This window comes from Chenopodium quinoa, unplaced genomic scaffold (assembly GCF_001683475.1).
Source record: "Chenopodium quinoa cultivar QQ74 unplaced genomic scaffold, ASM168347v1, whole genome shotgun sequence".
NCBI lineage: Eukaryota > Viridiplantae > Streptophyta > Magnoliopsida > Caryophyllales > Amaranthaceae > Chenopodium > Chenopodium quinoa.
The window spans coordinates 1,362,067-1,434,155 of record NW_018742400.1 but is presented as its reverse complement, the minus strand read 5'-3'; the positions used below and the strand labels follow the sequence as shown (position 1 = coordinate 1,434,155).

Below are 72,089 nucleotides of genomic sequence, written 5' to 3'. Positions count from 1 at the left end.
CGTTCTATCCCTTTACTCATTTATCTGTGGAATTAACATTTTTTGTAGGTATCGGCGTATACAGAGGGATTTAGGATCGCAAAACGTCTTAAATCATTCTCCATCCCTATCGACTACTTTGACTATCGTTTTTGAAACTGACATTTCTACAAACTCAGTCAAAGTGAGGGCTTCTGTAGACACCTAAAAATGTCTCCCCACAACCAAACCCGATGATGAAGAACCTTTCACCGCCATTATTGGTCAATTTGAGTATTTAATCTTGGAGTGCTTAAATCCATATTTCCATTTCATAAACCAACCCAACTTCTATCTCATTTCCCCAAATCATAACTTATTTTCCTCTTTTCGTGCCTTTAAACCCAAAACAATTCATTTCGTGTCCTTTAAAATCATTCATTTCGTGTCCTTTTTATAAGAACGTTTAATCCAGTTTATTTTGGTCCATAATCTTCGTCCAATGATTAAACAATTTGATTGGGCTTAAAAGAGCTTTCCAACGATATATTATAATCCCAAATTCGAGTTATAACGAATAAGTCATGGCCAAAATATTAAACTGAGCCCAAACCGAACCTAAGCCCACCTTACCTACGACCCAATGATCATGTGGAGGGTCCAAATGATTTAATCCAATTCCTAAACCAATTAGGATTAATTAGAAGCTTCTATAAGTTTCTAAAAGATCTTAATTATCCTTTTTAAAAAGCTAAGATTAAAGAGTTTGAAATTGAATAAAACTCCTTTTTTGAAAGTCTTAATTCTATCCGAATTGAAAGACATTCAAAGATAGACAGATATTGTTTCGGGGTTTTATGATGTCCTACGGGTGAGTTACAATTCCGGGACTGGTATCCTTGCGCCTGTACCTGCAAAACAACGGAGACTCCTTGTGGTGGGAGCTCCGCCTCCAACGGTCAAGTTAGTACTTGTTTGAGGAGTAATAAATGCGAAAAGTAAAGGTGGGAGATTTGGTTCCTCTAGGGGAGGAGTGATCAATGTGTTTAGACTTCTCTAGGTGAGAGTCATCAATTGCTGAATCCCCTTTAATGAGGATTAATTAAGTATTTATAGTCTTGAGAAGCGTGCCAATTTTAGGTTTAGGTTAACCAGGGCAAATTGGGCTTCTCTCGGACTTTGGGCCTTGGTGGCCATTTTGCCTATTTGGCATATGGGAGGCCACGTGGCGTGGCCTGATTAGTCCATGTTGGACCTCTTAGGGTGACAAATGGCGGACGCTGATTGGCCCACGTGGTGGACACGTGGCAGGTCCGGATTGGTCCATTTGTCATGGGTAATTTTTACCCTGAACATTTGCCCCTCGGAAGGAGTAATTTCTCTTTCCAGGAGGGATTGCTCCTTTCGAAAGTTAGACCCTCGAAGCTTTGCTAGGTCGGCATCTTGTCTAGTTCTAATGGGACATGGACTTGATTAACTTATAAAATTTTGATACCTTGGGCGGTATGACGTTTTCAAAGTTAATCAATCATAATAATGATTGCCGCCGAACTAGACAGATGCCGATTCTTTGCCCCACTATGCAGATAGCCCCTGATCAGGTGGACTGTCAACTATTGCATAAAGGGTAAGCGTTTAGCATTATTCGGCCATTGGCCTCTTTTGATTCAATATACTAAGTTTGGTACTTAGTTTATCTCGTTGGGGGATGGCTGGTCGTCTGCTTTGGTGGCTGCATAGAAGCAGGCGTCAGACAGGACGTCCAACCAAAGTAGCTACGCCTGTTGGGTTACAGACGACAGCTTTAAGTATAGCCAACCTAGTAAGAATAGTGGTCGAGTACCTCTGTTTACCAAAAAACAGGCGGACTCCTCATACCTTTTAGGTTCCGTACTAAGGAGGGCGACTGGTTAACCTTGCGGTTAGTCAATCACTGCCTATTTTGTTTGAGTGGTAGGGAAACCAGGCGGCGGGGGCTGGATAGTCCCCTTGATTCGCCAAGTTTTTCTTGGCTATTAACTCAAAGGTTGTTAACCTACAGTAGTAGTGGTTGAGAGCCCCTGTTTGCTAAAAACAGGCGGGCGACTCATGCCTTTTAGGCTCCATACTAAGTTTGAGAGAGTGACTATGAGTTAACATGGGAGTTACTCAGTCTCCGTCACTCTCTAGCTTGAGTATTAGAGGTACCAGGCGGCGGAGGCCGGCTGATCCCCTTGATTCGCCAATGTTTGTTGGCTATTAGCCCAAGGAGTGGTTACCTAGTAGGAATAGGGGTTTGAGTGCCCCTGTTTGCCAAAAAACAGGCGGTCTACTCAAACCTTTTTAGGTTCCATACCAAGTTTAAGGGAGTGCCTATGAGTTGACTTTGGTGTTACTCAGTCGTCGTCACTCCTGCTTGAGTAGTAAAGGTACCAGGCGGCGGAGGCCGGCTGAACCTTTTGATTCGCCAATGTTTGTTGGCTATAAACTCAAGAGGTACCCCCTGAATTTATCCCAAGTAATACAGGGGTTCATCCGACTCAGATGTCAACTGCTACCACTGGTTTGGTTAGTGATAGAGTTATCTTTGTCTTAAAAACGGCTACGTGGTTGCCCTTAGGGACAGTCGTATAGGTGCCGTGTAATTAGAATATAGAGCAATGTTCCACCCAAAAGGGAGCTGCTCTCTGCGACGAATTTTATCCGGAGGGATGCCGTCGGACGCCTGCTATGATGTTGGGACATGTCGTATTAGTTTAAAAATTGGATCAGTTGGCTTGGCGCCTGGGCTGATCATCGGGCCTGTGGCCTTGGTTAGTTCTTGGCGAACGTAGGTGCTAAGTAAGAAGAGGGCAGCCGCTTGTTTAGGCACATGGTCGGCCTGGCCCTAATCTTTTTTAGCTAAGTATAAGGGGGGTGGCTGTGTGCTTTGGAACCAGTCGACCCTCTTCTATGGAGAGTAGCCGACTATATGTCCAGACGGCATGCCCCTCTAGTGATAGAGTAAAATAATCAAAGCAGAGAGTAGCCGACTATAGAGGTACCGCTGCTATACTCAATGGAGAGTAGCCGACTGTAAAGGTACAACGGCATGCCCCTCTGATGATATAGTGATATAATCAATGGAGAGTAGCCGACTGTAAAGGTACAGGCGGCATGCCCCTCTGAATTAGTATCAAGTATTGAAATAATTTCAAGTGTTAGAGTAGATAGATCACTTAGCTCCCTTCCATGGAGGATTGATGACTCTACTTTCTTCGAATGGGGACAGGTGGTCGTGCTAAACTTGTTAATGTGGTTTGCGACCTTGCTGCTCGGCCTACACATTTTCCGCCGGTCTTTAGCCCCTTAGTGAAATTAATGAGGGTCGACTGCTTTCATAGCTACGAGACTTCGTCGTATAGGGGGCCGACTACTATTCATGCCGCCTCTCTTGCTTGATAGGCTTAGGCAATATTTTTTGAGAGGATCTTATGTTTTTGTCTTATTCTCATGCATGAGAATGACAATTAGCCATACTGTTAGGCAACATTTAATTTTTTTTATTATTTTTTTTATCATAATAATGATTGAGGTCGCCTAAACCAAGGCTACGAAACCATGATAATCATACCACCAGACATTCGGCATGCCGCTTGCTTTCATTTGGCAAGACATCCAATCTTCTCAGCTTCAAAATCACGATGCATGATCATGATGATGTTGGGCTTAGCATAATGATGCTAGTTGTACTCGTACCCATGATAATTTTCTTGATGATAATTTCTTTTGTGTAACAGCCGGCTGTTTAGAGCTGGCAGGTCGGGTGCTTAGTGGCTGGGTTGGGGTCGGCTGCCGCCTGCTGGCTTTGAGGAACGATGCCTAGGAGCCGGTTGTTCAAGCATAGGTGTCATAAAGCTGGCTGTATTGAGGCAGTTGGGAGCCTTGTATTTTGACGCCTGCTTTCATTAGTTTAGCGAGGACACTAGGTGTAGTTAAACAGCCAAAGGCTTGACTAGCTAGGTGCATCTCTGTGCTCAACCACTAATGTCGGCTGTAGCCTAAGGCCGGCTTGGCTTGTGCGGGCGCCTCAATGGTGGACTGGCAACGAGGGCCGCCTATTCTGAAAATTTACAAACGACTTCTCAAATTCAGGCGTCCATACCCATCTTGCGTATCCATCCATGCATAACATTCTCTCGTTCTCGCATATGCTGCTTTATTAGAGCTAGCTTGAAGTTCGACATTGAGATATCGTCTTGCACATTCTCAAACAAGGAACTTTTTAGTGTTAAATGGTTTCGGACACCATTAATAACCAAGGTGCGCAGCCGGCAACCGAGAGTTTGAGTTCAACATTTTACTTGCATTTTACTTGAGTTTGAGTTTGAGCTCATGCCTTTTCAACCAATTGCCGACTGTTTTAGGTGAGTCGGTGTACTTAACACATGCGCCTGGCTGGGGCTGGGCTGAACGCCATCGGCTCTCAGCAATTTAGTTGGTAAGCTAGGCAAGTGATACAATTGGTGATAAGGCCGGTTTATTTTTCCATGATGTGTCGGCTGTCCTCATAGCGTTCTTGCCAATTATATATTAGCCGTTGTTCATTAAAGAGTGCCGGCATCTGGCTGCTCCCACAAGGTGAGTTTACTCGCCCATCGCCATATCTAGATGGTCTTCATACACTAAGTGTGAATGGTACACACTCAATCATACGCTTGTCGCTTGTATTAATCACCATAATGGTTATTGATGGTATGATGCTGCCGGGTTTAATAACCTTAGGCAATTTTTTTTTTTTTTTTTTTTTTTTTTTTTTTTTTTTTGTCGAGGGAAAATCATAATAATGATAAGGACCAATGTAGTGTTATTTATCAATGCCAAACATTGAAGTGACGGCCACTAAAGTTCAAGCGTCTACGAGGTGGTACTTGACTTCATTGAGTCATCCGACCACTAAATGCCGACTGTTCTTGTGACCATAGAACTCTTGTTGCCATAAGAATTCCTAAAATTTATCATGCTTGGTTATAGGGCGGCTGTTACCATGATGTGCCGGTTGGAGTTTGAGCTGCCGCCTGCTAGCCTATTTGTGAGGACCAATGAAGGTGCCATCGAAGTGTCGGCTACCCAAGCTGAAGCGTCCACGAGAAGTTGCTAGATTGTATTGCGCATCCGTTCACTAAAATAAGAGCAATAAAGGTTCTGACTTAACAAGAAACTGCCGGTTGTTCTCATGATGATTTGCTTGATGATCTCGGCCATCCATGCTTAATATGGCTTGTCTAACAAAATACGAAGGTTGCTCTGTTTTTCTCATATCCAACCAATAAGGGCTGCCCACTTTCGTTAACCACTGACTTTTAAGTGAGCATGTGCCACTTGCTTTGTAACATTGCTAGCTCCATTGCCGGTTAGTGGCTTTCTTGCTTTCCTTTCTTAGCCAAGTTCGAAGGTTAACAACCTTACCGCCTGTTTACATGTGAACAAAGGTGTCGTTTAATCATGGCTTTGTTCATTGCATCACAATACAATAAGCCATAATGTAAATGCCGACTGAAGCTAGGTGACTAGCGCATGATGCCGGTTGCATGCTATTTACGTGCTTGGCATTATTTAGACAAAAATAATCATAAGACTCGGCCCCTATTTAAAAAGTATGAAGACCCACTTTTGCTCATGCCCTTTCAACCAAGTGCCGGTTGTTTAAGGTGAGTCTAGCTGGGACTGGGCTTGAGTCTTGAAGAGCACTTGTGGCCGCCTGTTTTCATTAACAAGGGTGGCCGACTATTTGATTTTATTGAGCGTCTGAGCACTGAATGCCGGCTGAAATAAGAGCAATGAGGATTCCCTAACTTAGCAAGTTGAGTTATATACTCTTGGGCTCATAAATTTGGCTTGGATGATCACTTCATGCGGCTCTTCAAACACATGGATACACACTTGGTTGGACGAATGGATAGCTTAGCATCTACTTGGCATGTACTCGTACCCAGCATCAACGTCAAATCTCAGCATGATATTTGAACTTAGCACGATAATTGTGTTTCATGTGCCGCATGTTTTACTATGGCTAGCTTCTTTGGTTGCAAGTGCCCCCTGCTAGCTTGAGCTACGACACCTAGATGCCGCCTGCTCTCGAATGCTTCGACCATCTGAACTCAGCCAAGCCGGATGTGTTTTAGAGCCGCCTCCTTGCTGTGTTGCTAAGACTAGGCCGGCTGTCTATAGACATACAAGGGACTTGTTGTTGCGTGCATACACATGGTGGCTGTTTCTTTACAAACAATAGCAATGTGTCGTTTAATTCTTGATGTTTACCCATGATACTATGAAATTTCAAAAGGCACTCATTTTGAGCTTACATGGTGCTTTTGTAAGGATGCCGAGCTGCTCTTCTCAATGGAGCTAACTTTCAAAATTTCATTATTATCAAATCATTATCATACGGCCACATGCGCCTAACTTACTGATTTTGTATGGCAAAGCTCCACCTAAGAGACTTAGGTGGCAACCTACTACAAAGTTAATCTTAGCATTTGATATTATCAAGTGGCATAAGTAGTATCATAACTACCAGCCCACATCGCTATATACATAGCCGGCTCCCATGATGCTTGTCACGAACAGCTTCCTCGGTCGGTTGTTCTACATGTCTAGGAAGCCTGCTGTTTTTCCTTCGATAAAGGCCCGACTGTGAGTGCAGTAGTGGCATGCCAACGTCGAGCCTTTGAGCTTTTAGGCGGCAACCATAAGAGCAGCCCTCATTCTCGCATAAACAGCCGGCTCTATATGATGTTTTATCAAGGTCGTGGGTTCGATCCCCACAGACGGCGCCAAAATGTTTCGGGGTTTTCTGATGTCCTACGGGAGAGTTACAATTCCGGGACTGGTATCCTTGCGCCTGTACCTGCAAAACAACGGAGACTCCTTGTGGTGGGAGCTCCGCCTCCAACGGTCAAGTTAGTACTTGTTTGAGGAGTAATAAATGCGAAAAGTAAAGGTGGGAGATCTGGTTCCTCTAGGGGAGGAGTGATCAATGTGTTTAGACTTCTCTTGATGGCTTAACAGCCGGTGGTACAGTGCTTCCCCTACATACATACAGCCGCCTACTTTGTACATACACACGAACTCATTCGACTCGTCATTTAGAGTCGCTTGTTCTTGGAGTGCCGTTTGATATTCTGCTGTTTGCCCATGATACTTCGAGATTCAAGAATCACTTAGCTTGAGGTTACATGTGGAGCATGCCGACTTCTTTCATGGTTACGAGGACTTGAGCTTAGCTATGCTTTTAATAATCAATGGTTGCGAATGCCGCTTCGTTTTTTGCGAATGGTTTTAATGGCCAGTATCCTTCTTGTAGGCTAGCTGATAGTATGAGATGAGCAATAATTCTCTCGGCTGTCGTTGAATGATTATAGAGCCGATTGTATTGAACCAACCGAGTGTTGATTTTGGATGCTTGTATGCGTTCTGAAGTAGGAGCCATTAAGCTCTTGTTTGCAAGGGTCAACAGCGAAGAGCCGAATGCTTAGCGCCTGTATAGATGGCCGCTTGTATACTGGGAGCTGCATACTCTCAAATCGAGCTCACTGCATCTGGATGCCGCCTGCTCCTTCATCAAAGCATTCGGCCATCCAAATGCGAAACGCAAACAGCGAGAAGTGTGTTGCTTCGAATACATACAAGGGGCAGCCATCAACAATACCAGTCGATTTTAGCCTTTTAGTCAAATGCATGGTGATGGCTTGTAGCCGAATGTATCTCCAAATGCATAGAGATGGCCGTCTGAGCTATCAACATAGTACCAGTTGACTTGCTTATTATGCATTGCCTAACAAAATTCGAAGATTGCTCAGTTTTCATGGAGTTGAAACCTTTCGCCTCGAACTCGGCATTTGGCCGTGTATTTCAGAGTTAGCTTAGCACATAATTGCCGCTTGTATTAATGTTTTTCTGATCGTGCTGGGCATTTTTTAGACCAAAATGATCAGAATACTCGGCCCTCATTACAAAAGCATGAAGACCCACATTAGCTTATGTTCTTTCAACCGAGTGCCTGCTGTTTTGATGGTGGCTTGCTGCGTTAAGTGCCGCACATGGCTGGCTGTTTTTGTGACTGGGATGGGGCCGGATGCCGTCTTGAAGAGCACTTGTGGCCGCCTATTACACCTTGCGTTCAGCCATGCATATCAACACACACATGTTTTGCTTACGCTGCCTTTGTCTCGCATGATAATGCTATTTGTGCCTCGATATTGCAATAGACTCATGCTATTTTTCACACAAGAACAAACTTTACTTGATCGGCATTGGGTAACATAATGATAAGCCGGCTGTTTTAGGGTGAGCTTTGTTTATTTGCATATGATGATTAAACACATACGACTCCCACACATCACTAGCCCCCTTTTTCCTACGCTTAGTACACAAGGCCGAATGCTTGGGGCTTGTATAGTGCTGGCTTCTCATTGAGTCATGCTGCTGCTTGTTTGCATGGAGCTTCATACTCTCAAATTGAGCTCACCTGTGATTTCATATGAGGGATGGCGGTTCTTCCCAAAACATTGACATTGTATGCACGGAATCTCTTTTAGCTCGACATTCCAAGCCATTCTGCCAATAGCCTCTTTTATTTTTATTTATTTTTTTACCATCATAATAATGATATGATAATAATAAATAGCTTACAAGCTTGACCGTCTGACTCTTTGCATTCGGTCGTATGACGCCTGCAGTAGTTGGCCGCCTGGCCGGATGCTCGGAGGCTGGTATATTGCCGGTTGTACCCAGTAGTTTCATGTGAGGCGCATGTAAATTCAACTGGGAGTTGTTTGATCTGGCCGACTGTTCCTTTGGTGGAGCAATCGCCTTTTTATTGACAAGCTCTTGGATCTTTCCCTTGAAAGTACTCATGAGAGTCATGAGTTCTGTCCTAGTAATAGGAGCAGATCCTTCGGCCGCCTGCTGATTCTCAGGCGGTGGGCCGGCTGGCCGACTGGGACCAGCCTCTCGTTCCCTCCTTTCGGTAGGACGGGTGCGCCGGGCCCTTAGGGTCCCGTCTGAAGCTGTGTGAGCTTCAACTTTAAATTCTTCCTCAGTATCATGGTCCGAATGAACTTGAGGGTCGTCTAGGGGACGCCTCTCTTCAGGAGTCGGTACAGACGTGGATGCCATCTCAGAAGTACTCTCCCCACAGACAGCGCCAAAATGTTTCGGGGTTTTCTGATGTCCTACGGGAGAGTTACAATTCCGGGACTAGTATCCTTGTGCATGTACCTGCAAAACAACGGAGACTCCTTGTGGTGGGAGCTCCGCCTCCAACGGTCAAGTTAGTACTTGTTTGAGGAGTAATAAATGCGGAAAGTAAAGGTGGGAGATCTGGTTCCTCTAGGGGAGGAGTGATCAATGTGTTTAGACTTCTCTAGGTGAGAGTCATCAATTGCTGAATCCCCTTTAATGAGGATTAATTAAGTATTTATAGTCTTGAGAAGCGTGCCAATTTTAGGTTTAGGTTAACCAGGGCAAATTGGGCTTCTCTCGGACTTTGGGCCTTGGTGGCCATTTTGCCTATTTGGCATATGGGCGGCCACGTGGCGTGGCCTGATTAGTCCATGTTGGACCTCTTAGGGTGACAAATGGCGGACGCTGATTGACCCACGTGGTGGACACGTGGCAGGTCCGGATTGGTCCATTTGTCATGGGTAATTTTTACCCTAAACAGATATTATTTTCGTGCCTCATAGTTTTTATCAATATGGTTGGATAGGCCTTGAAATTATCTTTCCAACGATATATTATAATATCAATTCCGAGCTATAACGGAAAAGATATGAATAAAATGTCAAACTATATCCAAAACTGATACCGTCTCACTATTTTGGCTATATATTTTGTTCCAAAAAATTATTTAATCTGATTTTAATTGGGTTAGAAATTATACTTCAAGATCTTTCCAACGATATATTATTCATCTCATTCCGATTTCTGGATCAAAAGATATGATAAAAACAAAAACCGCAAAAACTGCAGTCTATCGAGTTTTATTCTGATTTAATTCGGATCTTATCTTAATTTTTCGACCCTTCTTTTTTCTCTGTAAATAGAGGTCATATCTCCCCTTTTTCAATCATCAAAAAGCTTGATCATCAAATAATTCTCTTCTCCCTCTTTAGCCTAAACACTAACCTCCCCATTCTTTCATTATTTCTTCCCTTAAGCACTCCAAGGAGTTCATACAATACCCGAAGTTCTATACTTTAACCAAGGCGTGATAGGTAGAATTAACTGAGGGTTTGGACCAAATCAACTCTAATTTTAATTTAATTTCCATTTACTTTATATTTTTATTGAAGTTACTAACAAATTATTCATGATGTAGCAATTTAAAGGAACGCGCGGAATGTGAGTAATTAATTAATTTAATTACTCTTATTTTATTTTTATATTGCTAGCATCATGATTAGGCTATTTTATATTTGATTTGACTAAAGCTATTATTGTTGAATTGCTTCCAATATTAATGTTTATTATATTATTGTTATGATCACCATATTGCATGTTTAAAGGGAATATGTAATTGAAAATCACGCCTAATAAGATAATTTGGACGACCGGTTTAGGTTCCATTTTAATCTTGTTAATAAATTCAAGTGATCACAAATATTTAGAATTATGTGTTGCATTAATATTCAACCAATTTAGCATAATTATAGTTTGGAGCAAATTCAATTTTTTGTTCGAATGCCTTTGAGATCGCAGGAATCACTTTTCACTATAAAAATCGATTAGAGGCCCATATGGGCGAATGTGACTCCATGACTCACTTCGTACCATCATCCCCGATCCTCCTTTCGTGGTTTCTAACCATATGGAGTTAGTAATGTCATGGATTATGAATGGGGTGTAACCTTCACGGGTCAATCGTTGTTGCCTTCGTTGTCCCTTATTCGTGGTTGCCTTTTATGATCCGTGAACGGTTTACAAGTTCCTTAAAACTTGTTGGCGGCTCCCTACTTTGCTTTGTCCCTATTCGTAATGTCAATTCTCACTTCCTATGATTGCCAAGCATATTCACACATGCTTTTGACGTAGGCGCACTTCGAGCGACGCCTACAGTTGTTGTTTCACAGGATCATCAATCTTGAGGGTTAGAATCTTTAACGCCTTAGTCACAGTAATCAGTTGGTTCCTGAGCTCATTAACTTCCTCATGAGTTGCCATTATTATCTTAGCTTTCCTTTTACAAGCAATCAGTTTATCGAAAAGTTGGACTTGAATAAAAAGGTTGTCTTTGATCAAACGCCCTTCCTTTCTTGACCACGCGCTGTAAATTAAACCATTTTTTGTTTTATTACTTGACTCAAATTGACCTTGACTTTACGGTTTGAAAGAGAAAAAATCAAAAGTAAGGTATATATTTTTGGGAGTTAAGTATAGGGTTCAAACAAGTTGATTTAATTGGAGGTTTAATATCCGACTTACCTCCCTAAAAAAATGACGGAAAATACGCGCATACAAGACTCCCTTAGACATGGTCAAAGTGTACATTAGTGAGTGTAAGTGACATGCTTTGACTCTTGTATAAGACCATGGGACTTCGTGCTTAGACTCGATTAATGACTTGACAAGATATTATTACCAGTGAAAATTAACTGAATCGACTAGAAAACTGTGCAATTAGACATAAGGTGACGACTCGAGCAACAAACCGAACTAGCACCAAAACGACAAGACTGACGCCTCTCTTTGCAGTGTAGCGCCAGACGACAGGACTATCGCTAGGCGCTACACTCCACAGAGTGGCGCTGCAGTTTAAATCTTGGCGCCATTGCTGGAACGTCGATCTGAAACTGCTTTCGGTATTATTACTCTACAGGGTATGCCTAAAGTCTTACTAAGTCAACTCTGATTAAATTATTAAACTTTAATTACTCAAATTAATTAATTAATTAATTTTAGGAAAAGTTCTTTAAGTCATAAATCAGTTTATTTAATCTTAGCACAAGTCAAACAAACGGTTAGGAAAAACACATAGAGAATGCACAACCAATAATGCACAATTGGTCAAGTAGGCACAACATGATGCAATGAGTTTGCAACCTAACTATGGCTCTAGTTCTCTAAAGTTCGGGATATGAGTTAGTCAATAGAGGGTCCATGGTTAATTGTCCGGATGCACCGCACGGAAGCCTAAGCGTGAGGGGTTGGCGCGAGTGGATGGGACACCGCGAGTTTAGAAAAAATCGCTTCCATGGTTTAGTGAATTCAACATTCTCGGATGTACCCTTTGTTGCTCAGAGCGTTCAATCAGGTAGATGGAGCATGAATTCCGAGAGGGTTATGCCATATGTAGAACACATATGGGTTTCAGAAAAGTGAGAAAAACTCAATCCGGAAGTAGGATCGAGCAAAAGTACTAAAACTGGTCGAAATTAGAACGCATATTTCTGGCTCGGTATTGGAAGAACTTGGCGCCAGCAAACAGAGTCCACCGCCACCTTTTGGCTTTAGCGCCTGGCGACAGAAGCTGTCGCCTGGCGCTAACATCAAATTGTTGGCGCTAGTCTTTGTTCGCTGATGGTAGTTCCTACATGCCTCAGCAGCTTTCTGTGCTTGATAAAAATTTCCAGTTTCGTGCAGCATTATTTCGATCCTAGTTGTGAAAGATATTACTCAAATTTCCTACGTGTAAAAATCCTATGTTTTAACTCATTACGGATGGTCTTTCCAATGAGATCTTTTTTATGCATATGGCAATTATGTTAATCAAAATTACGCACATGAAATACTTAGAACTTTTTGAGTCTCATCCACTCATTCTAAATCATTGCCAAAATAAATTTCAAGACTTAAAATAAAAATCCTCCCCAGTGGAGTCACCAAAAAACTGTCGGGAATATTTCAAGCATTATCCCTAGCTTGAACCCAATTGTGATCATACACTAAAGTACGGTGGCGTCCAAAGGGAAAGAAGTTAAAGAAAAAGAGTTGCCAACAAGTTTTAGGAACTTGTAAACCGTTCACAGGGTGAAGGTTACACCCCTTAACGATCCAGGAGATCGTCAACTCCAATAGGTCTGGAACCATGACTGGTAGTTCGGTGATGAAGGTACAAATCCAACCAAAAAGAGATTGAACCTGCCCTAATAATAGGTCTCTACTTTATTCTGACCGTATTCATGTGCGCTTTCTGACTAACATCCAATCATTAGGTTAACCCTAAACCTGTTTATCTATGTTGGTTAAATATTAATGCACAAACAAAATTATTATTGGCAATCACTTGAATTATAATCATATTAACCCTAACAAGATTATTAAATATCTTATTAAACGTGATTACAAGTACCAATTCCCTTTAAACATGCATAAAAGTTGTGATCAAGCAATAATAATAAATCAAGCAACATAATATTAACAAATAATAATAATCATGATAAAAATAAAAATAAACATAATAATAATAATCATGTTAAAGCATAATATTAATAGCAAAATCCTAGGCATGATACTAACAAGATTAATAACAAACCCTAGCATGTCACTAAACAATAAAAATCAAAGCTTTAACCCTAACATGATACTAACATGCTATTAGGAAATAAAATAGGAAGCATCATAGAAATCACAATTGATATAAGCAAATCATCCTAAATATCATACTAAAGAAAGCATCCTAACATGATACTAGGAATAAAAATAACAATCTAAGCATGATTTCTATATCATAAAATCAATAAATCAATTAAAGCACTTACACTACGTGAAAAAATGAAATTGGCACTGGTTCAAACCCGGCCTAGGGCACCGGTTTGAACCGGTGCCAATGTGGGGGGTGCCAATTACACCCCTTTTGGCACTGGTTCAAAACCGGTGCCATAAACAGGTTTTGGCACCGGTTAATACTAAAAAAAATAAAATTTATCCTCCTTTTGGCACCGGTTAACCGGTGCCAAAAATGTCCAAAAAAAATTATTTTTTTTTTGGTTTTTTTTCACTCAACTGAAAAAAAAAATAACAATCACAACAAAAATCGAATTGGTTTCAATATATATAATCCAAAATTTACAATACATAATCAAATCCAAAATTACAATATAGATCAATTACAACTAACATATAAATAAATAAAAAAAATTACATTATAAATCATAAAAAAAATTATAATATACTAGTAAATCAAAAAGGAAATTACAATATGAACCAATTAAGAATAAATAAAAAAAATCCCAGAAATTCAAGTCAAAATAAAAATTGAAATTATCAAAAACGAAAAAAAAACCAATTAAAAATCAAAATCAATATCGGAAAAAAATCAAAATCAATATCGGAAAAAAATCAAAATCGAAATTACCAAAAACGAAAAAAAACCAAAATTGAAATCGAAAAAAAGAAACCAAAAATTCGAAAAAAAAAAACAAAATCAAAATCGGAAAAAAAACCCAATTAAAATTGGAACCTAAAAAACCAAAATCAAAAACAAAATCCCAGAAATCGAAAACAAAAACCAAAATAAAAAATCGAAAACAAAAACCAAAACCAAAAAACCAAAATCAAAAACAAAATCCCAGAAATCGGAAAAAAAAAAATAAAAAAAAATAAAAAAACCAAAATCAAAATTGAAATCCAGAAAACCAAAATAGAAAAAAAAATCCCACAAATCGAAAAATAAAAAACCAAAATCGAAAATAAAAGGCAAAATCGAAAAAAAAAACCAAATATGAAAAAAAAAAACCAAAATCGAAATTGGTGAATCGAAAACAAAAACAATTAAAATCGAAAAAATAAAGCCAGAACTTGAACTTTGTGGGATTTTAATTTGTGGTGGTGGCGGCGGCTGTTGTTGTTGGTGCTCGAACTTTATAGTGGTGGTGGCGGCTGTTGTTGCTCTATTTCAAGCTTTGGTTGCTGCAGATCTAAGGGAGAATATGAGAGAGAGGAGATCGATGGAGATTGAAAGAAGAAAGAAGAACGAAGAGAGAGAGAGAGAGGAGATCGATGGAGAGTAAAAGAAGAAAGAAGAACGAAGAGAGAGAGAGGAGAGAGAAGGAGGAGAGAGAAGGAGAGGAGAGGAAATGGGGGAATGGAGGCGAATAGAACTTAGGGTTTTAGGGATAGAACTTAGGGGGAATGGAGGAGAGAGAAGGAGAGGAGAGGAAATAGCATTTAATGCTCCGTTTTTTTATAAAGGATGGACCGGTTCAATGGCACCGATTCAAACTGGTGCCCTTTGTATTTTTGGCACCGGTTCGATCTAAACCGGTGCCATTACTCTTGGTCTAAAATCCCGCGAATTTTTAGGGCGGTTTTTGGCACCGGTTTGGTCTGAACCGGTGCCATTAGGGGGTTGCCTTTTTGTATTTTTCTACTAGTGTTACTTGGATGCCTCGTATCTCTTTCTAATAACAAAATACACACATTAGTAACTTCAAGGAAAATAATAAAACAAACAATTAAATTAAAAAATTGAAATAAAGATTAGGGACCAAACCCTCATAAATTAAAACCTTTCTCGTTTAGGGCGAAGGCAACTTCGAACTTGGCTAGGTGTTTCTTGGTCTTGTGAATGCGGAATTTTGTGTAAAAGGTTGGTTTAGAAAAAAGAGAGAGAAAGCTTAGAGAGGAGAGAATTAGAGAATTCTTGAGAGTTTGTGATAATTGGTGATGAAAAACGGAGTTTTTAGGAGGCTATTTATAGAGAAAATCAGCCAAAAAGATATAAAAAAGAATCAGAGTTTCGACGCGGAAAAAAACAAGTTAGCGCCAGGCGCTGACCATTAGCGCTAGGCGCTAACGCTAACGCCAGGCGCTAACGCTAGCGTCAGGCGCCAGGCTTAGCGTCAGGCGCTAATGTCTAGCGTTAAGCGCTAATCAATATCTTCATGCGTTTTCTAAATTCAGATAAAATTTAACCGTACAGAAGGACAAAATCGTATTTTCCTTAAAGACACTCTTATTCTGATTAAAACTCTAAAAAGTCAACAAAATTCAATTTATCAATGCTAGTTGAATTAGGAATGAAAAGAACCTTCTAGAAGAATTGGAAGACTAAAACCAATCCTAATTGCATTAGGAATGATAAATCCATATTAGGCCCTCCTCTAGATAATTGGGCCGCATATAAGGCTCAAACCGGGCCCAGTTTAGTAATTTGACCATAACTTCCTCATTATTCATCGGAATTGCGCTTATAATATATCGTTGGAAAGATCTTTTCAAGCCCCATCCAACTAAACCATTATTGAACCCATATCATGGACCAACCAAACTAGATTGGATGTTTTCTTAAAATAGGTTTTCAAAAACAGAGAGAAAAGAAAAGAAATTAAAACTATCCGCAACACTAAACTTTCCACACTTTGATTTCATTCGATTATGATTCTACGTGAAAGGTAATCATCACCGGGTTTGGTTTTGGGGAGACACAAATGGGTGTCTTTAACCCCATACGCTCTTAAGTTTTCTTTGAAACATTTCCTTGAACGCGAGTAACCCCACATCCTTTTTGCTCGGCATGCTATTTATAATATATCTAAATATCTTGCCAGGTTCTAAAAACCATACCCACCCTCGGTGGTTCTACAACGGTAACAACATGAACCCGGTTGTTAGAGACAATAGTCTCAATTATTTAGATCGGAGATGAGTATACTGTAGGAGTTTATAGGTACTACGTAGCGGAAATAATATGAATCATATTAAATTAAGCACCTAATCCAAATAATCACATGCATAACACACAAGACAAATAATCATACCTTTGATGCGTGAATTCCACGAAGCTATTCGACAGGAAAATCAAGGAGATAATAGAGCCCCAAGAGTTGCTCCTCTACTTAGTCCACGAGATTCGAACGAGCCGTCCATGAATACTAGATTGGTCGAGTGATTAAGGAAAACCGCGATCACCAGCTTTACGGACAACCGACCACCGCACAAATCACCACCACCACGAGACACCACAAGCGCCAAGGAGGAGAAGAGATCCGTGTGAGAGAGAGGACTTTGAGAGGGGTTGGGTTTTCGTGTTTGCTAATTAGGGTTTGATCACACTGATCAGTTAATTGCTTACATGCAAACCTAGGCGCCTAGTATATTTATAATCCTATTATAATTAGACTAGGGCACGATGCCCAAAACACTCTTATCCACTCCATATGGCCGTCCACCTAGAGTGATTAGGCCCATGATGGGCCTCGTCCTCTAATACTTAATCTAGCCCCTTTGTGTGACCTTATAGGATCTGTCGAATTAGGCTTTGGGCTATTTTACTAGTCTAAAGATCTTTAGTACCTCTAGCTATGGCAAAACGACGACCCAAATGTACGAACTTAATTATCTCCATAATTTAATCCAATTATATATCTAGTAATTGCACACGACGAAGACATAACACCTTTAATCTCCCACTTCTCTGAGACAAGGGTGCAATATTCAAATTCCTTAAGTCAATATATGTGTCGATTTGATAATATGATTGTATCACATGTCAAGATCATATTAATCTAAAAATCGTTTCTTGAAATATGAGTTAGAATTACAAAACCAAAAGATTACTGTGTAATGCATTTGAACGCGCCCACGTATTTTCTGAATTCTCCCTCTTCAAGCGGCCATGACACATTTCCTAATTTAATAGGTAGACTCTATCCAATTTTATGGAAACAAGCCTCCCACTCAACTTCTGAAATAACCAGGAAACACCCTTTATAATCTCCAGTTACGGCTAGACGTTTGAGTGTACCACAGTCATAACATCCATTGAATGAAATCTATGTTCCACTCATGTCAAAGGAATCCACAAATATATACGGAAGCTCTATACTTGAACTTCAAAGCATGTCAATAGTTCGATCATGCACCATTCATGCATATCCAAGTGATTGACCGAGCATCACCATGCCCCTATAGCCCATGAAACTGCGCTATCCAATCAATCTTACATGCTAGTCCATTTATTGAAATTATTTATGTCCACTTTAATGATATCGAACTAGGAACTTAAATAATATATGAATTTTGTTCACCTGTGGGTTTCCAATTCACCAGGTCATCAACCTGATGAGCCCATCAATTCATAACTATTTTGGACATTTTATTTAATTTCCAAAACCATAATTAAATAAGAGAAATAATAATTTCTTTTTTAAACATAATTCTGCAAATTGATGCATTTCTCATGTAATATGTTTTCTCAAAACATATATAACTTAAATTACATAACTTGCTTCAATCCTAAGACTTTAATATGACTCTCATACCTTAGTCCATGGAAGGGGTTTAGTGATTTCTCACTCATAATAAAACTTTGCTGAACATGACCTTCCGCTGGTCAATGATCTCATAATTGAGGTGATATCTCATATCTATAAGTTTGGATTTGTGATGTGACTTTTGCTCCTTTGTTCTTGGGCAAAGGTGACTAGTTACTCAAATGACATTTTAATCCGAACTTCCTCTCTAACTATCTTACTATAGTTTAATACACATATTCTGACATTGAGTATGCAACAGTGCTCTACTTTAAACTCTTCAAACTCATTGTCCTTCTCCATCCAGACACAAATATGCATTTAGATCACCATATAGAATCATCTTGCCTATTTGGAAAACTTGCATTTGTGTAACCTTTAGACAACTTGGTTAAACTACCTTTTAACACAATAGCTAGAAGAATCCCTTTTAGTGCTTCTCAAGTACTTAAGGATCTGTCCTTGGTAATTCTCCGTATGCGTATTCTGAATTTTCTTGAAACCTGCTACACATGCACAAGTCATATGCAACATCTTGCTTTGTACATTTCATGGCACAAGTAATGGAACCTTTTGCAAAAGCATGAGGTACATTATCCATACAACTTAACTCTATTAGCTTTTAAAGGCACTGAGTCTTACTGAGTGTAGTTTCATGAGACATTGGAAGACATCCTATCTTTGAATCTTACATCTTGAACTTGTCAAGAACCTCATTAACATAATTCTCTTGATTAGGTCCAATCATTCTTCAAGATTCACTTTGTGGATTTTGATTCCTAATATCTACTCAACATCTTCTAAGTATCTCATATAGAAACAATCTTTCTAACCACTGCTTGACTTATTCAAGCATTGATATATCATTTCATATGAACTGTATACTAGACTAAGAAGATCAATTACTCCCACTAAACTTCTTGTCTCTACAAGATTCCCTTTTCGTTCTATTAAGGAAATCAAAAACGAATGTTCCAACTCCCTGATGCTTACTTCAATCCATTAAATGAATTACTGAAGTATGCAAAACTTTCTAGGATTTCTGGATTCCAAAACTCTTAGGATGTATCATATACATACCATCCATCAAGGACATTTCATGAAGGTGATCTTGATCTTCCATAACTAGAAATAATCCGAATAGGCTTACCCAACTAATAGGTTTTACCCTACTTGTAAGACTATTATGGACAAACATGGAGTCCATACTAGATCTCATGGCTTTAAGCAATTTCCTGAGTTGGCACTTATCCAAAGCTTTCTTGTAGGGCACGGATTCTAACCGTTCTAATAAGAAAATTTTAGAAGCCACCTTTTCTCAGAATTTCAACAAACTATTTGATTTGATCCCAAGTAACCTACAATAGGTATGAGCGACAATTGAATTATTCTCTTCAACTCTTAGAATCCTTTCATTCAAGTAGGACGATAGAAGTCTGGCTAGTTGAATTAGCTTGCTTCGACACATTGTTTATCAAATTAGCTCATTTCATATGCCTTCATCTGTAATGTAGTGTTATCCACATCCATTTGTTGCTCGTCTCGAATCTCATTGAGATCTAACTTTACTCCCACTTGGCTTTGTAGGAAGAGATTTCTTTCTATAATGAGACTATCGCGAGCAACGAACACTTTGTTTCTACGCAATTGTAGGAATAATACCTCTAAGTTTCCATGAGAAAACCCATGAAGAACTATTTTTCTGATTTAGGGTGCATTATGTCATCTTTGTAAACATTTTACATTGATTTCATAACCCTTAATCCTGTTTAGAAAAGATAAATTTTGGAACATTTCCAAATCATAACTTTTATGACATCTTTTCTACTGCTTTGGTTAAGTTTCCTGTTTAGTATATTCGCAATTGTTGTTGTAATGCATGTCCTCAAAACGATATTTGTAAATAATTAAATCTTGAATCGAACAATGACAAGAAAAGTTTGATTCCATCTTCATAAACATATACTTTAATTGTAATGTTTCTGGATTGTGAATTAATTCAACAATTCCCTTTAGATGATCATTCCTTTTGAGTTAAATATTTATCACAACAATCATATTGTGGTGTTAAATTGTTTATCTCAAACTGATTTTACATTTTAATTTTGGAATTTTGAACATTTCAATGTTTCCAAGATTTACTTCATTAAGTAATTATTGATATATTTACTTAAATCGTTAGTAAAACCAATGAAGTAGTTAGATCTCTTTGCTAATTTTGAACTTATTGGTCCAGACACATCATATGTATGAGTTTCAAAAGGTCATTTTAGCTTCTTTTACCCTTTCTTCTAAAAGGCAACTTGGTCATCCTAACTTATCAAGCATGACTTCTAATTCTCAAGTGATTCATAATCATATAAGAATAAGAGTTCATCCACAACTTTGGATGTGCAAAAGGTTAATGTGACCTAACCTTACTTGTTTTAAGTAAGTGTACTTTGAATCATCTAAATTTTACTTTTGTGATCTACTTATATCAATGTTATAAAACAAAATTAACTCATATCTAGCAAAATGAAAACAATTTATTACCTTGTTCATGGATCAACACTTATCCAAGCCAAGTTAACCAAATCAATATTCTAACAAAACTGAAATATTATCTCATCAAAACTGGAAATTGTTCTAAAATCATGATAAACTAATCAAAATTTAAAACTATGAAGCTATTTCTGGCCACTCAAACACTTCAAGTGCACCTTCAAGCTTCATTTCCTTGCTAGCTTCACTTGTTTGCAGTTCCTGCGCAACATCTCAATGTTAAGCACTGCAACTTGGTATCACATACCTAAGTGAAAGTTAAAATGTTTATAAGAAGAGTATTAGGTAACTCTTACCTGTTATCTCATCAAAAATGGGGACATCCTTGTTCAAGCACTGGCTTATTCTCTTTTCAGGTAATCCTCTGCATGATTCTTGAGTAAATCAACTAGTTTGACTGCAGAATCTTCATCATCTTGACAAAGTTTCACGAGGTCAAAACCATCATGTAGAGAATGCAGAATTATATCATAAACTGATGATCTTCATATGGTCTCCCTAACATACTTATGCGGTCAAATAGTTCAACCATCGTATCCACATGAATCTATACTAACTGGCCTGGCAAGAGTTTTCTTGAAATTATCTCGCCATTGAGCTTGTAAGTTTCAAACCTAATACTTCCAATCCAGGAGTCGTCATTCTTGGGAACCATATTAATGATTTCCTTGACGTTTTCATCCATTTCTCCATTAACATGGGAATTCAGAATTCCATAGCAAGCATCACGTAAGAACTTGAATAAGAGATAAGGTTCAGAGTTCATGCATCTTCTAGCCCAATCCTCTGGAATAGAAGACAACATCATATGCGCAATTCTCTCACAATATGAAACATTTCTCAAATGCTTCTCAAGAGTCATGCCTGGACTAAATCTGCCCTCGATTGGTCAGTCTAAACGAAATTCAAGATTTTCGTTCCTTAGAACACTTCTAAGTTCGCTTTCCCAATCGTTGAAGTTGAGAAAGTTAAGCCTTGTTTTCATTATTGGAGGTAAAGAATTAATGTCATCATTATTACGACTACCCATCTATATCACAATAAGGCAAAGTTTAATAATTATGTTTAATTTAATAATTAAAGTACCATAAAAGAATTCATTAGTTAACTTTAAAACACTTTATTCAATAATTAATTGATCCCAATTGAATTTTAAGTGATTCCAAGATCCTTTATTTGTGCAATAATTGACCAGACTTAGGCCCTAATACCAACCATTACATTTTCAAGGCGACTAAACTCTATACTGATTACAACTCTTGTAACTCTTGGTTGAATAATTAATCATCACATGCTTAATTATTACCCTTAGGTTCAAGGTTCTAAACCCTTTAGGTAACCTTGTTGAGTATAACCAATTAAAAGTGTAAAATGTGATTTACCCCAACTCCCGAAAGATATAATATGACACCCAGTTGAGGCATGACCCATCATAAATATCAAAGGTTTCATCGGGTTTTTAATTGGAAAAGCTACCTCAATATTTCCGGGACCTAGATTTATTATGTTGTGATTATTTAGTGAACTCTAGCACATCATCAATTAACATAAATAAAATCTAACATGCATAATCTAATAATGCAATAAAATAAAGCATGACATAGTATAACCCCTTAGTCCTAAGAAAACTAGAAATGAAAATGCTCCCACTTGAATCATCATGGATCTCCAATCACCTTGCTCCTTTGGGTCTTCACTTCATGGGCTTCTTTGAACTAACATTATTTGAATAACTATTCTATTTACTTTAAATAAAAGTTACAAAAATACTTAACGGTACGCAGACCGTATTAAGATTACAAAAATACATCACGATGCGCAGATCGTATTTAAGAATCTATGGGTCATACTAGTCTATATATAGCAACATAATATCATATATTATAAAAGTGTCATTTAATAAATCAATCAACATGCTTGTCTAAACTACAACATCGAATGTTCATAATAAAGTCAACACATTTCCTAAAATATCTCATATTTTAATCATAATTAGATAATATCATATATTATTCATGACCGTTTATTAAATATCATATATTTAATTTAGTCATGAGATAAAATCAAATCATATTTTAATCTAGAAAGATAAATCATATTTAATCTTCCATGATTATTCTAACAAATTGAGGAGATTCTATCCTAATTACTAGCCAATCAAATAATTTTAAAATCAATTATATCCTAATATAATTATGGGATAATCATATTATTTAAATCAATTATTATCCTTTTGAAATATGCTCATAATATCTTAACAAATCTTATCCAAAATTAACCACTTTAACTAGAATAATTACCAATTTAACAACTTTAAATATGGATAATATCAAATACAACAACTTTTGAATATTTGATTTTATCCTAAAATATAAGATTTTATCCAAATAAAACCGATTCTATCTTTTAAAATATTTTAAAAATATTTTATCTTATCCAAAATAAATAATATTTATCTTAAAATAATTTTAAAATAATTTTTTTTTTTGAAAAACCGTAAGCCACCACCGCCGGCCACTGTGGTTGGCTAGCCAAAGCTAGCCACGGTGGCTAACAGCCTTGACGGCAGCCACTGCCGCAAAGGGCAGCAGCGCGACAGCTGCTTCTGTCGGGGCTGCAGGCCACCATGCGTGGCCAGCCAAGGCTAGCAACAGTGGCTGGCTGCGGTTAACAGCCACTGCCGCGCAAAGGTAGCAGCAGCAGCCTTAGCGTGGCTGTGACAGCAGCCGTGCAACTCTTGCACGTTGCTGTCCAGCCACCTCCCGGACCACCTGCCCTTCCTCCCTCCCTCTGGACTAACCACCCGGTCAGCAGCCGCCGTGGCTGCGCAACCCAACCGCGGTTGCCGACCAATTTTATTTTTTTTTTTTTTGTGTTTGTGTTTTAATTTAATTAAAATAACACTTATCATAATTAAATTAAATCAGTCCATAAGATTAAAAATAAATCAAATTCAACTTTAAAGTTAGGGTTTATCATAAAATTAATCCCAATTTAATTCTAACTTAAAAAATTAAATCGATGATCATACACAAAACACTTTTATGTATAAATCAATCCGATTGAAATTATGAATTATAAAATAAATCGAATTAAATAAAAATCAAGCACAAAAATCATATTTTAGGGCTAGTATTTTCTAAAAATTCGAAATTAAGGTTAGGGTGTTCGAATATTTCGAACAACTTAGGGCTAAAATTCGGTCATCTTCATGGCTATTTGAGAATAATTAAATCACATTTAATCGATTCCAAAAGTTTAATCACATTAAAATAATAATTGAACCATAATTAAATTAATTTCTCCCTCTTAGTTGATTATAAAATTAACATGGACATCAAATATTCGTATTATTATGATCTAACGCGTTCATGCAAGAGGCTAACCGATACCACTGTAGAAGTTTATAGGTACTACGCAACGGAAATAATATGAATCATATTCAATTAAGCACCTAATCCCAAGAATCACATGTATAACACACAAGACACATAATCATACCTTTGATGCGTGAATTCCACGAAACTATTCGACAGGCAAATCAGGGAAAGAATAGAGCCCCAAGTGTTGCTCCTCTATTTAGTCCACGAGATTCGAACAAGCCATCCACCAATACTAGATTGGTCGAGTGATTGAGGAAAACCGCGATCACCACCTTTACGGACAACCGACCAGCGCACGAACCACCACCACCACGAGACACCACAGGCGCCAAGGAGGAGGAGAGAGCCGTGTGAGAGAGAGGACTTTGAGAGGGGTTGGTTTTTCGTGTTTGCTAATTAGAGGTTGGTTTTTCAGTTAATTGCTTACATGCAAACCTAGGCACCTAGTCTATTTATAATCCTATTATAATTAAACTAGCGCACGAAGCCCAAAACTCTCTTATCCACTCCATATGGCCGGCCACCTAGAGTGATGAGGCCCATAATGGGCCTCGTCCTCTAATGCTCAATCTAGCCCTTTTGTGTGACCTTATAGGATCCGTCCAATTGGGCTTTTGGCTGCTTTACTAGTTCAAAGATCGTTAGTACCTCTAGGTATGGCAAAGCGATGACCCAAATGTACGAACTTAATTATCTCCATATGATTTTGGGGTTATTATCATCACCCAAACTAATTCCACCAACAGAAGTAACAACATCTTCCTTATTATCGTTTCATCCATAATCGTATCCATATATAGTTCAACACGGATTTACCTATAATTTGAATTGAGTAATTTTATTTTAATAAACTTACAACATAAATCAACTTATTATACATCAAACCATATTATAATCAATAAAGGAGATAGGAAGTTAAACTTACTTGAAGCTTGCTAATCGCTACCACCGCTTTACCATTTCAGCCTACAATCAAAATTGAGTAACTTTAATCATCTTACATTATAAATCGACTCACAATACTATAGCTTGATAATCGCTACAAAGGGCAATACCATTTCCATTCTCTTATTGATGGGCTGCTTGCTTAGGGCAATAATGCATGGTTATTTCAAATTTGCTACAGTGTGGTGTACAGTAACTAACCACAGTTAACAAGCGTTAACATGCAACTAACGCCTATTGAATTTGGCGTAAATTTGGCGTCCAAAATCCAAGTTAACGGAGATGTGGTGAGCTGTCAATTTGTTTGAACTAAGGGGCACACATTTGCATGTTATTTACAATTCATGCCATCGAATTAACGAATTTCGCAAATCTGGGGCATGAACTTGTATTTGCCGTCAAAATAGTTCCTAAATTGGTATTAATTTGGAAATGCATGACAAATTTAATATTTCTACTTTTAGTTGTCTTATCCACTTCCCGAGATTATTCGTTAGTTTTTGCCGTAATTCAATTATTTAAATCTTGACACTTAATTAATGTATGTTCACCAATAACATTATGGAAAACGAGAAAGCCCCAGTTAATCAATTTGATAAACAAAATTTGTTTATCAAATGACAAAATGGTAAATAAAACAATTTTGCCATTTGATAAACAAATTTTATTTATCATATTCATCAACTTGTATTTTCTCATGGAAAACCATTCAACTACTACAAGGAATCCACTGGAAAGTAAAGGGATCAATCGAAAACAAAAAAAAATTATAAGAAAGACAAAATATAAGTATCATTCAAGATATTGTGGCAAGATATGATATGAACGAAGAATGCTCCTAGTGGATGTTTTTCTCTATCTCTTTAGTTTAGAATTTATTACTTTTGTGTGCTTTTATTATATTTTACGCTTTTTTTTTTTTTTCAAATGTAAAAAGAAAGACCTTGACCGTAGCTCAACCCTCACAGTTTTTATTATATTTTAGGATAGTTTTATTGCTTTCTTAATTAGTGTTTTAGAATACATAGATTCCGTCAAAAAAAAAAAGTTAACATAGATATAGTTGAACAGTTCGATAAAATTCAAAATCAAGTCAGTTACATCCTTGGGCCATTACTAATCATGATTTAACAACAGTTTTGATTTTTGGTTTATTGACCCCCAATGCAAATCAACTCTGTCCAACCCAACAAAGGTGCTGCTGCCCCCTGTTGCTGAAGCAAAAACTGCTGCTGCAATTAAGTGGAGAAAGCCAATGCAAGGGTGCGTTAAGGTGAACTTGGCGAATGTCCTGGTGGGGGTGTAAGGGGGGGCTAGGGGTGGTATTCAGGGACACTGTAGGTCAGTTAGTTGCAGATGCAGTTAAGGTGGTTCATTGTACAGCTCTGGATTGTGGCAGAAGCAACGGTGATCAGATATGGTTTGCAAGTGTCAAGTAGGCTCGGTTATAATCAAATTGAAGTGGAGAGCGATACACTAAATGCTACTAGTTTCTATGCTGTAAAGATGGTGAAATGTGGGATGACTCAAATTCATTTAGTTTATGATATTAGAAATGATGGGATGTTATTTAATATATGTATTTTTGCTCATATCAAAAGATCATGTAATACGGTTGCTCACCAAGTGATAAGGTGGAAAATCATTGGTAACTTTGAGCTTGTTCAGTTAGGCTCGTTCCCTCAAAGCAGTATTTCTTTGACGGATTTGAATTTCTAATAATAATATAACATGACTATGTTCATTAAAATAAAAATAAAAATCAATGATATACAAGCATATACAGTGAGCTCAATTAAAATTTAACACAAATGTCATGTCATACATTTTTATACATTTTCTAAATGCACCATAATAGTGAATTAGTGATGCTGCTTTCCTGCTTTGAGAGGATGTGGTATTGCTCTCAGACCACATCTCCAGCATGATCATTAATATACAAGAGCATTTGCATAATCATTATAAACATATAAAAACACACAGAAGGCAACAAGCTTATTGTGCACGCTCAAGCAACATCCGGCTCTGGGATGTCCAGGTAACAGATAGTGGATGTGCTGAAGATATCTGGACGCGTATCACCTCATAGACAGCTCCTCTAGATAGCACCCCCAGAACATCTTCTTGTGTGTTTGTAGCAAGGTTGGCCAACGATACCACACGATAATGAGATTCATCTCGCAAGCGAAACCCGTTAGACCATTGTCCTACTTTCCACCATTTTATTGAAACTTGTCTCTCAGATATGTCGGAGCATTGAAGGGCATCCTTAACATATTGCAGCTGCATAACAGTACAACTCAAAATAAAAGTATAAGAGCTGCATAGTAGCTAGCATGAAGGTGATGAAAAACTCAATTTCTAAATCAGAAAGTAGTTTTCTAGTTTCATAAAGATACAAATGCAATTTCACTTAGCAGCACGATGGCTCAATACAAAAAAGGCCATAAGACTCAGAATACAGCAAACCAGGTTACACACAAGATCTTGATCAAATAGATGTAATCCCCCTCCTCCCCCTTGTTTGTTTGTAGACGATTGACCACAAAATGAGACTCATCCCTCAAGCATCACTATGGCTCGATAAAAAGGCTATAAAACTCAGGATTTTGCAAACCAGCACATACACAAGATCAAATTGATGTAATCGATTCCCCCCTGCCTCTTTGTCCTCTATCTGTTACTAAATTAGTCAGTTATTCAGCTTATTGGATAATTTGCAATGTAAGGTGAGCTGCACTATATAATTGCAGATGCAAAGGTATTTGCGAGCTTATTAAATTTGATCCATGCTTTGAAGAACCAAATCTGACCATCAAACAATACTCATGCTCACTCCAAAGAAACTATAGCACAAAAACATTTTCTAGCTGCAAGTTCTAATTATCCCCCATCCTTGAAAATTTCCTACGTACTTTGGACACGCATAATAAGGAATTCAAACGGGTATATTATTGTTAGTTACAGTGGGTATAAGAATATATAAATTAAGGGTAATGTTATATGTAACCCTAAGGGCTATACATAAGCATTAAATATACTCTTGGAAATTGTATAAAATTAGGAATTCATGACAAAAACACGCGTAAATCAGTATTATTAGTGTTTATATTTTAATGATTTCTTAACTTTTTATGATTTTCAAGTGTAAATTTAATTCTTATATGTAGCCCTAAGGGCTATGTATAACATTTTCCATAAATTAATAATAACATAGTGGATAATAGAGCCCACATAATATAAAAAATGAGGCAAGGGTAAAGAGGTGTAAATCATGTGTGAGTGACAATTTAATTTTAAGAAATAGGGAAAAATATTTGTGGACATCCTGAGAAGGAGTACACGATTATTAATGGGAAATTCTCAACGATAACCCCCAATTTTTGCTACGCACCAATGGTAACCTCCCTTTTTTTTTATTATACAAAATGACCTTAATTAAAAATTTCATCTCACTTATGACATTAATGAGAGTTAATTAATTAAAAGAAACTTGCTATAGTTAACTTTGAAAAAAAAAAACTTAAAAAAAAAAAAAAAACCTAAAAAGGAAAACCACCAACCCAGCTCCTGCGAGCATCTAGGGTTCCCCGTTCCCCCCGCCGGCGACGCTACCCTAGCCCCACCATTACCCAGAACCCAAACCCCATCGACGACCTTCCCTCTCTCTCCTCTTCATAGTGCAACCACCATTTTCGCTCAAATTAAGTTCGCAATTGAGCAATCAAAGCTTTAATTCGTTCAATTGTCCTCTATTTTCAATCACAATGTGTTTTTCGAACCTTAAATCAAGCAATTGTCAATTCTTAGATTTTTCCCAATTTCTAGGGTTCTTCCAATTCCATTCTACATTGTTCGAATTTGAACAATTAGCCACAAATTGTAAGATGGTGTGTAAGGTGGTTGTTGAGGGCTGCACTAGGGGCAAGGTGGCTGATTGGTTCGAATTTGAACATTTTCCTTTTTATTATAGATTAAATTATGCACAATTAGCACAATATCCTAACAGTGGTATTAAGAGCTACTACGATTAAGAAGGCTCTAGCACGATTTCCGCAAAGTTAGAAATATTTAATTTAAAAATAAATACATAAAAAAATTAAACAAAAAAAAAAGAAAAAAAGAAAGATGTCATTTTCAAGCACAAATCAACAAGTTGTTCCACTATTCAATGGTGATAATTATTTACGAATTATTGAAGCATTCGAATGAAGGTTGTTTTATGTGCCTTTGTCATTTAGGAAGTTGTTGAAAACGCCATACCAGCAACACAACAAACTAAATGAAAAATTGATTGGCAAAAGAAAGATGTAGAAGCCAAAATTCATCCTGCTACCACAGACTCGATATTTCCTGAAATAATAAATGCTACCTCGACAAAACAAGCATGGGATACCTTGAAAAATGAATTTTAAGGAACAGAGAAAATGAAGGTCGTCAAATTACAATCGCTTCAACTTGAGTTTAATCATTTAAAAATGGGAAAAGATGAAAGTATAAAAGAATATTATTCCATAGTAATAGAGCTCGTTAATCAATTAAAGCCATGGGTGAAAGTACAACGGATCAACCGAGTGGTGCAGAAACTGTTATTAACCTTATCAAAAAGGTACAATACGATCGCTCAAATAATTGAAGAAGCAAAAGATCTCACTACATTATCTCTTATAGACTTTCTTGATTCACTGCGAATTCATGAACAAAGAATGATTATTAGGGATAATGGAACAATGTCTACAGATGGTCAAGACCGAGCTTTTCAATCAAGACACATACATTCTTCTTCCTCTTTAAAACCACAAAATTCAAGAGGAAATTTCAAGCAAAATAATTCATACAACAATAAGGAGAGAGAACGAAACGGTAAATTTCATCCTTGCAAAATTTGCAAAAATACAAATCATGAAGAAAAGAATTGTTGGCGTAAGGGAAAACCACAAAGCAACTATTGCAAGAAATTTTGTCATATTGAAAAGAATGTAGGTTTAAAAAACAACAAGTGTCAGAGACAATAGATGGTGAAGAAGGATACCTTTTCTATGCTAATCAAAATAATAACAATAAAGGAGAAGATTGGCTTGTAGATAGTGGATGCACAAATCATATGACCAAGCGATATTTTCACTGACACATCTGTTAAAATCCCTATCAAAATGGGTAATGGAGCAACGGTGAAATATGAAGGAAAAGGTACTATTGTAGTTGAAAAAAAATTAGGCACAAAGCTAATTAATGATGTTCTTTATGTCCCTAGTTTGAATCGGAATGTGCTTAGTGTTCCTCACATGATTCTGAATGGATATTCCGTTCACTTTAAGGGTGAATCATGTGCAATATTGGATCCACAAAGAAATCAAGTTGCAAATATTAAAATGCAACAAAAACGTTTCCTTTAAATTGGAAATATGCAAGAAAAGAAAAGGTAATGCAAGCACAAGGAGATGAAGCTGCATGGCTATGGCACAAGCATTTTGGTTATAGTAATTTCCAAAATCTAAAACTTCATTCGCAGAATAATATGGTGAAAGGTGTACCTATTAACTCAAATATAATTGGTGTATGCAATGGTTGTCAATTAGGAAAAATGAGAAGGCAACCGTTTCCAAAGGCAATTGCGAGAAGAGTAATTAAGAAATAAGAACTTGTGCATACAGATGTATGTGGTCCAATGAAAATTCTTTATCTCGATGATAGCAAATATTTCATCTTATTTATCGATGATTTTTCTCGAATGACATGGGTATTACTTCATAAAAGATCGTTCTGAAGTTTTCAAAATATTTAATAAATTTAAGAATTCTGTCGAGACAGAATGTTCATCACAAATAATGAATCTTAGAAGCGACAATGGGAAAGAATAAACCTCATTAGAGTTCAACAAATTTTGTGATGAGGAAGGTATACATCACAAACTTACTGTTCCATATACACCGCAACAAAATGGTGTAACTGAAAGAAAGAATAAAACTGTAATGGAGATGGCAAGATCAATGCTCAAGGACAAAGGAATGCCTAACAAGTTCTAAGTAGAAGCAGTTTATATTTCCGTGTATCTTCAAAATCGACTCTCAAAAAAAGCAATAGAAGGTCCAACACCAATTAAAGCATGGACGGGATATAACCCATCTATAAGTCATTTAAAAGTGTTTGAATGTGTATGTTATACCCATGTACCCGAATAAAAACGTCATAAACTTCATGATAAAGCCGAAAAAGGTATTTTCCTTGGCTATAGCTCTCAATCTAAAGGATATAGGGTATATAATCCATATACTCATAAAGTTGAAGTTAGCATAGATGTAGTGTTTGATGAAAATGCATCATGGAATTGGGAGCAAAATGATATTAACGGAAGGTATGTTACGACACCAACATTTCATCAAGAGCGTCCTACACCACTAATATCAACTCTAGGTGATTGAAGTCCACATTCGCAGGAGGCGATTGATAATAATACAAATGAATCAGATGGATACAACTATGATAATTCTACATATTCACCTCCTAGAAGAACTCGAAGAATTTCAGACATATATTTAAAAACCGAAAGAATTTCGGATCTTGATTTTGAACAATGTGAACTTTGTTGTCAAGCTACGCATGAAACAGTTAACTATGAGCAAGCCTCTCAATATGGAGAATGGAGAGCTGCTATGGAAGAAGAAATTTGCATGATTGAGAAAAACCAAACATGGGAATTGCAAGACAAGCCACCCAACAAAGATGTCATTGGTGTCAAATGGATATTCAAGACAAAACTTAATCCAGATGGTTCGATTCAAATGCACAAAGCCTGGTAGTAAAACGATATTCACGACAATTCGGAATCAATTATAATGAGACAGTTGCTTCGATGTCAAGACAAGATACATTTAGAGTAATTCTTGCTCTAACCGCACAACGAAAATGGAAAATTTATCAACTTGATGTCAAGTCTACCTCTTTAAATGACTTTCTTGAAGAAGAAATCTATATCGAACAACCTACAAGGTTTGTAGTGAAAGGAAAGGAAGATAAAGTATTGAAGCTAAAGAAAGCTTTAAATGGACTCAAGCAAGCTCCACGCGATTGGTATAGTCGAATTGAGGGTTACTTTATTCAACAAAAATTCACGAGGAGTCCTAATGAAGCAACATTATACATAAAAACGGATGGGCCTAATGTCATAATCATATCACTTTATGTGGATGATCTAATCACTACTAGAAATAATCCAACAATGATAGAAGCATTTAAGCAAGATTTGAAGAAGCAATTTGAAATGACTTATCTTGGTCTAATGAATTATTTTCTTGGTATGGAGATTAAACAAACCAAAGACGGGATTTTCATAAGTCAAAAGAAATATGCTGAAAACATCTTAAGAAAGTTTAAAATGGAAAATTGCAAACAGGTGTCTACGCCTTTAGCTCAAAATGGGAAGTTAAGCAAGGAAGACGATTCTGAAGATGCTGATGTTAAACAATATAGAAGCATAATTGGAAGTTTGTTATATCTTACAGCTACAAGACCAGATATGATGTATGAGGTAAGCATGTTGGCAAGGTTTATGCAAAAACCAAGCCAGATACACTCACAAGCAATCAATAGAGTTCTTCGTTATCTAAAAGGAACCTCAGATTATGGAATATGGTATAAGCCCATTAAAAATTATAAACTAACTAGATATTCAGACAGTGATTGGGCTGGATCTATAGACGATATGAAAAGCACATCAAGATATGTGTTTTCACTTGGAAATGGTGTATTTTCTTGGCTAAGTCAAAAGCAAGATATTGTGGCTCAATCTGCAGAAGCCGAGTATATTGCACCATGTGCAGCAGCAAATCAAGTAATTTAGTTAAGAAGAATCTTAGCAGAATTAGGTGAAGTTCATAAACAACCCACAAAAATATTTTGTGATAATAAATCTGCTATTGCTATTGCTCAGAATCCAGAACAACATTGAAAGACTAAACATATAAAAATAAAATATCACTTTGTCCGTGAAGTTGAAAGTGCAGGAAGGCCTTGTTCATTGTTGTACTGAAGAACAAATTGTTGACATGTCTACAAAAGCACTTCCAAAATCAAGTTTCGACTTGTTAAGGGGGAAACTTGGCATTCAAAGGAAGCTCTTCAAGGAGGAGTGTTAAAAATAAAAAATCTTCCTTCATCCTCTATAATTAACAAGCTATTTTTAGTTATTATTATATTACAACTATTGATTTCACTTTAATAATCATTCAAATTTTAAGTAAACTATTAACAATATTTATGTAATTAATATTGTTATAAAAGCGTTGTAAAATCATAAGAATATATATCATATCAAAAATAATAAAATTATATGTTGCTGTTGTCAAAAAAATAAATAAATAAATAAAGGAAATTTTGCGAATAACTACCATTTAAATGCCCACTTTTGAAAACAACTACTATTTAAAATTTTCTTTTGAAAAAACTACCACAAAAATACAAAAAGTTTGAGTAGCACTACCACATTTATTGTTTCCGGCAAGAATCTCAATTTTTGGGGCATATTTTATAAAATTTCCCTCAAAAAACCCAAATTAAATGATAATATTGCATTACATTAACCCTTAATTGGATTATACATTTCAATTGCCCCAAATCCCCCAATTTTGTAAAGCCCTTAATTCAATTTTTTGACCATAAACCCTAATTTTAAGCTTTAATTGAGAAATTAAATAAACTATGATGCAAAATTAAAGATAATTGACCTATAATTGTGTTTTACTATCGAAATTTCTTGTTTTCTATACCACAATTGATTGAAATTTTATAAACTAGGCTTTCTCAACCGGAAATTCTTCCCAGAAAATAAAACGTGGTAGTGCTACTCAAAGTTTTTGCGACTTTGTGGTAGTTTTTTTAAAAGAAAATTTTAAATGGTAGTTGTTCTCAAAAGTGGTCATTTAAAAGGTAGTTGTTGGCAAAATTTCCATGAATAAATAATAAAATTATATATATTTTTTAATTTCTTCTTTTTATTATATATTATATTATGCCCAATTAGCACTATATCCTAACATAGCCAAATAATTTTCTCAAGTTTTTAACCATCCATAAAAAAAGATCACAGAAGGTGATGCAAGAATTATACTTCCTTCGATCCCATATGATTTTCAATGAAGCAGGTGCCTAAAATCCTAATCAAACTCAACCATAAAATACATGCAAAGTTTTAATCAATTCACATAAACTAATTAGGAACTGACTTACTATTCAAGACTTAAAAATTTCTCGTCACAAAAGAGGCTGCACTTACTTTTTTTTTTTGGGTGCAAAAGAGGCTGCACTTACTCTGATAACTCTGTTCCATAAGATTTATTTTAGGTTGGACGCATGAGAAGAATCACATGAATGGCCTATATAAGATTGCCAATAAGGGTTATAATTTAACAGATCACTGATATGAAAAACTGTATTGACTAAAATACTGGGAAACCTGGAATATATGATAATATATCAAAGATAATTGACTAATGATGAGAATATTATTTCTAAAAACTAGAATAAACAAAGAGGTTTTCTCATGCTACTTTAATAGTTAATCATTCTGAAAAAAAAAAAGCTGTCAAGAGCTGTAAAATTTTCCTAGAATGAAATCGAATCACTACGACCCTAGAACATTGCTATATAATGACAACATGTCCACCTCTGCAACATCACTAGATAATCAGCATAATATATTCACTGAAATTCCTGCACTATAGCTAACCTTTCATATTCAAGGGAGAAAAGTGAATTCACATTAACTCAATTTGTACATACAGGTGGAAGTCAGAGCTCTAATCATAGAAATGAATAATTATAATGTTAAACGCGGGTCTAGGCCGCACCCGCAAACCAAGAGAGAGAGTCCATTTCACAAGTCCAAGGAGATTCCACCCCAAAGCCATATGGCAATAGGAGGAGTAGCCCCTTAGCCTTATAAAGTGTTTAACTCTCTCTTCTTTAATCAATGTGGGACACTTACATGTGGTGACACTTGAGAGCTTTATTCTTCAACACTCCCCCTCATATGTAAGGTCCCTTTTAACTTTGTCTCATGTGATTTTTCGGGCTAGAGTGCTTCTTCACTCCCCCTCACACGGACCTACTCTTGGCCCAGTGAACTTTAGCCATTTAAGGTCCCATATCATGGGCCTGGCTCTGATACCATGTCAAACGCGGGTCTGGGCCGCACCCGCAAACCAAGAGAGATAATATCGCAACAATTTGAAGAATTTCCAATCGCAACGTTCATGTTACTGCCGTTACGATTGCGGGAGGGTGTTAGAGATAATATCGGAAAATATATGTGTGATATATTTTCCGTATTGATCTTATTGAGAATAATATATTTAGGTTTATTATATGTTAAGATATTATTTAAGTATATCTTTTAGGAAGATTGTTTCCTATCTTATGAGCTTAGGTTTTGTATAAATACTCAACTTATTGATGAATAATAATCAAGTCATTCTATTCTCTCTCATAAATAATTTGTCATATAAGCTAGCAATATTGTACGGAGATTAAAAACTACAAAGGATGACACGTAACCTAACTACTGCAAATGAGTTTAAACCACTTGATGGATAAGGAAGAGCTGGCTTTTAAATGCGGCAGCAGGCTAACTTGCTCTTAGTATGATCATAGATGATTGTGTAGTCAATATAATAATTAACTATAGTTAGCTCCATAATCCATGTTTATTCTGTTAGATTTCTGTAATGTTCAGGTTCCTATTCGTTACAACCTAAAATAAGCTAAACTTAGCTAACTGCATGACTAAACCACTTCCTAACAAGAAAGCTTACAACAGATTTTACCTAAATCTATGATATGGGAGATATGCAGACACAAAATATGACTGTGACAGGTTAAAGAGAGAAATTAATAGTTTGTTAAGTTGGAGAGATAAGGAAGACTATATTGAAAGCTTAGAACTATTTTGATCCCTTAGATTATCATGATAGAATTATCTAGAAGCTTCCCGTGTCATTACTGACACTTTCATAATTTTGCAATTGTCAATCTGGCTCCTGTTTTATTACTTTAAACACCGATTCCATTAACTTTTCACCTAATTTACTGATTATTAGTTTTTTCTTGACTTATGAAATTATATTAACAAAAACTATCTAAAACTGAATTCAAGAATGAAAAGTTTGTTGTCAAAGTTTCTACTTTATTATTGTGTTTTCTTCATCGAGTTCAAGAAGTTGTGGATAAAGAAATGAATAATTTGGATTTTACTTTTGAATTAATGTTAAATGAGAATTATGGACAAGAATGGTAGTGATCTTACCGGCACTCCAAGCCAGTTGACACAATAGTGTAATCCTACCAAGTTCAGAAACACATTCAGCTCTTGCCTGAACAGAAACATCTGCACATCCATAAATTCCACCTGCATTGAACGGAGCTCTTCAATTGCTTTGAGATAGTCATGAACCTCCAGTGAAACAGAGAAGGAAAATTGCTCCACAAATTTCACAATTCTGCTTCCCAACTCACGGTGTCTTTTGACATAGAAATTCTTCCAACCCTATTAGGAATGTCAATCATAAACGAAACCCATAAGATTGATACACGCATACACTGGAACCAAAAGCATCTCAAGTATAGCACTAATAGCAGGCTTTTGCATCATAAACTCGCATAGTAAGGCTACAGCTTCCCAAATAATCGAACTATAATTGCCTGACAGGACCATGATGAGTTATGTACTTGTTAACAGCCAAAGGAACAGAAAACTGACACTTCACTACCCATATTTTGAGTAAAAAATAACCTATATCCAGTGACATGTCAAGAAATCACAAAGTAATGAGGTGAATGAAATGGTAGAAACATTTTAAGTTTGTTTTTAACAAAATGCTGAAAGATGAATTCAAGCCAATATGCTTGATCATCTTTAAGCTTAACAACAACAAATCATGATTATCTTAAATTCTAAAAAAATCCCGGGTCATGATGCACATTTTCAAATTACTTTTAAAACAATGATAACAAATTATGTTTAATTACAAAGGAAGAGGAAATGCATGACTGTTGATTTTTTCTTAAGAGAAATACAAGGGCTAAAGAACATATCTTATTCCAAGATTGTCAATGCATTACCCCTAAATCACTAATATTTTTAAGTATCAATATGTAGAAATTATAAAAATTTGATATTGTGCAAGAATAAATTAAGCATAAATATGTCTGTTAGTTATATTGTGGAAGAGGAAATGCAAGACTGTTGATTATTTTTTAGCCAAATCTTAAAAGAAGATTATACAGGAATAGACACAAGTATAGATTATCAAGAATTCAGCATAATCAGATTTCACAAATTTCAAAGTTGCCACTCTTTTAAAGACTTTCTAAATTAAAATGCCTTCCGTCTCAAATTAGATGACACAGTTTTTTTTTTAATCACATTTTTCGATACATAAATTCAATCATAAATATCTTTAATCATCAATAAGTAAAATTAAAAAAGTTGATGCTTTGAAATACACCTAAAAAGAGATGACTTCAGCATATTTTTTCTTATTTATAAAATTACAAAAGCTAATTAAAGTAGAGTTTCTGAATAGTGTCAAAACTCTAAACATGTCATTACATTTGGAACGGATACAAACCATACCCCAAATTCTCTATCCAAATTTCGCAGTTACAAACACATTTAAAATTAAAAAAAAAAAAAAAATTAAATTATACTTTCTCCGTTAACGATTATTTGCAAGTTTGAAATATTTTATATCTTACAAATAATGTCCCAAATTTGCAACTAAAAGTTAACGGAGATAGTAATATAAATAAAAAGCAAAATAAATTACCTTTATGTATGATTCAGAAATTGAATTATCAGAGATTAACGAATGATCAGATAAATTAAGGGAAGGCCATCTCCCTTGAGTCAGCAAAACCCATAATTGATCCGCTCCACATAATTCCCTCCAGAATTTCGAGCAACTTCCAAGAGCACAAACATCTCGAACCTATTATATCAATCATATTATATACAAAGCAATTTAAATTGATCAAATAGAATTATCAAGAACACCAAATTTAGAACTAACATATGATTATCAAAATATCAACATAAGGAAAAAAAAAAGGTGAAAGAATCAAAGTTGAATTAATTAGAGAAAAGAGAATTGTATTAGAAATTACCGGTAAAATAGAAGCGACTTTGAAGGCGATGTCGTAAGTAGGATCAAAGTTAAGGGTGCACGACAACTGCTTCATCTTCTTCAGGTTTAAAAAATGTCAAAATGGTGGACTTTCCATGTTGAGGGAATGAAGTTCCCAAATAAAGTGGGATATTTAATCGTCCTTTCTTACCGACTAGGACTATTTATTTATTTTTTTTTATGTTGGAAAAAATGATACTCCGTATTTTCTGGCCCTATTTAGCAGTAGTGTTCTAGGTCGTTGTTAGTGTTTGGACCAAATTTAAACGGCAAAAATAAGAGGGCTTTCGGTTCACACGGGTTAATAGAATAGAATATTAGAATCTATAAAGGGTAAGAGAGAAAACTGAAGTAAAACCCTTTGATCTAAATTATTTTTTTAAGAAATTTTTGGTATTTCACCTCTATTTCTCCCTTTATCAATGCACCACCACCTTATCACACACCCATATGATGCCACTACCACCCAACCTGGTTGTCGTCTTGCCACCACCCTGCCTGGTCGTCGCCTAGCTGCCACTTTGCCTGGTTGTCGCTTCCACACTAGTTTCTCTTCCTTTTTCTTGTTGGCAGCTACTTTTCTCTCTTCTTATTGTTTCATCACCACCATTAAAACCCAAATTCAAGGTTTTCATATTCATAGATCTAGAGTTTTAAAAGTCAAATTTTAGCTTTTAAAGCCATTATTTTTTTGGTATCCACACGGTTAATCTTTTGGGCTTATCCGAATTCGGGGATCAGTTTCGGGTATATATGATTCTACTACCACCCAACCTTGTTGTCGCCTTGCCACCACCCTGCCTGGTCGTCGCCTAGACGCCACTTTGCCTGGTTGTCGCTTCAACACTAGTTTCTCTTCATTTTTCTTGCTGGCAGCTACTTTTCTCTCTTCTTATTGTTTCACCACCACCATTAAAACCCAAATTCAAGGTTTTCATATTCATAAAACTAGAGTTTTAAAAGTCAATTTTTAACTTTTAAAGCCATTATTTTTTTGGTGTTCCACACAGTTAATCCTTTGGGCTAATCCGAATTCGGGGATCAGTTTTTGGTGTTTAGGTTCTACTCTCCTCCTAATTGTTGTTGTGGGGAATCAAACACGGGTCATCCCTACTAAGTGTAGTCTCAATCACCACTGCACCTGATATGAAATAACCAACAAAACCCAAGAAAAAGGGAGGACAAATCAAGTAACAACAAGTTCAAATCAACAAAATAAGGCAAACGTATCTCAAAATCACCAAGATAATGAAAATAGGGGTCTTAATTAAAGCCAACACCAAGTAAAGCTAGGATTAAGGTGTAACCAAAAGATTACAAGGTAGCAATCACAAAGAAAGCAAGATAATCACAAAGATTATGGTAGAGAAAGAAAGTCTCTTTGATTACAAAATCAAGCAAGGTTCAACATTAATTAAAATGCAAAAACGTCTTAAAACAACTTAAATAGTTCGCACAAGATGACTGAAAAACGGGAAAAGGTTCGGCCGAACTAAGGGTAAGTTCGGTCGAACTTGTGGGTAGGTTCGGCCGAACCTAGGGATGGTTCGGTTGAACTGTCCTGCTTCTGGTTCGGTCGAACCTTTGGAGTTCGACCACTGCTGCAAAACTGAAAAAATCGGGTTTGAAACTTACAAAATGGTTTGGTCGGACTTCCTAAATTCGGCCGAACCTCTTCAATTCTTCTTGTCTTTAAGTGTGATGATGGTTAGTCCCGAAGGGTGACCTCCAAGGAGCTTGGCCCGGCTTCGTGTCACGACACATGGCAAGTCTTCCACTGCTTCCACTAAGTTCCATGCACCCGCGTCAAACCCCTCCTCTTCAAAAGGAATTGCCCTCAATTCCGGATCATCATCACCAATATCATCTTCAAAAAGTAAAGGAGCAAGATCACCAACATTAAAGGTAGCATGAACACCAAAGTCTCCCGGTAGTTTGAGCTTGTAATTATTAGGTCCAACTCTGTCCACAACTTCAAAGGGGCCTTCGGATCTTGGCATGAGCTTGTTTTTTCTCTTAGCCGGGAATCTTTCCTTCCGAAGATGGAGCCACGCAAGATCACCTACATTGAATTCCCTTGGCTTCTTGAATTTGTTTGCCCTTGCCTTGTAACTCTCATTCACCTTCTCAATTCTCTTCTTGACATCTTCATGAAGCTTTTTCATCGTTTCAACTTTATCTTTCGCCTCAAAGCTCAACTCCTCTTGAGGGATACTAGGCAACAAGTCAAGTGGAGGCGGGGATTAAAACCATACACTACTTCAAATGGTGTTTTCCCAATAGCTATGCAATGAGAGCGGTTATAAGCAAATTCAACTTGAGGTACCTTAAGATCCCAATCTTTCATGTGTTTGCTAATGATAGCTCGGAGAACGGAGGACATGGTACGATTAGTTACCTCGGTTTGGCCGTCGGTTTGAGGGTGACTAGAGGTACTAAACAAGAGCTTGGTTCCCACTAACTTCCACAAAGTCTTCCAAAAGTAGCTCAAGAACTTAGGATCTTCGTCTGACACAATACTTTTTGGAATGCCATAAAGCTTCACCACTACTCTAAAGAACAAGGTAGCCACATGAAAAGCGTCATCGGTCTTGTGGCAAGGAATGAAGTGAGCCATCTTGCTAAACCGATCAACCACAACAAACACGGAATTATTTTGCCTTTGAGTGCGAGGGAGAGCAACCACAAGATCCATACTAAGATCATCCCAACGGTGACTAGGGACCGGAAGAGGAGAGTAGAGTCCTTCACGGAATTGACTTTTAGCCTTGTGACAAGCCCCACAACGAGCTATCACATCTTTCACATCACCAAACATCTTGGGCCAATAAAAATGCTCTCGAAGAATGTCATATGTTTTTGCAACCCCAAAGTGTCCAGCTAGTCCTCCTTGATGAGCTTCCTTAACAAGCAACCGTCGATGAGAGCTTTTCGGAACACAAAGCTTATTTCCCTTGAAAAGGAAACCCTCTTCCACCATGAAAGAGCCATCGACCCCTTCCTCACACTTCTTCATCAACCCACCAAAATCCTCATCATCGCTATACAACTCTTTTAGCAACTCAAACCCTAAAAACTTCGCATCAAGAATAGTGATCATACAATGCCTCCTAGAAAGAGCATCGGCAACAACATTGCTCTTTCCTTCATTGTACTTAGAAGAAAAAGTGAATGATTTGAGGAATTCAACCCATTTGGCATGCCTTGCATTGAGTTTATGAGAACCATTGATATACTTGAGATATTCATGATCGGAGTGTAGCACAAATGGTCTAGGCCTCAAGTAATGCGACCAATGATCAAGAGCCCTCATAATAGTATAGAACTCCTTGTCACAGGTACTATATCTCATTCTTGATCCACCAAGATTCTCACTAAAATAGGCAACCAGTCTCCCTCCTTGTACAAGAACCGCTCCAACTCCAACCCTACTAGCATCACATTCAACTTCAAAGGGTTGATCAAAATTCGAAAGAGCGAGCTAAGATTGGAGCCTCACACAACTTCTTCTTGAGGGTCTCAAAAGCCATTTGAGCCGATGGTGTCCACTCAAAAGTACCCTTGTTCATGCATTCGGTCACCGGGGCCAAAATAGTGCTAAAATTCATCACAAACCTTCGATAGAAGGATGCTAGACCATAGAAACTCCTAACTTGAGTGAGAGTTGTAGGAGTAGGCCAAGATTGAATGGCCTCCACATTACTAGGGTCCATTGAGATCCCTACATTTGAAATCACATAACCAAGAAAAACAATACTATCCACCATAAAAGTACACTTTTCCAACTTGGCAAAAAGCCGCCTACTTCTCAATATTTCAAATACTTGCCTCAAATGTTTAACATAATCAAGTTCACATTTTCTATAAACAAGTATGTCATTAAAATAAACAACAACAAATTTACTAATGAAGGGGCGAAGTACCTCGTTCATGAGCCTCATGAAAGTGCTAGGAGCATTAGAGAGCCCAAATGGGATAACTAGCCACTCATACAAGCCTTGATTTGTCTTGAAAGCGGTCTTCCACTCATCTCCTTCACGCATGCGAATTTGATGGTACCCCATCCTCAAGTCAATCTTCGAAAACACCTTGGAACCATGTAACTCATCAAGCATATCATCAAGTCGGGGAATAGGGAAGCGGTACTTGATAGTGATGTTATTGATGGCCCTAATATCCACACACATCCTCCATGTACCATCCTTTTTCGGAACCAAAAGAGCTGGAACCAAACAAGGGCTAAGGGATTCCCTCACAAATCCTCTTTCAATCAACTCACCAACTTGTCTTTGAAGCTCTCTTGCTTCATCGGGGGTACACCTATAAGCCAGTCTATTAGGGAGTTGTGATCCGGGAATAAGATCAATTTGATGCTCAATTCCCCTAATAGGTGGCAACCCGGGGGGGAGATCATTGGGAAAAACATCATGGTACTCAACCAATACTTCCTTGACAAGGGGGTGGATTGGGTTCTCTTGCTCACTCTCTTGTGTTTCCCTCAAAAGACAAATAAAGACAAGGTGTCCTTGATTTATCTCCTTCCCCATCTCATTTTCCCAAATGAGAAGGTTCTCTTTGATTGTGCGTCCTATACCCAAGGCTTCTTTGTGTTTGATGGTGGGGGACAAGGGGTTGAGTACAATCTTCTTCTTATCCATCATGAATGAATAAGTGTTCTTTCTTCCGTCATGCATTACATCTCTATCAAATGGCCAAGGTCTACCAAGCAATACATGACAAGCATCCATAGGCAATACATCACAAAGCACCTCATCTTTATATAGCTTTCCAATTGAGAAAGAAAGAAGAGTTTGTTTCGTTACCTTCACCTCATTGTGGTTGTTAAGACATTGAAGCTTGTAGGGAGTAGGATGATCGGTAGTTTCAAGATTGAGCTTGCTCACCAATGTTGTTTAAGCCACATTAGTGCAAGAGCCACTATCAATGATAAGGATGCAAACTCGATCCTTGATGGTGCAACGAGTTTAGAAGATGTTTTCCCTTTGCTCTTCCGCCAAAGGGGTAGAAATGGAGTGAAGTGCCCTCCTCACAACAAGGATTTGACCCTCATCGGCTTCAACTAGAATCTCATCCTTGTCATCATATATAGGGTCTCCAAAATCCCCCTTCTCATCTTCGTAATCATCATCATCCATTTCACGAATCATCATAGCTCTACTATTTGGACACTCATTAGCAAAATGTCCATAACCCCTACACTTGTAGCAAGTCTTCCGATTGCTCATCTTGTTGTGATAATCTTTTCTAGAAGAGTGCATGGGAGCCTTGCCTTTGTCATCCTTGGCAATGGGATGGCTTGTCTCACCCTTTGGAGTAAAATAACTCATGAAGGTAGGCTTAGTATACCCACTAGCACTACTCACCTTGTCATACTTCTCAAACTTCAAAGCTTTTTGCACCACTTGATCAAAATTTCCATGGGTATTCACATCAAACTTTTGCCCAAGCTTTCTTTCAAGACCACCAATATACCTAGCAATCTTATGCTCCGGTGCTTCTTCAATTCCACTCATGATAGAAAGTTTTTCAAACTCCCTAGTATACTTCTCTACCGACATAGTTTCTTGCTTAAGAGAGTTCAATTTAAGATAAGTATCTTGCATATAATCTTTAGGCACAAAGGCCTTATTCATATGTTTCTTCAATTTCTCCCAAGAAGTGATTTTTGATTTTCCATCTTTCTTCCTATGATTCCTTAAGTTCTCATACCACAAAGAAGCATGTTTTTTGGAGTTTAAGGATGGCCAATTTGAAACGTTTTTCATCATTATAACCCTTATATTCAAACACATTCTCCATACTCCTAACCCAATCAAGAAATTCATTAGGATCATGATTACCTTCAAAGTTCGGAAATTCTAACTTGATGTCTCGGTCACGGTTGTCCTCATGGTGTCGTTGGCGGTATTCCCTTCTCCGATGAGGAGAGTTAGAGTCATCTTCTTCACTAGGGCTCCTCCTCCTTCTAGGACTTCTTCTATTCTCCAAGACCTCAAGAGGTCTATCAAACTTCCTTTCTAGAGCATCCAATCTAGAGTTTTCATTGTGACCTTCATCATCTTCATAATAGTATCTATCACCCATGTTTCAAGATAGAAAGCTTGTATTTTTGAGAGAAATTTCAAATTTTTGTGGGAAAAGGTGAGATCTTGTAAGAGGGGGAAAGAGAAATTAAAAAAGGTAGGATCTTTCTAGGCTAATAACCTAGGCTCTTGATACCAAATGATATGAAATAACTAACAAAACTCAAGAAAAAGAGAGGAGAAATCAAGTAACAACAAGTTCAAATCAACAAAATAAGGCAAACCTATCTCAAAATCACCAAGATAATGAAAATAGGGGTCTTAATCAAAGACAACACTAAGTAAAGCTAGGATTAAGGTGTAACCACAAGATTACTAGGTAGCAATCACAAAGAAAGCAAGATAATCACAAAGATTATGGTAGAGAGAGAAAGTCTCTTTGATTACAAAATCAAGCAAGGTTCAACATTAATTAAAATTCAAAAACGTCTTAAAACAACTTAAATAGTTCGCACACGCTGACAGAATAACGGGAAAAGCTTCGGCCGAACTAAGGGTAAGTTCGGTCGAACATGTGGGTTGGTTCGGTCGTACTGTTCTGCTCTTGGTTCGATCGAACCTTTGGAGTTCGACCACTGCTGCAAAACTAACCAAATCGGGTTTGAAACTAACAAAATGGTTAGGTCGGACTTCCTAGGTTCGACCGAACCTCTTCAATTCTTCTTGTCTTCAAGTGTGATGATGGTTAGTCCCGAAAGGTGACCTCCAAGGAGCTTGGCCCGACTTTGTGTCACGACACGTGGCAAGTCTTCCACTTCTTCCACTAAGTTCCATGCACCCGCATGAGCACCAACAACCAATTGATACTTTTAAAGCCATAATTGAAGAGAGTACATCTTAATATAGCTCCTATGTATTTACAAAATATATAGGAGGGCAAAAAATGTAAATTTAGTAAGCTTTTGGAAAAAACCTGACTCTACAGTGATACATTATAAATTTATTTATAATGTACTTTTATGTAGCATTATGCATGTATAATGTACCATTAAATTATAAGCTATTTGAATAGTACTTTTGTGTACTATTATGCATGTAGTGGTACTTTTTACCGTCCTATAGGTTAAATATTTTCTTCTAAAATACTTACCACATGTCACCTATTATACATATAATGGTACATTATTCATCCTATATGTTTGCTAAACCAATATAATGCGCTAAGGGTTAACCAATTGAAGATAACAAAAGGTAATGATGAGTCCTCCTAGGCGCATAGGGCCTATTTAAGGCAATTTAAGATTTGGTGGTACATTTTTTTCTTTCTTAATGGTACAGTGGTACATTTTTGTGTACTATTATGCATGTATAATGTACCATTAAAGCATAAGTTGTTTGAATAGTTCTTTTTGTATACTATTATGCATGTAGTAGTAAATTTTGCCATTATATTTTCAACCCTCATGTTCCCATTATTTACAACAATGTCATAGGCCCTATGCGATAGGAGTTCTCCAAAAGGTAATACCTCTTTTTATTTTTTACTCATTTTCTTTAAATTTTTTAAGGGGGCTTGGTTTTTGAATGTCAGTTTTTATGGTCAAAAGGGGTGAGTTTTTAAGGTGTGGGGTTATTTTCGAGAGGGTAGGTGATATGAAATAACCATGCATGGAAGATTGGAAGGAGGGGAATATCAACAAACAACAATTCCAATGCAACAACATAAGATAACTAATCAACAAGATCTATGAAATATGGGTTTCAATCAGAGCTAACACCAAATAAAGTTAGGATTAAAGTGTAACCACAAAGATTACAAAGAAGAATTCACAAAGAATACAAATAATCACTAAGATTAAGGAGAGAGAGAGAGAGAGAGAGAGAGAGAGAGAGAGAGAGAGAGAGAGAGAGAGTCTTATTAAATTTAAAATTAAAAAAAAGTCTTTTAAAAAAAAAATCTTAGGGTTTGTTTGACATTGTTTTTTGTTTTTAGTTTCCAGTTTTTTTAAAAACATAATACAAAAAAGCAAGAAACACGAAAAGGTGTTTTAGAAATTGATTTAGGAATTGCAATTATCGATTGGTTTGGATTGTGATTCTCTTAGTTTGTTATTGTAGGCGTCGCTCGAAGTGTGCCTACATTAAAGCATGTTGTGGATATGCTTGGCACTCATAGGAAGTGGGAATTGACATTACTATTAGGGACAACGATTAGGGACAAAGCAAATTAGGGAGCCGCCAACAAGTTTTTAAGGAACTTGTAAACCGTTCACGGATCATAAAAGGCAACCACGATAAGGGACAACGATAGGCGACAACGATTGACCCGTGAAGGTTACACCCCATTCATAATCCATGAAAGATAACAACCTACATTTTCCCTACATCAGTAATCTCATGGATTATGAATGGGGTGTAACCTTCACGAGTCAATCGTTGTTGCCTTTCATTGTCCCTTAATCGTGGTTGCCTTAAATGATTCATGAACGATTTATAAGTTCTTTAAAAACTTGTGTGCGGCTCCCTACTTTCCTTGTCCCTAATCGTTGTTCCTAATCGTATATGTCAATTCTCACTTCCTATGAGTGTCAAGCATATTCACACATGCTTTAACGTAGGGGCACTTCAAATGACGCTGATGAGTGTCATTTATGGCACTCTTAGGCTGGGTTTTCTTTGTAGTTTTATGCTCGTTTTTAGTCTTTAATGTCGTGTTTTTATATAATAATGCTTGTTTTGGGTGTTTGTGTGTAACTTTAGAGAAATGCATGCTTTTGATGGTTTTCTTATTATTTTATTCATTTCTCGGCTATTTCTCTCGCTTCTTCGTTTCTTTGACTTGTTTTGTAGGTGTGTTAAGTTTCCCGAGGTTTAATTACTATAGAGGAAGCTTGAGTGAATTCAAGGAGGTTGATAAAGCTAAGTTTAGGAATCCAAACATGTAATTCAAGTTAGCTTCGCAAGCACAAGCACCATGGAAGCAATGTTGTGCTTCGAAGTGTTCAAGTTCTTGGAGAATAAAAGGGCTGCCCTTCGTGCGGGCATCGCCTCGAGTGCACCAATGATAGGGATGCTTGGGAGCACGGAGATTGATCGAAAAAGCAAAGGAGGCAAGCCACGAGCACCACAGCAGGGGTGCGCGTGCGCAGACCTGACTGTGCATGCGCGCAGACGTTGTTGTGCGCGCGCGGCTAGGTTGGTGCGCACGCACCAGGAGCCCCCGTTTCTCTTCGCTCGATTTTCTATTTATAGCATTTGATTCTTCCTTTTTGAGGGGGGGACGACTTATTTTGTACTTGACACTCATTTTCCAGAAATAAAAGAGAGAGAAAGTAGAGAGAGAAGCTTAGGATTACATGATTGTACTTGAATTTGATCTTTGATTTCAACTTGATCTTGGATTTCTTCTTCATATCAATGAAAGTTTGTGAGATTTCTTTCCTTTGAATTTACTTTTATTGCAATTTCCTTTAGCTTGTAGACACCCATTTGTGTCTCCCCAAAACCAAACCCACTGATGAATACCTTTCATGTTGAATCATAATCGAATGAAGTGAAAGTGTGGAAAGTCTAGTGTTGCGGTTCGTTTTTAATTCTTTTCTTTCTCTTTGTTTTTGAAAACCTATTTTTATGAAAATAGCCAATTCAGTTTAGTTTGGTCCATGGCAAGGGTCCAATAATAGTGTAGTTGGGTCGGGTTCGAACAGAGCTTTCCAACGATATATTATAAGCCCAAATCCGATGAATAATGAGGAAGTTATGGCCAAATTACTAAACTGGGTCCGTTTTGATTCTTATATGCAGCCCAATGATCTAGAGGAGGGCCTATTATGATTTATCATTCCTAATGCAATTAGGATTGATTATAGTCTTCAGGAATCTTCTAGAAGGTTCTTTTGAATCCTAATTTGATTAGCATTGATAAATTTACTTTAAAGAGTTTTATTTAGAATAAAAGAAGTTTTTTTTTAAGGAAATTGCAGTTTTACCCCCTCGTACGTTTAAATTTTATCAAAATATGAAAACGCATGGAAAACCTGAATGCAGCGCCCCAACTACAGTCTGTCGCCTGGCGACAACCCTGTCGTCTAGCGACAGGCGCGTGTTTGGCGACAACGTCGTGTTTTATTCTTTTCAAAACTCTGATTCGTTTTTTATCATATCCGGCTGATTTTCTTTATAAATAGCCTCCTAAAACCTCCGTTTTCAATGATCCAACTCTCATCAAGAAATTCTTGATACTCTCTCTCTCTCTTTTTTCTAAACTAGCCTTCACTCATACAAAATTCCGCATTCACAAGATCTAGACACACCTAGCCAAGTTCAAAGTTGCCTTCGCCCTAGACGTGAAAGGTTTAACTTCTGAGGGTTTGGTCCCAAATCTCTATTTCAATTATTTAATTTAATTGTTTGTTTTATTATTTTCCTTGAAGTTACTAACGTGTGTATTTTGTTATTAGAAAGAGATATGAAGCATTCAAGTAAGTGCTTTCATTGTTTAATTGATATTATGATATAGAAATCATGTCTAGGTTGTTATTTTGATTCCTAGTATCATGTTAGGATGTTTTCCTTAATTTGATGTTTTGAACGACAGTAATAAGTTCCTAGTATCATGTCTAGGGTAAAGTTATAATATCAAATATGCTTATTATGATTTCTATGATGCTTCCTATTGTCTTTCCTAATATTCATGTTAGTATCATGTAAGGGCTATATATTTGATCTTTGATGTTTAGTGACATGCTAGTGCTTGTTGTTAATCTTGTTAGTATCATGCCTAGGATCTTGCTATTATTATACTTTAACGTGATTATTATTATTATGATTATTTTCATGATTTATGATTATGATTGTTATGATTTATTATGTTGCTTGATATTTAATGTTATTGCTTGTTCACACCTTTTATGCATGTTTAAAGGGAATTGGTACTTGTAATCACACTTAATAAGATAATTAATAATCTTGTTTAGGGTTAATTTGATTATAATTCAAGTGATCGCCAATAATAGTTTTATTTGTGCATTAATATTCAACCAACATAGATTAAACAGGTTTAGGGTAAACCTAACGATTGCATGTTAGTCAGAAAGCGCACATGAATACGAGAAGAATAAAGTGGAAGCCTATTATTAGGGCAGGTTCTTTCTCTTTTAGATTGGATTTGTACCTTCTTCCCCGAACTTCTAGTCATGGTTCTAGACCTATGATCTCCTGGATCATTAAGGGGTGTAACCTTCACCTTGTGAACGGTTTACAAGTTCCTAAAACTTGTTGGCGACTCTTTTGCTCTAGCTTCCTTCCCTTTGGACGCCACTGTACTTTAGTGTATGATCACAGTGGCGTTCAAGTTTGGGTAATGCTTGAAATATTCCCTACAATTCTTGAATGTTTTATTTGAATTTTAATATTTGTTTAAAAAATTGTTGAATGATTGAATTTCTTCTTGATTAAACTTGAAATGAATATGTTTGTGATTGAATTTGTTTTTTTCCAATTTCACCATGATTAGTGAGTAGATTATTTGCTAGGGAGAGGGGAAGCATGCTTGATTGATGATTTTTGCTAGTTGATTATCCTTGATTGATTGAATTGTTGCAATTAAATTGGTTGACATAGTTGTTGCATGTGATTAATTAGACTAGGAGTGATTAACCTATAAGATTAATCTAGATTTCATTGAAAATGTCAATGACATGAACCCTTGATTTGTGAATTGCTTTAATAGATTGAATTTGATTGTGATTTTCCTTGTTAGCCATTCATAGTGAACCCTTTCTTGGCTTATAATGGATAGCTTTTAGATTCTATTGATTGCAACTATTGTTTGTCCTTTGTAATGTTTGAATTAATTGAGTGATCCATCAATTAGCATAATCATTGAGCTTTCATGTGGAACCTATATCCCTAGTGTAGTATATTGAAAATATCAATTAATATAGCTTTTTGGTACTTTAGTTACCAACCATGTCTTTCTATAATCTTCGAAGTAGCTTAACCTAGGCTATAACTTACACCTACTCATTCCTTTGGGTTTGACCATTTACTTACCAAATACTCGTGTTAGGTTGGTCGAGTGTTTATAAATTTATTTTTGCTCTAGGGAAGGGTAGAAAACGACCTACATTTTCCTTACGTCAAAATGGCGCCATTGTTGGGGCATGATATTGGTGCTTTGTTATAGTTGTTTAGTATATTTCAACCTTAATTGAAAATACAAAAAGATTTTTCTTTTAGGCTACACTTGTAGCCGTACTACTAATAATTTTTTTTGAGATTGTATGCATAGAGCACGTGGTCATTCACTAGTGCCATTTGATCCGGAGATTGAGAGGACTATTGCAAGGTTAAGGGTTGCTAGACAATCTTTAAGTTCTAGCACTTCAAGTGAAGAAGAACCACAACAAAAGGAGCAAGCAAGAATGGGAGAAAATCCAAAGGTGGAGTTGAAAGAATTAGGGATTCCCGGTGCATATAGATTTGAGAGTGGGATTGCTCCACCTACAATACCGGCGAATAATTTTAAAACAAGGCCAGTAATGATCACTTTGATAAAGAGGCGACAATTTAGTGGGGCCAAGCATGAAAGCACACTAAATCATCTTAAGGAGTTCGAAAAATATTGTAATACTATCAAGGTGAATGGAATTTCCCAAGAATTCATCCGCCTAAAGATTTTTTCCTTTTCCCTAATAGGGCGTGCCTTGGAATGGCTAGACAAGGAGGTGAAGCCGAATTCTCTAAGGACATGGGACGAAGTGACCAAGGAGTTTCTATCCAGTTTCTATCCACAAAAGAAAACGGCGGAGGCTAGAGCTTTGATTCAAGGTGTTTTGGGTAAAAATACCCCGTCCATGTGGACCAATCAGAGAGGGCCACGTGTCAACTCCATTTAGGCTAATTACCAGCTGACACATGTCATCCTGAGATGTCTTCCTGAATTGCGGTCTTCAAGGTCGAATTCCCAAGAACGCCGCAAAACGACGCAGCCCACCAAATCTAGGTCAAATGACCTAAGAGAGGGAACATTCCCCAATGACCCTATAAATAGGGAGATATCCCCAAATTTTGGGACACATTCAATCATTTATTACACCTACCCTAAATTCTCTCACATCAGAGAACACCTAATCTTGGAATCTGAGAAGATCTCATTTCAATTTCCACAAGTTCTCCTACTCATATTCAACTACTAACTTGATCGTCGGATGCAGAGCTCCAAACACTTGGAGTCTCCGTTGTTTTGTAGGTACAGGTCGCGTGCAACCAGTCTTCGAGCTGTAAGATGGACAAAAGCACCCAAAACATTTGGCGCCGTCTGTGGGGAGAATACCTCAAGGATGGTTCAAGAGTCTGTACCACCTTCTGACCCTAAGGCTAATCAGCCGGAGGTCTTTACAGGCCATGTGGATGATGATCCTCAGGTCGTAACATATATTGCCAAAGATGGCTCACTCAACACTAGGCACATCCGTCTTAGAGAAACTCTAGAACGGGGTGAAAGCTAGGCGGGTGCGTACAAGAAAGCCCCCTAGTCAGTCAGAAGGGGAAACCTCGATGGCAAGCGGATCCGCCCCAGTCCCCAGGGACAAACTCATGAAATTCATGACTAGTTTCAATGGTGAAATCAAGGATATGATCACCAAAAGCAAGGCTGGCCTAAGCAAGGGTCAGTCGGCAAGGAAGACTCCTCAGGAGAGGAGGAAGTCAGTTAGGGATAGGCAGCCAACTACGCATCCAAAGGAAAAGGCAGCCGCAATGCTTGACTGGTCCTAGATCCTTCTGGCGCAGAAGGGTCCGAGAAAAACCCGCCGGGAGGATCAACCGGTGGGTAACAAAAAACTAACCTTAAAGCTTGGGAAATCATCGTGCGCAGGAGAAGTCAACAGCTGTCTGAGTCAGCCTCTACTTCAAGCTTTCTAGACAGCTTCACAAACACATCTGCATGGATTACACAATCCTTGCATGAGAGCCATACATGCGGTAATACCGTCCATTCTGGTCCTCAGATGATTGGGAATGCACCGTACGTACCCCTTATGGTATACGGCCCGTATTCTCCTCATTTCATGTAGCTGGCCATCTTTAGGGGTCATGAAGCATACAATGTCCAACCTTTGGACTGGAAGGGCATTGCCCAACAATGTTTTGACAACCTATGGTGCCGGTGCTTCCCGGCTACATTAAAGGGCATTTCCCAACAATGGTTTGACACCCTACCAGCCGGATGCATTGACAGCTTAACGAAGCTTGCCTTCCAGTTTGCCTCTAACTTCTCGATGAACATCCCTTCCAGGAAAACAAGTCTCGACTTGAGCTCCATGTGGCAGGGAGATAGAGAAGGACTTCGCTCCTATGTGAGGTGGTTCAACCTAGTGAGAATTCAAATACAGCGGCTGTTTGACGAGTTATGTGTGCCATTTATGGCACTTTTAGGCTAGGTTTTCTTCATATTTTTATGCTTGTTTTTAGTCGTTTATGTCGTGTTTTTAGGTAATAATGCTCGATTAGCGTGTTTGTGAGTTAGTTTAGAGAAATGCGTGCTTTTAATGGTTTTCTTATTATTTTATTCATTTCTCGGCTATTTCTCTCGCTTCTCCGTTTCTTTGTCTTGTTTTATAGGTATGTCGAGTTCCCCGGAATGAAGGAGGGAGCTCAAGTGCATTCAAGGAATTTAACGGAGCCAAGTTAGGGAATCCAAACACTCAAGTCAAAGCAATCCAAGCAAGCTCTGCAAGCATGAGTTTTAAGTTGGAGATCCCGAGCATCAAGGAAGCGAGCCCGAGCTCCTAGCCACAGCATCCCAAGTATTCTTACACGTAGCACAAGCAGCAACGCACCCTGCAGCTCGGCTGCGCACACAACAGCGCAGCAGCTTATCCGCTAACTGGCCGCGGGCGCGGGGTTGCTGTAGCCTCAAAACAGCCGTTTTTGACTAGGAACTTGGAGAGGGCAGGCCGCGGGCTCCCCAAGGGCACAGGTTCCAGCCGCGGGCATGGGCTTGGGGGTTTTCTCCTCCGCGGGCGCGGGATTCTGTGTTTTACTTGCGATTTCATTTATTTTCTCCTTTTGTATATATATATTGTACGACCTTCTTTATTCTTCATACATGAAATTCTTTAGTTTTAGAATAGTTTCTATCTCCTCAAAGGAAGACTAGGGTAGATTAGGAGTTCCTCTCTCTAGATTAGGAGTAGTTTTAGAGAGAGAAAGTGAAGGATTTCAATGGTGATTGAGAGATTGATATTACAAGGGTGACAATTGTGTTGAAGATCTTCTCGATTATCAATGAGTATTCTTAACTCTATCCCACCTTATTGCTTTGTTTAATTTCATGTTTAATTTTGATGTTTGATGCTTGGTTAGTGTAGTTGTTCTTGATATATTGTTGATTCTTGATTTCTTTAGTTGATTGTTGATAGATGATGATATTTGAGTAGTTGTTGGCTAGGAATTGGGTGAAACTTGTATGATTGATTAATTGTGATTAATTTGGGAATTGTGTTGATTGATTGTTGAGATTAAAGTGATTAATGAAGGTTTGCATGTGTGTAATTTGATTAGGCCTTGAGAATTATACTAGATTGCATTGTAATTTCTAATGACACGAGCAATTAATTTAGGAATTGCAATTATCAATTGGTTTTGATTGTGATTCTCTTAGTTTGTTATTCATTGTAAACCCTAGATTAAAAATTAGGAGATAGCTCTTTGATTCCAATTGATTGCTCTTATCATTAGGCCACACAACCTTTGATTGGCATGGTCTTTCCAAATTGTTGCAATTGACATGATTACTTGTGGATCCCTGTTCCTAGTGTTTTATTTCCTTGGTTACTTGTTTAGTTAGTTGTTAGTATTCTCTCTTACCTTCGTCTTCGACCTAGCTTAGACGTATAATTGAAAGTGTTTGAACATTACCATTCCTTTGGGTTCGACCCTTGACTTGCCTCTATACTCATATTTAGATTTGTTAAGTGTTTATAAATTTAGTTTGACCGAGGGAAGATTAGATAACAACCTAGTTTTCCCCTCGTCAACGAGGTAGTCTATATAGACTTCTTCAAGGGTCTGAAGGACGGGTCGACCTTCAAGTTCGACCTTGTCCGGAAGAGGGTATTCACCCTTCAAGAAATGTTGATAGAGGCGGAGAGCTTTATTCAAGCCACCGACCTATGCTCGTCCAGCCATCAGTTGGCTCAGAAAGCTGAAGAGAGAAAAAATAGAAAATAAGTTTTGGCGGTTGATGAACCTGATCAGCCGTCCATAAAGAAAAAGAAAGAATTCAAACCGTATATCTCACGATATGAATTAAATAAAGACTGTTGCACCATCTTTACAGAGGTGAAGGACAGGCTGACTATTGAATAGCCGAATCCTATGAAGAGTTCCGTTCAGTCGCGGAATAAGAATAAATTCTGCCACTTCCATCAGGAAGTGGACCATGACACCAACGATTGCTATAGTCTCAAGTGAACGTTGGATCGTCTAGCTGACAAGGGCTTGCTAAAGTCCTATGTCTTGAAGTCCAAAGAGACTTCTAAGACGAATCCGGGGTATTCGTCAAAAACTGTCCAGCATACTAGTAGTTCGGATACTGACAAGGATTTGGTCTACACTGTAGTAGGCGGGTTCGCATGTGGTGGCCCGACCATCCGAAGCACCAACTATCATCTGAAAAAGAGGATCCATTTAGTCTAGTGGAACATTCCCAGACGTCCTCATCACTGAGAAGGATCGGGGCAAAGTACGTCGATCGCATGATGACCCTGTCGTCATTGAATGCAAGGTCACCAACCAATTGGTTGGCCGGATCTTGATAGACACGGGTAGCTCCTCTGATTTTATCAACTACAAGTGTTTGTCTAAGATTAATTACAAGGTGGAAAATCTGCGCGACGTCTCCCATCCATTAGTTGGCTTAGGTGGAGGGGTCGTGCACCCAGTCGGACAAATCAATCTACCCATCCGGCTGGGGCAGAAGGGGAAAGGGCGGCACATGGTCGTCGAGTTCCTGGTGGTTAAAGAGTTGACCGCCTACAACATTATTCTTGGCTGACCCACTCTGAATGAGTGCAAGGTCGTCATAATCCCAGCTCTCATGCTTCTCAAGTATGAAAAGGATGATGACTTAGTTGACTCCCTCAACGAGGATCAGAAGACGACAAGAGAGTGTTATATCTCAAACGTCCAGCCGACTGCTGCTTCAACTGGTCATCCGAAGGAGCCAATAGACCTTGACGATGTCAAGGACACTGATTCACCCCCTCCAACAGCCACAAAGAAAAGAAAAACTGAACAATTGGTGGAGGTGAAGAAGGAAAATAATAGCAATCACTGACCGGGGAACGGTTAGATGATCTCCGTCCTTAGCCGGCTGGTGAGCACATTGATATTCCCCAGGACGACAGCCGCCTAGAGTGAACTATTGAGGTGGGAACGGTTTCCTTTGAAAGGCTCGATGCAGACTTGCACCTTTTGCTGAAAGAATTCAAAGACATATTTTCCTTTGAAGTGGAAGAAATGTCAGGCATCAGCCCGGATCTCACTGTCCACAAACTCACCGTGGATCCAAAAAGAAGCCCATTTGGCAAAAGAAAAGAAATCATGGTGAGGAAAGAAGTCAGGCGGCAGCTGCTAAGGTCAAAAAGCTATTACACGTCGGGTTCATTCAGCCATGTAACTTCCCTGATTAGGTTGCGAACGTGGTGCTTGTAAAGAAGCCAAATGGTACTTGGCGCATGTGTGTTGACTACACTGACTTGAACAAGGTCATGTTTAATCCCAAAAAATGTGTTTTTGGTGTAGAGTTTAGGAATTTTCTCGAATTCCTGATTGATCAAAGGCGATAGAGGCTAACCCCGAGAAGATACAAACGGTGATTGACATAAAGTCACCCCGCACTATCAAGGAAGCTCAGAGGCTTACCGGTTATCGGCTACGCTTGGGAGATTTCTCAGCCGGTCAAGTGACAAATGCCTTTATTTCATCTAAGCAATCAAGAAGAAGACTAGATTTGAATAGGGAGATGATGTTGTGGTGGCCTTTTAGAAATTGAAAGAACATTTACACTCCTTGCCGAGGCTTGTTAGCCCTCTTCCAAAGGAGACGCTTTACATGTACCTAGCCGTCTTAGATCATTCCTTCAGTGCCGTTCTCCTTGTTGAGAGAGACATTATTTAGCTCATGGTCTATTTCATTAGCCATGTACTCAGAAATGATGAGCTCCGATACCCATAGTTGAAATTTTGGCCTTCCTCTTTACATGGCTGTTAAGAAATTGAAACCATACTTCTTGGCACATCTGGTGGTGATCTATACAGATTAACCTCTCAAGAGGAAAATGACAACCCTGAACTCATCCGGTAGAATGCTCAAATAGGCATTGAAATGCAAAGTCTTCAAATCATAAGAAAGGCAATGAAGGGTAAGGAATTTGTTGACTTCATTGTCGAAATGACTAGGCCAGTTGCTCCAGACAAACTTGATAAGGTTTGGAAGGTTCATGTAGACGGGAGCTCTACTATAAATGGTTGTGGTGTAGGGATAATCTGTCAATCTCTGGAAGGAGAAAAATATGAATATGCACTGCGGTTCAAGTTCCAAAATTCAAATGATGAGGCAGAATATAAGCCCTGCTCGCCGATATCCGTATGTGTAAGGCGGCAGGGGCAACAAAAATTGACCCCTGCTCTGATTCTCAGTTGATCGTTAGCCATTACCATGGTGAGTATGAAGCCACCCATCCGGCTATGATCAAATATTTACAGGCGGTCAAAGATGAAGATAGCATACTTAAAAAATTTCATCTAAGCCAAGTGCCCAGGGCTAAAAACAACCAGGCGAATACAATATCAAAATGGGCATCCTCCGCCTTCTGCGATATGCCTCAGTCAGTATTTTGGGATGTTATGGAGAAACAAAGTGTAGACACACAAATGCGTCTCCCCAAAACCAAACCCAATGATGAGTGCCTTTCACGTCGAATCATAATCGAATGAAGAGAAAGTGTGGAAAGTCTAGTGTTAATTTCTTTTCTCTTCTCTCTGTTTTTGAAAACTTATTTTATGAAAAACAGCCAATCCAGTTTGGTTGGTCCATGATATGGGTCCAATGGTAGTGTAGTTGGATGGGGTTTGACAAGAGCTTTCCAATAATATATTATAAGCCCAATTCCGATGAATATTGAGGAAGTTATGGCCAATTTACTAAACTAGGCCCGATTTGAGCCTTATATACGGCCCAATGATCTAGGGGAGGGCCTAATATGATTTATCATTCCTAATGCAATTAGGAATGATTTTAGTCTTCTAGATTTTTCTAGAAGGTTTTTTTCATTCCTAATTCGATTAGCATTGATAAATTGACTTTTGTTGACTTTTCAGAGTTTTAATTAAAATCAAAGAACATTTTTGAGGAAAAGATACGATTTTATCCTCCAGTACGGCAAAATTTATCAGATTTTAGAAAACGCGTCAAAAACAAGATTGGCGCCTAACGCCAGGCATTGGCGCCTAGCGCTGACGTTGGCGCCTGACGCCAATGGCTAATGGCTGGCGCCAATCTCGTTTTGCGTGCGCCAGACTCTGTTTTGTTAATTTTATCTTTTTGGATGACTTTCTTTATAAATAACGTCGTAAAAACTCCGTTTTGAATCAATCAATAACCAGCTTTTCAATTAGATTCACTTACAACCAGTTTTCATTCGCAATCATTAATTCTCTCATTCTCTTCTCATTCATCAATTCTTTTTCTTTCTTTCTTTTTCTAAACTAATATACAAAATTTCGCATTCGCAAGATCTAGAAACACCTAGCCATATTCGAAGTTGCCTTCGCCCTAAACGTGAAAGGTTTAATTTCTAAGGGTTTGGTCCCAAATCTTTCTTCAATTATTTTATTTAATTGTTTTTATTATTATTTTTCCTTGAACTTACTAACGTATGTATTTTGTTATTAGAAAGAGGTACGAAGCATCAAAGTAAGTACTTTAATGATTTTTATTGATGTTATGATGTAGAAATCATGTTTATATTGTTATTATGATATTCCTAGTATCATGTCTAGGGTAATTCTAATATTAAATATGATTGTTACGATGCTTCCTACGTTCTTCCTAATACTTATGATTCTTAGTATCATGTTAGGGTTAAAGATTTGATTTTTATTGCTTAGTGACATGCTAGGGTTTGTTATTAATCTTGTTAGTATCATGCCTAGGATCTTGCTATTTTTATTATGCTTTAATATTAACATGAACATGATTATTATTATGATTAACATGATTATTAGTATGGTTAATATGATTATTGTTATTATGATAATTATTGTTTTGATGATTATATTTTTATTATCATGATTATTTATTATTATTATTATCATGTTGCTTGATATTTATTTTTATTGCTTGATCACACATTTTATTCATGTTTAAAGGGAATTAGTACTTGCAATCACGCTTAATAAGTTAATTAATAATCTTGTTAGGGTTAATGTGATTATAATTTTAAGTGATCGCCAATAATAGTTTATTTGTGCATTAATATTCAACCAACATAGATAAACAGGTTTAGGGTTAATCCGATTGATTGTATGTTAATTAAAAAGCGCACATGAATACGATCAGAATAAAGTAGAGGCCTATAATTAGGGCAGGTTCAATCTCTTTTAGGTTGGATTTGTACCTTCATCCCCGAACCCTTATTTGGTTCTAGACCTTATGGAGTTGACGGTCTCTTGGATCGTTAAGGGGTGTGACCTTCACCTTGTGAACGGTTTACAAGTTCCTAAAACTTGTTGGCGACTCTTTTACTCTATCTTCTTCCCTTTTGGACGCCACTGTACTTTAGTGTATGATCACAGTGGGGTTCAAGCTAGGGGTTAACGTTTGAAATTATTCCCCACAGTTTTTGGCGACTCCGCTGGGGAGGATTTCTATTTTAATTCCTAAATTTGTTTTGGCAATGATTTAAAATGAGTGGATGAGACTCGAAACGTTCTAAGTATTTCATGTGCGTAATTTTGATTAACGTTATTGTCATATGCATAAAAAAGATCTCATTGGAAGAAACATCCGTAATGAGTTAAAAACATAGGATTTTACACGTAGGAAATTTGAGAAATATCTTTCGCAACTAGGACCGAAATAACACTGCGTAAAACTGGAAAACTTTATCGAGCTTAGAAAGGTGCTGAGGCATGTGGGAAGTAGCGCCAGGGGCCAGAGCATTGGCCCCAGACTTTTAGCCGTAGCGCTAGACGCCAGCATTGGCGCCAGGCGCTACAGCTAAATTCTGGCGCCAGTATCTGATTGCTGGCGCCAACCTCCCTCAATACCGAGCCAGAAATATGCGTTCTAATTTCGACCGGTTTTTCGTATTGTTTGCTCGATCCTACTTCCTGATTGAATTTTTTTCTCACTTTTCTAAAACCCATATGTGTTCTACATATGGACATAATCCTCTGGGAATTCATGCTCCATCTACCTGATTGAACGATCTGTACAACAAAGGGTACATCCGAGAATGTTGAATTCACCAAACCATGGAAGCGAGTTTTTTCAAAGCTCGCGGTGTCCCATCCACTCGCGCCAACCCTTCACGGTTAAGCTTCCGCACGGTGCATCCGGACAATTAACCATGGACCCTCTATTTACTAAACTATATCCCGAACTTTAGAGAACTAGAGCCATGGTTAGGTTGCAAACTCATTGCATCATATTGTGCCTACTTGACTAAGTGTGCATTATTGGTTGTGCATATATATTCTATGTTTCTCTTAACCGTTTGTTGACTTGTGTTGAGACTAAATAAATTAATGACTTAAAGAACTTTTCCTAATTAATTAATTAATTAATTAGTTTGAGTCAATAAAGTCTAATATTTTAATCGGAATTGACCAAGTACGACTTTAGGCAGGTTGGATATGTACCATCATCCCCGAACCCTTATTTGGTTCATGACCTTATGGAGTTGACGATCTCTTGGATCGTTAAGGGGTGTAACCTTCACCTCGTGAACGGTTTATAAGTTCCTTAAAAACTTGTTGGCGACTCTTTTGCTCTATCTTCTTCCCTTTTGGAAGCCACAATACTTTAGTGTATGATCACAGTGGGGTTCAAGCTAGTGGGATTTTAAAGGCTTGAAATTATTCCCTACAGTTTTTGGCGACTCCACTGGGGAGGATTTCTATTTTAATTCCTGAATTTGTTTCGGCAATGATTTAGAATGAGTGGATGAGACTCGAAAAGTTCTAAGTATTTAATGTGCGTAATTTTGATTAATATTATTGTTATATGCATAAAAAAGATCTCATTGGAAAGACCATCCGTAATGAGTCAAAAATATAGGATTTTACATGTAGGAAATTTGAGAAATGTCTTTCACAACTAGGACTGAAATAACACCACGCGAAACTGGAAGATTTTATCGAGCACAGAAAGCTGCTGAGGCATGTGGGAAGTAGCGTCAGGGGCCAGAGCTTGGCGCCACACTTTTAGCCGTAGAGCCAGACGCCAGTATTGGCGCCAGGCGCTACAGTTAAAAGTTGGCGCCAGTCTCTGTTTGCTGGCGCCAATTTCCCCCAATACCGAGCCAGAAATATGCGTTCTAATTTCGACCGGTTTTTCGTATTGTTTGCTCGATCCTACTTCCTAATTGAATTTTTCTCACTTTTCTGAAACCCATATGTGTTCTACATATGAACATAACCCTCTGGGAATTCATGCTCCATCTACCCGATTGAACGCTCCTGGCAACAAAGGGTACATTCGAGATGTTGAATTCACCAAACCATGGAAGCGAGTTTTTTCTAAAACTCGCGGTGTCCCATCCACTCGCGCCAACCCTTCACGGTTAGGCTTCCGCGCGGTGCATCCGGACAATTAACCATGGACCCTCTATTGACTAAACCATATCCCGAACTTTAGAGAACTAGAGCCATGGTTAGGTTGCGAACTCATTGCATCATATTGTGCCTACTTGACTAATTGTGCATTATTTGTTGTGCATACTCTATGTGATTTTTCATAACCGTTTGTTTGACTTGTGTTAAGACTAAATAAAATGATGAATGACTAAAGGACTTTGTTTAATTAATTAATTAATTAATTTGAGCTAATAAATAAACATAAAATCGAGTTATAGTTCCTTTAAGTCAACCCGGATTTTTATTCCCGTATACTGCACAAACGTCAACTTGTTTTAGTTATATCTGGAGTTCTAGAAAGAACTACAAGTCGTACAACCTATGGATCGGTAGGCCCGAGTTTTATCTTTAATTAGGCGTTGGTTTCATCCCAATAACAGTCGCAGATAAAACGTTATGAGTAAAATACCACAGACTGTCCAGTTTAATGCATATACGTGAAGTCTTAACTTAGTCTTTGCTTGAGTCTAGTCACATAGTCTAGCCACATGGTCATGACACGAGTTTTAAAGTACCATCTACACTCACTATTCTTAGAACACACTTTGAGCACATGTCACCATGGCCATGTCTTAGGTTCATGCATGAGTCGGTCTTTTCCGTCATTTGAGTTGGGGGGTACATTCTACTCCTAATCCTTCATATCCCTCCATCACTTTTCTTCACATTCTATTCCAATTTTTCTTCACTTCTTCCATCCATGTGTGTTGAATCGAGTTTGAGTCATGTGATTGACAAACAAAAAATGAGGGTAATGATGAAACAACACAAGACAAGAGGCAAGCTTCAACGAAAAGATTTCATGACCTCTTTTCTATTTCTTTTTCATTTTTTCATTTCCCCAATAAGTCTAGCATAGGCACCTTTTCTTTTCCTTTAGATTATGTTTGTAATTTTTCTTTTCTTTTCCCTTTTTAATAAAATGAGCACTTATTTTCCTTGCATATGATCATTTCATTACATTGCATTGCAAAAAAAAAAGAAAAAAAAAAATCCATGTCGAATTAAGCATAAGGTATACCAATGATTTGAGGAACCCCTTGTAGCCACATCATATCTCCTTTCGCCCTTCAATTATACAATCCTTTCTTCATAAACCACTTTGAGCCTCGTCTAACGATAGACCCTTCTTTTTTCAACCTACATCTACCTAACCTTGGGATGGGATGGCGTGCAACTTATGCAATTCTAAAGAAAGCTTGAGCAAATTTAAAAGAAAGCAATAGCAAAAAATAAGCAATAATAAAAAACGAAAACAAGTGTACAAAAGGGTAAGTGTTCCAATGTCTTTAATATGAAAGTATCTTCGATAAGAACATGTCTCAGATTGCGTCTCTTATCGAGTGCTCGGTACCGTGCCTAAGAAACATGAATGCCAAGTGAGTGATAGACCGCATGATCGGGATTACCCACACTTATAAAAATAAAATAAATGCTAAAGCAAAAAGAGCTAAAAAAGAATAGAAATTCAAACATGAAAATACAAAGATTCAATAGCGAGGTTGCACACCTTGGGGGCTTATCTAGGGTCTTGAGCCTTTATCCCCTTCTTCTTTAAACCTTTAGCCTAACCACATTACAACCCTTAAAAAGACCTTTTTTGAGGTATACACACTTGTGCGAGGTTCGGCTAGAGCTACGTTCGGTCTGATTCCTAACGGATACGTAGGCAACCTCACATCGAGGTGCGGCCGTAATAAATATGCATTCATATTCACATTCACACACTTACACCATGATCATATCAAGGGATCTCCAATGCTCATCCCTATTCATTTAGAGCTAGACTTGGGGGCTTGATCCCTACATCATTAGCTTACCTAGCCTAAGAGTCACCACCATTTGACTCTTTTCAATAATATATTCTTCCACATACTTAGCTCTTGCGGCCTAACTTTAGTGTCACTATCACACACTTCACAGATACATGACCAAATATACTTCCCTTAGGAACCCTTTGTCATGAAATCTTAATACAACGCTAAAGCATGCCTTGTCATATCAAAATCGCTCATCAATCATAATCATCATTGCATCGAAGTATGAAGTGCTTAACCTCCGTGCCTAAGTTACCCTAATACTTTCATTGAGTCAACAGTTGAGATAGCCTAGGACGGGTTAATCCTTGAACCTTGAGAGATAGTATCAAACAACATTTGACTAAGCTCATTCAACATGCATTCGAAAACTTCGATTCTTTCTTCGCGTCTTTCTTTTTCGGGAGAAAGTCGGTACCCTCCACAAAAATGACGGAAAATTTTTTCTTTTCTGCATTTTCAAGTCGCACGATCACATTACAATGCACACACAAGTCATGTCGTGCCATATCACTTTGATTTGAGTCTAACACATGTGTCATTACACTTCGAGTTGAGTCAACCTCGAGTCAGTCAATCACAGTGAGTCAAGTTTATACCTTGAGTCGTGTCAAGTTATTGAGTCAAGCAACGCTAAACCTTAGGTCAACCCTAAGATAATTAAAGAAATTGCCAAAGTTCTATTGTAAAAAATAAATACAGGTGCAGCAGAACAGGGAAGACCCTATCACAGCGTTCGGCGACAGAATCAATTCTTTGCGCAAGTAATATTTCAGCAGCGACAGAGCTCAAAGCCTCTCAGAAAGGTGATTTTGACTTCATACAACAATTTTGGGTTCCTTGGTACGCCAGTTAGCCCCTATAAGCAATTTGACATGATTAAGTTAGTCAGTTTGATTACAATCACAATAAGTGATCGACCTGATGAAAGATCGTCTCACTTAGCTTAAAGCGCCTAATCGCGGAGACACCGACATACTGGTTTTAGCGGAGCAAAGTTCAGGGGAGCTTTAGAGATCGACAAACGTTGGTCTTCAGAAATTTTTCTTCAGATATCGCAACAAACATTCAAGCATCGAAGCTCTATTGTTAAGAGACGCGTGAACATTTTCATTGAAGCTCTTTTGCTCAGAGACGCGTGGGCATATCATCAAAGCTCTTTTGTTCAGAGACGCGTGAACAATTCCATCAAGCTCTTTTGCTCCAGAGACGCGTGGGCATATCATCAAAGATCTTTTGTTTAGAGACGTGTGGACATTTCATTCAAGCTCTTTTGTTCAGAGACGCGTGGACATTTCATTCAAGCTCTTTTGCTCCAGAGACGCGTGGACATTTCATTCAAGCTCTATTGTTCAGAGACGTGTGAACATTTCCATCAAAGCTCTTTGCTCCAGAGACGCGTGGACATTTCCTTTCAAAGCTCTTTTGTTCAGAGACGCGTGGACATTTCTTTCAACCTCTTTTGTTCAGAGACGCGTGGACATTTCTTTCAAATCTCTTTTGTTTAGAGACGCGTGGACATATCATCAAAGATCTCCTATTTTCAAGCTCTTTTGCTCAGAGACGCGTGGGCATCCTATTATCAAGCTCTTCGTTCAGAGACGCGTGGACACATCATTCAGAAGATCATATCAAAAAGAAGCTCTTTGTTCAGAGACGAGTGAACATCGAAACAGCAAGATGGAATTCTCTAGCTTGCAGAAATTCATCAAGCAAAATACATCAAAACAATCGGTTACCTCCAGAGACGTGTGCTCGACGGTGCAAGATACGCGTTTCTTAACTCTTTTATCTGTTTAACTAACGCTAGTTTGCAGGTATCAGCGTTATAAGATTGATTTAGGATCGCAGAACGTTCTGAATCATTCTCCGTCCCTATCGATACTTTGACTTTTGTTTTCGAAACTTGCGTTTCTCCAAACTCAGTCAAAGTGGGGGCTTCTGTAGACACCCATTTGTGTCTCCCCAAAACCAAACCCAGTGATGAATACCTTTCATGTAGAACCATAATCGAATGAGGTGAAAGTGTGAAAAGTCTAGTGTTGCGGTTAGTTTTTGTTAAAATTCTTTCTTTCTGTTTTCGAAAACCCACTCTATTTAATTAAAACGTCCATTCCAGTTTAGTTTGGTCCATGATAAGGGTCCAATAATGGTATAGTTGGATGGGGCTTGAAAAGACCTTTCCAACGATATATTATAAGCCCAATTCCGATGAATATTGAGGAAGTTATGACCAAAATACTAAACTGGGCCCAAACCGGATTTTACCTACGACCCAATGATCATGAGGAGGGTCCAAAGGTTTAATCCTATTCCTAAACTAATTAGGATTGATTAGAATCTTCTATAAGTTTCTAAAATATCTTAATTATCCTTTTTTAAAAAGATAAGATTAAGGAATTTGATTTAAATATAAACTTTCCTTTTTTATAAAACTTTCTTTTTTTAAAGTCCTAATTCTATTCGGATTTAAACATGTTCAAAGACAGTCAGATATTATTTTCGTGCCTCATATTTTTTTATCCAAATTTTATATGGTTGGATAGATCTTGAAATTATCTTTCCAATGATATATTATAATATTAAATCCGAGCAATAACGAAAAAGATATGAATAAGATATCAAACTCTATCCAAAACTGATACCGTTTCACTATTTCGTTCATATCTTTTATTCTACAACATATTTTAATCTGATTCTAATTGGGTTAGAAATTAGACTTCAATATCTTTCCAAAGACATCTTATTTATATTATTCATATTCCTGGATCAAAAGATATGATTAAAAACAAAATCCGAAAAAACTGCTGTCTACGAGTTTTATTTCGATTCGAATTTGGATTATTTTCTTAATTCTTCGACCCTCTTTTTTCCTATAAATACAGGTAATATCTCCCTTTTTTCAATAACCAACTATCATCAAGATTTTCTTGATTATTCTTTCCCTCTCTCTCTTTTCTAAACTAGCCTTTTCTCAAATACAAAATTCCGCATTCACAAGATCTTGAAACACCTAGCCATATTCAAAGTTGCCTTCGCCCTAGGCGTGAAAGGTTTTAATTTCTGAGGGTTTGGTCCCAAATCTCTCTTTCAATTATTTAATTTGATTGTTTTGATTATTATTTTTCCTTGAAGTTACTAACGTGTGTATTTTGTTATTAGAAAGAGGTACGAGGCATCCAAGTAAGTACTTTAATGGTTTAATTGATATTATGATGTAGAAATTATGCTTAGATTGTTATTTTAATTCCTAGAATCATGTCTAGGATAACTATAATATCAAGTATGATTAAAAGTACGGTGCTTCCTATATTCTTCCTAATATTTATTCATGTTAGTATCATGTTAGGGCTACAGATTTGATTTTTATTGTTTAGTGACATGCTAGGGTTTGTTATTAATCTTGTTAGTATCATTCCTAGGATCTTGCTATTTTTATTATGCTTTAATATTAACATGAACATGATTATGATTATAATTGTTATAATTTATGATGATTATTATTATTATTATTATTATTTTGATAATGATTATTTTATTTATGATTATTATTGTTTTGATTATGGTATTCGTTATTGTTCATGATTATTTTAATTATAATTATTATTGATTATTATTATGTTGCTAGATACATATTATATTTATTCTTTATTGCTTGATCACACCTTTTTATGCATGTTAAAGGGAATTTGTATTTGCAATCACGCTTAATAAGATAATTAATAATCTTGTTAGGGTTAATATGATTATAATTCAAGTGATCGCCAATCATAGATTTGTTTGTGCATTAATATTCAACCAACATAGATTAAACAGGTTTAGGGTTAATCCTATTGATTGCATTTTAATCAGAAAGCGCACATAAATACGAGCAAAATAAAGTAGAGGCCTATTATTAGGGCAGATTCAATCTCTTTTAGGTTGGATTTGTACCATCATCCCCGAACCCTTATTTGGTTCATGACCTTATGGAGTTGACGATCTCTTGGATCGTTAAGGGGTGTAACCTTCACCTCGTGAACGGTTTACAAGTTCCTTAAAAACTTGTTGGCGACTCTTTTTCTCTATCTTCTTCCCTTTTGGACGCCACCGTACTTTAGTGTATGATCACAGTGGGGTTCAAGCTAGTGGGATTTTAAAGGCTTGAAATTATTCCCTACAATACCAATGATTTGAGGCACCCCTTATAGCCACATCATATCTCCTTTCACCTTTCAAATTTACAATCCTTTCAACCTAACATTGGGATGGGATGGTGTGTAACTCAAGCAATTCTAAAAAGGCTTGAGTGATTTCAAAAGATCAAAATAAAAATAAGCAAAAATAAAGTAATCATAAAAGTGTACAAAAGGGCAAGTGTTCCAATGTCTTTGATATGAAAATATCTTTGATAAGAACACGTCTCAGATTGCGTCTCTTATCGAGTGCTCGGTACCATGCCTGAGAAACATGAATGCCAAGTGAGTGATAGACCGCATGATCAGGATTTCCCACACTTACTAAAATAAATGCTAAAGCAAAAAGAGCTAAAAAAAGAGTAGAAACTCAATCGTAAAAATACAAGATTAAAAAGCAAGACTGCACACCTTGGGGGCTTATCTAGGGTCTTGAGCCTTTCTCCCCTTCTTCTTCTATGACCTTTATCCTAACCACGTTACAACCCTTAAAAAGACCTTTTTGAGGTATACATACACTTGTGCGAGGTTCGGCTAGAGCTACGTTCGGCCTGATTCCTAACGGATACGTAGGCAACCTCACATCGAGGTGCGGCCGTAATAAACATGCATTCATATTCACATTCACACACTTGCACCATGATCATATCAAGGGATCTCCAATGCTCATCCCTATTCACTTAGATCTAGACTTGCGGGCTTGATCCTTACATCATTAGCTTACCTAGCCTAAGAGTCACCACCATTTGACTCTTTTAGCAAATAATATCTTTCCACACACTTAGCTCTTGTAGCCTAGCTTTAGTGTCACTTTCACACACTGCACAGATACATGACCAAATATACTTCCATTAGGAACCCTTTTTCATGAAATCTTAACATAATGTTGAAGTATGCCTTGTCATTGCATCACGAAGTATGAAGTGCTTAGCCTCCGTGCCTAAGTTACCCAAATGCTTTCATCATTGAGTCAACCATTGAGATAGCCCTAGGATGGATTAATCCTTGCACCTTGAGAGATAGTATCAAACAACATTTGACTAAGCTCATTCAACATGCATCTTCAAAACTTCGATTCTTTTTCGCATCTTTCTTTTTCGGGAGAAATTCGGTACCCTCCACAAAAATGACAAATTTTTTTTGCTTTTTAGCATTTTCGAGTCGCACAATCATAATACAATGCACACACAGGTCATGAGTCACACGTGTCATTTCACTTCGAGTCGAGTTAACCTCGAGTCAGTAAATCACATCGAGTCAAGTTTATGCCTTGAGTCGTGTCAAGTCGATAAGTCAAGTAATGTTAAACCTTAGGTCAACCCTAAGATAATTAAGCCTTAGGTCAACCCTAAGATGATTAAAAAGATTAGCAAAGTTCTACTGTCAAAATAAATACAGGTGCAACAGAATAGGGAAGACCCTACTCCAATTCCTGGCGCCAGAAATATCTCAGCAACGACAGAGCTCGAAGCCTCTCAGAAAGGTGATTTTCGACTTCATACAGCGATTTCGGGTTCCTAGGTACGCCAGTTAGCCCCTATAAGAAATTTGACATGATTAAGTAGTCGTTTTGATTACAGTCTAAGTGATCGACCTGACGAAAGATCGTCTCACTTAGCTTAAGCGCCTAAAACACTGGCTTATTACAATTGGTTTAAAAGCAAGCACTTAAACGACAATATTTCTAAATATGGATTGTCCCGCGTTCTTCTTAAAACGACAATTTTTTCCGAAAATTGGATTGTCATCCCCAACTGACAATATTTCCAAAAATGGATTGTCGTGCATCTTCTTCAACGACAATTTTTCCAAGATTGGATTGTCATCTCTGGCAAAGTTTCCAAGCGTGGATTGTCGTGCTCCTTTTTTGTTTGGCAAGATCGGATTGTCATACATTCATCGACTCATTGACAAGTTTTCCAAGATTGGATTGCCATCTCTGGCAAAGTTTACAAGCGTGGATTGTCGTGCTCCTTCTCTATTTGGCAAGTTTCCGAGATTGGATTGTCATACACCCATTTCCCTATGGCAAAATTTCCCAAAGGATTATCGTAGGTCTCTAATCATCTTAAATTTCGGCAAAGGTTCCTCAACGTGGATTGCCATTTATTTCAGTAAGTGGTAAATTTTCCCGAAGAGGATTGTCGGTCGACTCATTTTTGCAAATGTTCCAAGACGTGGATTGTCAATAGTGGCAATATTTTCCCAAAAGGATTGTCGCATAGCATTGGCAAAATTTCCAAGGTGGATTGCTTTCAAGTGTTACATCCCAAGATGTGGATTGTCGATCGTAGCAAGTTCTTATGAAAGATTGTTACGGCATTGGCAACTTTTCCAAAAATTGGATTTTGGCAAAATTTCCGAGGTACGGATTGTCGCTTAATCGTGGCAACATTTCAAAGGATGGATTGTTACGTGGCATTAACAACTTTCCCTAAATCGGATTGTCATACATCACACAAGAGTTGTATTGGCAACTATTCCCAAATAAAAGAGGATTGTCGACATACTGGTTCACGAGCAGCAAAGCGCCGACGTACTAACATAACAACATTAAGGATTAAAAAGCAATGATCTTTTCGAAGACTATCACAGCGGAAATTGGAGTCATATAAAAAAGAAGCTCTTTGTTCTGAGACGAGTGAACATCAAAACAGCAAGGTGGCGTTCTCTTGATTATGGAGAGTTGTCACTAACAACTGGGGATTGTTTCAAGAGAAGCAATCTTCGATAGTATTCCCATGGACGTGGAATATTATCAATGTGGAGGAGGATCTTTTCAGGCGAAGCAGTCTTCTATATTGGAAGCAGTTATGGGCGTAGCGGTTTTCAAGCGGGATGACATTCTCTAGCTTGTAGGAGGTCATCAAAACAACAGAAGAGCAGCAACAAATCGGTTACTTTCAGAGACGCGTGCTCGACGGTGCAAGATACGCGTTTCTTAACTCTTTTATCTGTTTAACTAACGCTAGTTTGCAGGTATCGGCGTTGCAAGAGTGATTTAGGATAGCAGAACGTTCTGTATCATTCTCCGTCCCTATCGATACTTTGACTTTTGTTTTCAAAACTTGCGTTTCTCCAAACTCAGTCAAAGTGGGGCTTCTGTAGACACCCAAATGTGTCTCCCCAAAACCAAACCCAGTGATGAGTGCCTTTCACGTCGAATCATAATCAAATGAAGCGAAAGTGTGGAAAGTCTAGTGTTGCGAATAGTATTAATTTCGATGAATATTGAGGAAGTTATGGCCAATTTACTAAACTGGGCCCGGTTTGAGCCTTGTATACGACCCAATGATCTAGGGGAGGGCCTAATATGATTTATCATTCCTAATGCAATTAGGAATGATTTTAGTCTTTTAAATTTTTCTAGAAGGTTTTTTTCATTCCTAATTCAATTAGCATTGATAAATTGACTTTTGTTGACTTTTTAGATTTTTAATTAAAATCAAAGAATATTTTTGAGGAAAAGATACGATTTTATCCTCCTATACGGAAAAATTTATCAGATTTTAGAAAACGCGTCAAAAAAAAGATTAGCGCCTAACGCCAGGCATTGGCGCCTAGCGCTGACGTTGGCGCCTGACACCAATGGCTAATGGCTGGCGCCAATCTCGTTTTGCGTGCGCTAGACTCTGTTTTGTTAATTTTATCTTTTTGGCTGATTTTCTCTATAAATAACGTCGTAAAAACTCTGTTTTGAATCAATTAATAACCAGCTTTTCAATTAGATTCACCTACAACCAGTTTTCATTCGCAATCATTAATTCTCTCATTCTCTTCTCATTCATCAATTATTTTTCTTTCTTTCTTTTTCTAAACTAATAAACAAAATTCCGCATTCGCAAGATCTAGAAACACCTAGCCATATTCGAAGTTGCCTTCGCCCTAGACGTGTAAGGTTTAATTTATGAGGGTTTGGTCCCAAATCTCTCTTTTAATTATTTTATTTAATTGTTTTTATTATTATTTTTCTTTGAAGTTATTAACGTGTGTATTTTGTTATTAGAAAGAGGTATGAAGCATCAAAGTAAGTACTTCAATGATTTTTATTGATGTTATGATGTAGAAATCATGTTTATATTGTTATTATGATGTTCCTAGTATCATGTCTAGGGTAATTTTAATATTAAATATGATTGTTACGATGATTCCTATGTTCTTCCTAATACTTATGATTGTTAGTATCATGTTAGGGTTAAAGATTTGATTTTTATTGCTTAGTGACATGCTAGGGTTTGTTATTAATCTTGTTAGTATCATGCCTAGGATCTTGGTATTTTTATTATGCTTTAATATTAACATGAACATGATTATTATTATGATTAACATGATTATTTTTATGGTTAATATGATTATTGTTATTAAGATAATTATTGTTTTGATGATTATATTTTTATTATCATGATTATTTATTATTATTATCATGTTGCTTGATATTTATTTTTATTTCTTGATCACACCTTTTATGCATGTTTAAAGGGAATTAGTACTTGTAATCACGCTTAATAAGATAATTAATAATCTTGTTAGGGTTAATGTGATTATAGTTTCAAGTGATCTCCAATAATAGTTTATTTGTGCATTATTTAACCAACATAGATATACAGGTTTAGGGTTAATCCTATTGATTGTATGTTAATTAAAAAGTGCACATGAATACAATCAGAATTAAGTAGAGGCCTATTATTTGGGCAGGTTCAATCTCTTTTAGGTTGGATTTGTACCTTCATCCTCGAACCCTTATTTGGTTCTAGACCTTATGGAGTTGACGATCTCTTGGATCGTTAAGGGGTGTAACCTTTACCCTGTGAACGGTTTACAAGTTCCTAAAACTTGTTGGCAACTCTTTTACTCTATCTTTTTCCCTTTTGGACGCCAGCGTACTTTAGTGTATGATCACAG

At 37.5% G+C, this 72,089-nt stretch overlaps 1 protein-coding gene across 1 annotated transcript; it reads right to left on the bottom strand.

The window, feature by feature from the left end:
- Nucleotides 1-26,801: 26,801 nt before the first annotated feature.
- Nucleotides 26,802-38,489, bottom strand: LOC110704407. Its single transcript, XM_021882189.1, has 4 exons — nt 38,204-38,489; nt 37,867-38,028; nt 36,345-36,584; nt 26,802-27,328 (listed from the first exon to the last, which is right to left on the bottom strand). Exons 1-4 carry the CDS (start codon nt 38,276-38,278, stop codon nt 27,041-27,043), a joined length of 765 nt encoding a protein of 254 aa, XP_021737881.1. The 5' UTR covers nt 38,279-38,489; the 3' UTR covers nt 26,802-27,040.
- Between the last annotated feature and the right edge of the window lie 33,600 nt (nt 38,490-72,089).

Coding starts and splice junctions, on each gene's coding strand:
- LOC110704407 (XM_021882189.1), bottom strand. CDS start 38,278: ATGAAGCAGTTGTCGTGCACCCTTAACTTTGATCCTACTTACGACATC. Junction 38,029..38,203: donor AAGTCGCTTCTATTTTACCG/GTAATTTCTAAT, acceptor TTGATATAATAG/GTTCGAGATGTTTGTGCTCT. Junction 36,585..37,866: donor TTTCTGAATCATACATAAAG/GTAATTTATTTT, acceptor CATTCCTAATAG/GGTTGGAAGAATTTCTATGT.